At 40.9% G+C, this 60,948-nt stretch overlaps 1 protein-coding gene across 2 annotated transcripts; it reads right to left on the bottom strand.

Moving 5' to 3' along the window:
- Positions 1-2,832: 2,832 nt before the first annotated feature.
- Positions 2,833-36,541, bottom strand: SNAP25 (synaptosome associated protein 25). Of its 2 annotated transcripts, none has more exons than XM_055424333.2 (7): positions 36,470-36,541; positions 34,556-34,597; positions 27,662-27,710; positions 16,192-16,309; positions 12,191-12,316; positions 9,432-9,576; positions 2,833-4,128 (listed from the first exon to the last, which is right to left on the bottom strand). In XM_055424333.2, exons 1-7 carry the CDS (start codon positions 36,539-36,541, stop codon positions 4,060-4,062), a joined length of 621 nt encoding a protein of 206 aa, XP_055280308.1. In that variant the 3' UTR covers positions 2,833-4,059. The 2 variants fall into 2 exon arrangements, with proteins under 2 accessions (XP_055280308.1, XP_088700554.1); XM_088844428.1 differs by lacking the exon at positions 16,192-16,309 and adding an exon at positions 15,915-16,032.
- Positions 36,542-60,948: the final 24,407 nt, after the last annotated feature.

Raw genomic sequence — 60,948 nt, 5'->3', positions numbered from 1 at the left:
CTCCTCCCACCTCCTACACTCCTTATCTCCTTCAGTGTTTTACATTTCTCTGGCACACTTACCTTCGGATATACTTCATATTTAGTGGTTGACTTATCTGAGCAGATAAACCCTCCAGCTTCAATGTGTGTGTGTGTGTACTCAGTCGCTTCAGTTATGTCCAACTCTGTTTGACCCTATGGTCTGTAGCCTGCCAGGCTCCTCTGTCCATGGGATTCTCCAGGCAAGAATACTGGAGTGGGTTGTCATGCCCTCCTCCAGGGGATCTTCACGACCCAGGGATCGAACCCAAGTGTCCAATGACTCTTCCATTGGTAGGTGGATTCTTTACCACTGAGCCATTTGGGAAGGGTTATCTTCTAGGCCTGTCTGCAGCTTTGGAGGCACACATCTGGCTCGAATTATGCCTACATCACTTACTAGTTTTAACAAGATAAATCTTGTTCAGGTAATCTATTACTTTCTTCTGCAAAATGGGGCTAATAGTGTCAAGGTTACAGAATTTTTAAAAGAGTTTAATGAGTCATAATAAATGAGGCACTTCGCACAGCACCTGGCATGTATTAGCTGATCAGAAGTATGAATTTTCTTCCCTTTTTCTCAGTCTCTAGTGCAGTTGTCAATGGGCTGACAAATGAGTGCCACAAAGCTTGGGGCAAGGTGGTCAGAGCAGAGGCGAGGAGAGGGTGTGGGAGGAGGAGAGCCAGGAGAAACGAGAGGCAGACAAGAGGAAAGGGCTCTGTCACTAGGACCCAGGACTGCCTGCAAGAGCTTCTGTAGAGGATTCAGGCCTTGCGGTATTCTGCCTTGCCCCGATAATTGTATTTCTAGTGTACTTCCTGAGTTGGTGCACTACCCAGATCTGATTCATCCCTGGAGAACATGTCTTCCTTTAGCCAAAGGAACCGACTGCATTAGAGCTGAGGCTAGACAAGCTCAATTATCCAAGGAAATATGCTTCAGGATGAATTGTATGTTGGACCTTAAAGCAGAATGCCGATGTCCTAATTTTCGTATATCCAGTATGGGGTTTTAATTATTCAAACAATGTGGAAACACACTCACTTCACTTAAGAACAGATGGAGTTGGGAAAATAATTTTCTAACACAGCCCATACATCAGCTCCTTAGCTGCTCTGATATACATGGTATGTTTATTTCACCCATCTTTGGGCATCCTCTCTCCTACCTAATTTTAAGGCATAAATGTGTTGCTAGAGTTGGTCCTTCGAATAACTTCCCTGAGCATCTGGGTATCTCTAGAACTTGTTCTAAGACTTGGGGAGAAGCTAAAGAATGCAAACATTTGCTGAGGATGATGAGTTTGTCATCACTGGTTTCACTTAACTGTTCTCACCAAACCTCCGGAATTACTGGTGAAATGACCTGGCAGCGAACCAAGGTCATCAGGACCAGTTCACCTGCATCGTCTCTGCAGGGCAGGAGAGGGAAGCAGTGGAGGTGGCAGAAGTGAGGAGATAATGATGGCGCTGGTGACAGCGGTGGAGAAGGAGGCAAGGGTGGCGGCAGCAGTGGTGTCAGGGGTGGTGGTGGTGACTGGGGAGGGAGCAGTGATAAAAGAGGTGCTAGTTAGGATGATTCAGAGGCGGTAGAGGTCGTGACAAGGTCAACGTGGTAGTAGTCAAAGCAGTGATGGTGGAGGAGCTAGAAGGGTACAGGTTATGATGGAGGTGATGATGGCAGAGACAGTAATGGGGGTAAAAGTGGTGACATCAAAAGAACTGAAAACACATGTCTGAGCATGAATATTCAGAGCCTCGTAACTGATAAGAGTCCAAAAGTAAAAACAATGCAAATGTCCAGCAATGGATGAATGGATAAACAAAATGTTTTCCATACAATAGATATTATTTGGCCATAAAAAGGAAAACTCTGATACATGCTACAACATGGATGAAATCTTGAAAACATGATCTGAATAAAAGAAGCCAGTCCCAAAGGACCACATATTGTACCATTCCAGTTATAGGAAATGTTCAGAATAGGCAAATCTACAGATAGAACTTAAATCAGTGGTTGCCTATGGTTGAGGGAAGCGAAATGATAAAAATATTCTAAAATTAGATTGCACAACTGTGAATATACCAAAAATTATTGGATTATACAAATATTGAATATATTGGCTTCCCTGATGGATCAGATGGTAAGGAATCTGTTTGCAATGTGGGAAACCCAAGTTTGATCCCTGGATTGGGGAGATCCCCTGGAGAAGGAAATGGCATACCACTCCAGTATTCTTGTCTGGAGAATCCCATGGACAGAGAAGCCTGGCAGGCTACAGTCCACAGGGTGGCAAAGAGTTGGACACGACTAAGCAACTAGTACTTTCACTTTCACACTGATTATACATTTTAAATGGGTAAATGTTATGATAGGTCAATAAAGCTGTTAAATAAAGTGGAGGCAGCAGTGGTGCTGGCCATGGTGGACTCAGTTTGGTGGGGTGATACTGGAGAGAAGGAAGATGAGAGTTGATTGACACCTAATATACCTCAGTCCATGTACAGCCAAGTCTGAGTACTACAGGTTTTTTCTATGGATTTTTTTTCTTCTTCTGTGCCTTCTGGTTGAATTACATTCCCCCCATAGCCAACACTGAATCTATACATAAGAATTTGTGAAACAGATTATAAAAATCATGCCACATTTCAATTGCCATTGGATCATGTGTAGAATGGACACCTTTGCTTTTCCCATACGGTGTTCTTAGCACAAGAACTGACTTCTTAGGAGTGATGGGACCGTAGCCAGATTTCTTCTTCTCATGTGAGTACAAACTCAGACAGGGTCCATGAAGAAATTAAAGCAGACATCTGGGGTCTATAATTTTTAATAATTTTAAACTAGCTACAAAATGTCAATCACATCACAAACTGACAGAGGAGACAGGAGGAATTTAATATTACATGCCGTATTGATATTTATCTCATAGTTTATCTATATTTCATTCATTTACATTATTTTTTTAAAGGTTTCTTTATCAGCTACTAAATATCTCAGCAATTTGGTGTGCATAGCTCTAGATTAAGCAACAGAGAACTGTACTGATAACAAACCACAGGGGAAATAGTGATTAATAAGAGTCAGCCTTATAAAATTTACATCTCCACACTGTTTCACAGCAAGGTTGCTTTCTCCAAAACACAGTCTTCAAAAGCAGCAAACAAACTCTATCTTGCATCCATTGGACATAATTTCAGTCAAACGTATATTTTGCTGGAAATGACTAAATGGTGAGTATGTCAAACCCATCTTTTTTAAAAATTATTTTTTTTAAAAAAGGATGATTATGATTGGTAAGTTTAAATATTGACAGAAAGAAAGTGACACTACTGCAGTTCTGCTGGTATAACGTAGTCTTGACGGTGTCTCAATACTGAGCATGCTTTGTTGTTGTTCTGCTGCTGCTGCTGCTGTTGTGTGTGTGTTTTCTCATAAGTATATGCTACTGTCATGGAAAGATTTTGTTTAAGTAGGAATCTAAAAATCTATTTAGTTCTCATGCATAAATGCATAAATCACATCACTTTGAGTGCAATGCCTGTTATGTAATTCCACGTTGTCTAATCATGAAATCATAAAGACAGATGACAGCCATGAGGAACCAAAGACAGCAAATTCTGAGTTTCAGAGCCTGACACCCAAAGAAAGGACCGTGGCAGTAGCTCTGTGGAATGTCACAGTTTTACAAGAACAACACTGTGTATTGAAAGAATCAACAGCACATTGAGCATTCCTAAACTGTTGTCATTCAGCAAACACCACTGAAAAGAGAAAAGGTAAAATGAAACCCAAGACATCTTACGTAAAGAGTTAGAGCCACCAAATGACCACGATATATAGCCTTTGGAAAGAAAGAGACCCAGAAAAAACAGAAGACACATAGTATCATTGGGCTGATGGACGACACAAGACGACATTCACAATGGGGGCAGGTTGATGTGTGCATGTGTGCAGACCTACTAGGTAATACCATGAGAAAAGCATGAAGGTGCTATCTTGCCCAACAGCATTTGGAAGAAGACACAAATGGGCCATTTAACCACTCCCCAGCATCTTTGTTGCACGTTGGTTGGCCTCATCAATTCTGGTTTTGTTGGAATCAGCCTGGAAAAAGGGGAAAGAAAAACAGAATTCAGTTTACCCATTAAAATTCTATTGGAACACCTTCAAGGTCCAGTTCAAATGCCTCCTATTGGGTGAAGGCATCTTGAAACTTTCCTTTTCATCAGAATGAACCATCCCTTCTTTTGTGTTTTCTGAACCACTGGCTGGACTTGAGCATGATCATAGTAGTTTGATCTCGTGACTTAGTTCTCATGACTGTTTTCCCCAGCTCAGAGAGTTCTTTGGAGGACAGAGACATATCATTTATCTTTCTCTTCTGGAATGATACCCAGCGACTTCTATGGCAGACATTCACGTCTGTTAAATTGAGTAATTCCTGCTATTTGTACAGTTACCAGCAGTGTCACTTTGGGCAGATTACTTAACATTTTGGGGCCTCAGCTCTCTGCACTGTAAGATGGGGGCAGTAAAGAACACTGCTGGCGAGCACAGTTCCACTACTAGGTTCCGCTCATTCAACTGGGACAACATCAAGATTGATATCAACACTGAGCTGCTGTTATTAGCTCCTTTTTCCAGCTGAGGAAACTAAGCAGACAGGATTTAGGCAATCTGTCTAACACCACAGTGCCAATAAACGGGGAAACCAGAGTCAGAGTCCACACTATAATCACTGTGAGTCATCTTACTACTTAGGTTTGCTATGAGGATGAAATGAGTTGCTACACATAATGGTCTTAGAATAATGTTTTGCAAAAATGAAGTGCTCAATATATCTTATCTTACAATTACTGCTGTTGGGTGAAAACGTGGTTTGATTTTGCAGTATTTAATACTTTTTAGTCCCATTTCTGAAGACTTACTCCTGTGAGCTTGATAACTGTCTTGTTTTTTTTTTTCATGAGAAATTACATTTTATTTGAATGAGATGAACACCCCACATTATAGTACATATGATTTCCTTTCCAAAAGTACTTATACATAATGTATTATGATATAATACATATTGTGTCATTTTTATGGTCACATCTCTACACCTTCTTCAAGCACCTTCTTAAATGTCACTTTCTCACTAAGATCTTCATTGTCCACTCTATTGTGCAACGCCTGTTTCCTAGTGATAACTGGCTTGTTTTAACAGAGACACACTTATATCATTTTGTATTCTGACTGACTGCCTCACTGCTTGAGTTCTCTTTGGCTCTACATGGCATCATGAAACCCAGGACTACTACCTGGATATGCTTTTAAACTCCAGAAAATGAACTATTCCTAACATCACTGAGGAACATATGAGTCAGCAAGCAGAAGAGAAGGCAAAAACTCCTTTCTGGCTGTTGTTTTTGCTCTGTTGTGGTTGGTAATGTTGCCTGTCTCTCTCCAGCCTGGGAAGAGGGGCAGGAAACTGAGAGGCAGTGTAGGGAAACTGGACTATTCTTATATCAACCAGTACTTATTCAGTGATCACTGCTTTTACATCAACAACTGTGCCTGGTGCTTTGTAATCTCCACCAAGTTGTGTGTTCTTTATCCAGTTTATTTGTGAATTCCAAGGACACTAGATTTATCACTATTCAAACAGAAATTTTCCAAGTGAAAGAAAAATATTTCTAGACTGTTTATAATTTTGAATTATCTGGCTATGGCTCCTTACCATCTGTTTGGATAGTTAAGAGTTGACTTCAAAACAGATAAGGCAGAAAACTAATTTTCCTTGATTGTTTTGATCTATAGGCTCATAGTTTTGACCTTTAGGTTTGTAATTTGGAAAATGGGTATTTCCAGTTTTCCTGAATGCTTTAGTATTCCCTTGTTAGCTACAAATCCTATCAGAAATAATAACACTTTGATCCAAAGGAAAGTTAGAAGCTCAGATCAATGTGAAATGTTCCTTAAGTTGGATTATGCTGATTATTTTTCCAGACTTAACTTTAAGAACTGCTCAAATAAGGGAAAAACATACATTTAAAAACAGATAGCATTTCTGAAGGCAAACATTCTAGGATTTCTTGCATTACAAAGGCACTGGTGAGTCTTCATGTGATGGTACAAGAGGATATTTTTAAGTAGAGCATGAGGCTACTCTTTGGTATACCCTCAAAGAATCCGGGAGGAGCTAGATCAGACGTATCGTCAATGATCCTCTGTGATGTCCACCTCAATTGTTTCTGAAGCATATAAAAATTCCAGCCAATACAATACCTGACATCATAGGACCCAAATCTTTATTATATTATATAACATATGTGCTTTTAGGAAAAAAATCCTCAAATAATCTTCTTTTACTTGTCTTCCTGGTATTTGGAGAATGAATCTGTGTTTACTCTATTTATATCTTGTAGGACATATTTATGCAATATCTCTGTTTTCACATTTCTGTTTAGAGAATCCTAAACTGGCTAATATGCTCAAGATACACTGCATGATTTGCCTTTGTGAGAAAACCAGAATGCTGATCCAAAAAACCAGCTGAAGAGGTAGAAGGGGCTGTCTAGCCCACACTTCTGAATACTCTGGAAATCTCAACTCCAGACCATGGCAAGTAGCTTTTAGGGCACAGCTCTGACTTCTGGAAGAGGATATCTCTATCTTACATGACAGCCTGCTCTGATCCCAGATTTGAACTGTTCTCTTATTATCTTTCCCCTGGAGAAGGAAATGGCAACCCACTGCAGTATCAGATGAGGAACCAGGTTATGAAGCTGGTGAGCAGGAACGTTTGGTGAGCAGTTCATTTGCTGGAACTCAAGATCTTAGTTTTCAGATGCCATGCTTCCATACTGATGGGAGACTGTGAGCAATGCTCAGTCTTCAACTTTACTGTATTTTAACATGTGCATCGCATCTTGCACTGACAATTTTAAATACAAGTTTGAACATTATTGTTTCCTTAGCAACAGTTCCCATAAAGACCTGACAGAAACTTGCCCCATTTTAATAGATTTCTAAAAGAATCATACAATTCCAGCCTTAGAAGACTGCCTATTTATAAATATCCTAAATCAGAAAACAGGGTTTTTAAATGGACAAAGTAATTTCTTGACAGTCCCTAGGAATGTACTGAAGACTGAATTATTTTGGATTCCCAAAACTTCACTACTGATTGAAGTGATGAGAAAGGATCATGATTGGTGGGGTTGGGTGAGGGTTATTATTTGGGTCATGAAAGAATATGGGAGAAATAGAAGATTCTCTTTAGTCCTACAGTATGATTTTAATCCTAGATATGCAGAAGATCTTTGCACACCATTTTCTATGATCAGAAGTAAGAACTTGCAAAAGAAGGTAGAAGTCTGCTAATAATCATGTAACATGTATCATTTGGGGCAATGCTGAATTGAAATGGGCTTTATCTCAGTCATAGCCACATTGTTGTTTTGAGGAAAAAAAGGCTAGTTATTTGAAGGCAACTAGACCCCTGCCCCACTTCTTAAGCAATTCAGCATCCAAGGATGAGATAAACTATAATGGCTATTTCCTATCCACTTGCCTGACTTTTGATAAAACCCTATAGCTGCACAAGTCTTGGCTCTTGTAGTAAATTAGGCCCAGAATGAAAACTTTTCCCCTAAAGAACAGACCTAGAAATGTGAAGTGGTAGATTAAGATGTCACTTGCCTTTCCAGGAAAACTGCTTGCTTACAGCCCAGCTCTGTCAATAGAGACTTGACCCCTCTTTCTTAGTAGAAGTTCTCTTTCTAGGACTCTAATTGAGTTAGAGATACATTATCTCCCTACCTCTGTGAGTCAATTGGGTCCTTTGATAGAAAAATGGCTACTTTTCTTTATTTTCCCTCAAATCATTTTCCTATTGGAAGGTGGTTCAGCAATTATTTCTTAGTTCATTTTTCTGGGCCATAATGGGTTAGATCCATTTCTGTTGGCTCCAGTGCTTTTTGAAACTCTCAATATTGTTCTAAAAATCTATTGATTTACACAGCTTAAAAGCTTTAGCACATCAAAGGCTCTTACCAACAATAAGCATGTCATGACTTGTGAAGTAGGCAAAGCACAGGTATTTTGTCAACTACACTGACATTTGTGTAGCTCAATATTGATTAGGCAAAATATTATGCAGTCAAATATCTTTATAAAGTGCATAGAACACAATAGGGTAACGCGTTCCCTTATGTCTTCTCATTCCTTTCTTAAGTCATTGGAGGATGCTCAGATACCAAGAAACAGAGTATTTAGTCTTACGATTCAAGAGAGCACAAAAACCATCCTTCTACCCCCAACCGAAGTGGAATGAGTTGTTGAAAAGAAACTCAGGGTTTCAGGCTCAAAACTTCAATATCTTCCAAGGAATAAACTCACATCATATAAGATTAGCTAAGTAGAATCGATTATAGATGCACAATTACCATTAAACTCATAATTTGTCTATTTCTCCCTGTTGACATTTGGATATCTTAAGAGATTATAAGTAATATTTAGGAGTCTACTGATTAGGGAGGGGATGGAATACAAAGACATAGAGACTGTATTAGATTTGCATAGTGTAGAATAGCAGGTGTGGGTGTCCCAAATCTTTTTATAAAAGCTTTGCAGTGCTTCTTTCCGTTCCTTCCTAATCTGAAGCCCCCAACCCTATCTTTTTCCATTTGACTCTCTACTCTTTCTGACACTAGGGGGCTCAGTCTTAGAGTGACATCTGGTGTCCTGATGTGAACTCAATTTCATTAGATTGTGTTCCCTACTTTGAGATCTGGATGTGTGCACTTTTGAACTGGAAATGGAATCTGGGCTTTTCTGAACTACCTTTATTTAAGCTTCTGCACTTATAAAATCAAAGCTCGTATTCATCTTCTGGCTGACCTAAAATAACTGTTCTTCCCTCCATTTCCTGATTCTATCCCTACATCATCTCTGACAAGCTCCTAACCACCCTTCAAGACTCGATTCAAATTCTACTTTTTGGGTGAGCTTTTCCCATCCCCTGACCCTTGAAATCTTTCCCCATCTAACCTGACTTAGCATTTGATGTGTAACTTTCTTGACAAATTATATTTTCATCTGGATGCTCACTGCCTCCCACAGGCTGTGAGTTTCTTGGCAGTGGAGACGGTGTCTTTCTCATCTTAATATGTCCTTTGATGCCTAGCACAATGCCTGTAGTAAAGGTGGCCCTGAGGAATATCTGTTAGATTAAATTCTACCCTATTATTTACTTATCTGTTGCTGTATTTCTGTCTCGGAAAATTAAGGGGAAGATGTCTGTCTAACAGGGCCTGAATCCAAAGTCACGGTTTGCGGGTCTTGTTATGGCCTTCATGCTTTCTCGGTGGTTATTTCAGAGAAGGTGATAAGCAACAGAAACCTGCTGACTGCCCCGTGCTTACCTTCTCCATGATCCTGTCGATCTGGCGGTTCTGTGTATCAATCTCATTGCCCATATCCAGGGCCATATGACGGAGGTTTCCAATGATGCCGCTCACCTGCTCCAGGTTTTCATCCATTTCATTTTCTCGGGCATCATTTGTTACCCTGGGCATCAAAGAAGAGGTTTTAGAAGATAAGAAAAACTCAAATGCCCAGGACCCAAAGCTTAGGGAAAATCTATTGATTTCCAGGTATCAATCCTATCCTTTTTAAATCTCTGTTCAATATGAGAATATTTTAGCTTTTGTAGATAGGAAAATAATTTGTAAATGCATTATTGAACACTTAAATTTCTACTTTTAAAGAAAGCACATTAAGCAGATTAATATACCTGCTTCTCTCAGTTCTACCAATACATTATTTCCTCCCTTTATGATTATCCCAATTTTCATGTTTTAAGGCTAAAATCATTCTAGTTGGGAGGATTCTATGTCAGAGAATGAAGGTGGAACCAGTTAGAAGCTGTATTTTTCTTTCTGAAATGTCAATCAAAATCTCCAAGGCTCAAATTTATATGGAAAGAAAAGCTATTGTGCTAAGTCAGAGTTTCTCCACTCATCTACTTCTCCACTTGGGACCAACATTAATGGGAAGAGTAATGAGAATAACAGTCTGCCCCTTAATCCTATTTGCTCCCAAGAACTCCAAAGGGAACTACTTTTTCAAGATGATTTTTGCTTGCTGAGGTTTCAATGCTATGTGGTTTTTTGTGACATTGTGAATAGGTGATTTCAAGGAAGAAAACTATGATAAAATATTGTTTCAGCCTAAGTAGGGAGGAAGGAATTGGCTCTCAAAATACCTTCCTCAAAGGGAGTTCCCATTTTTTTCATAACTCAACTTGAAAGTTAAGAAGGCACTTTTTTTCCTTAAAAAAACTAATTGCAATTTATTTACATATCATTTTTATTAATAGTTAATATACAGTCACAGTTCATCCCCTGCACTGTATGGATCCATGCACTGCTCAAACTGTCTTTAAGAAAGAACTCATTTTTTAAAAAAAGAAAGAACTCATTGCCTAGTTGTAAGGAGTGTGGTTAGCTGACAGCTTCTCATTGTTCATTCCTTTAGGTCTGCTTTGAGCTGAGGTCTTGTTCTTCTCAAGGTGTCCCCAGCCAATGACGAAGCAAGACTTTTTACAAAGACTTAGTCATTTCTACCTACCATGGAATTGCTCCAATGAGCAACTTTGCTGTGGAGCTCCCAATGAGCTGGTAGATTGTTTGCCACCTCTGCCTGATGGTCTGACAGCTCTTCCCCAGTCTTACTTCCCTCCTTTCCCTCCCCGATGTTACTCTCTACTAAACCTTCTGCATTCTCTCTCATTCTTGGCACCTGCTTTTGACCCAGCTGATGGACATGGGCACATACCACACTAACTATTGTAAATGGTAGATACTTATTTCAGAATGTCTGAGTTTTTCCTACTACAGATGGCGATGGGCTAAAACTTGCCCACAGGGGTTAAAACCCATCCCTCATGGTAAATCCCAATGTAGACTGCTCTTCTAAGGTTTTTAAAGCAATCTAGGTCAGATAACGGAGAAGGCAATGGCAAGCCACTCCAGTACTCTTGCCTAGAAAATCCCATGGACGGAGGAGCCTGGTGGCTGCAGTCCATGGGGTCGCTAAGGGTTGGACACGACTGAGCGACTTCACTTTCACGTTTCACTTTCACACATTGGAGAGGGAAATGGCAACCCACTCCAGTGTTCTTGCCTGGAGAATCCCAGGGATGGGGGAGCATGGTGGGCTTCCGTCTATGGGGTCACACAGAGTCGGACATGACTGAAGTGACTTAGCAGCAGCATCAGGTCAGATAAAGTTAAAGGGGAACTTCCCAGGTTTCACATGTAAAAAAGAACTTCTGGTTCCATAGTTCTCAGCCTTCTATTCATATTAAAATCTGAGGGGCTCTAAAAACTGCTGACTCTGGATCTCACTTCTAGAGATTCTGATTCTGATTCAGTTGGTATGGAGTAAGCCCAGGCATCTCAACCTCTGCCCATAGTCATAACTACTGTTGGGTTCTGGAGACAGTTCTCTCCTGTCCCTTTAGGATTCTTCCTGCCATTGCTAGTTCATAGATGTTTCACCATTCCTTATTATTGACTCTGCCCACATCTCTGGACATAATCTCATAAATTCTGTCCAATCAAACTCATGGAGTGAAACATTTGTTTACTGCCACACTGATGCTGGATATGGTCACGTGGCTGGCTTTGTCCAGTGAAATGTGGGCAAAGGCTTGACAAGTGCTTGCACATGGGAGCCTGCCCCTTGGTGCTGCCACCACCATGGAAGAACCATGGGCTTTTCTGGGGAGAGGTTGCACAGAAGAGAAGGGATGCCTCATACCCACAGCCCCAGCCAACCATCAGACAAAGAAGCACTGCTGTCTTAGATCATCTTGCACCCACTTGCATGTAATGAGCAAGTCCAGGAGATGCTCTCGGAAGACCTGCTCAGTCAACACAGAGATTCAGAAGTTAAAAACAAAATGGTGTTTTTTTCTTTATTTGGCGGCACCACTTGACTTGTGAGCTCTTAGTTCTCTGAGCAGGGATTGAACCCAGGGCATGACGGTGAAAGCATTGAGTCCTCATCATTGGACTGCCGGGGAACTTCCCAGTGTTGTTTTAAGAACCACTCAGGTTAGAGTGGTTTGTCACTCAAAAGTAGGCAACTTCTACAGTGCCAGCTGCACAAGGCTCACCTGCGGATGAAGCCACCACTGATGGCCATCTGCTCCCGTTCGTCAACCACGCGAGCAGGCTGGCTGGCCACAACTCCATCCTGATTATTGCCCCAGGCTTTTTTGTAAGCATCACTTGATTTAAGCCTATGCAAAAAAGAGGGTGAGTGACAAGCAAAAGGGGCGGTGCATCAAGCTAACAACAATCATTACCTCTTCAAGCTCAGAACCGAACCAAGCGAATGAGTTTTAATTCGAGGCATTAGAGAATACCGATATATCATAATCCAGACCCAAACAGTTGGCCACCACCAAGCCTCAGCTACTTAGGATTTCATTTTTGTTAGTTTAGTTGGATTTAAGACAAGGATTAACGTAGTTGGAGGACATTCAGTTCTATTTCAATGACATGGTTGTATTTTGAGACACAAAACACAGAAAAAAACATACTGGCAGACAGACACAAAACAAGACTGCCAAGTAGAGTGTGTATATCACACACAGCAACACACTGTCATCAAGAAAAACATCCTGGACCAAGTTTTTACACACCATCATGCAAAGATTCCCATTTTAATTGTTTTCCCCAACGCATGTGCAGAACCAAGCATTCTCACTCTGCATGGAGAACATATAGGATTGGTGGTTGGCCAAGGGTGATGGTCTTTGAGTTGCCTCTAGAGTGATTTGAATTAGATAATATATCGGTACTTCCAAACAGTCACCATACATCCAGAGTCGATGTACAAACCTTTGTCCACAGAGACAAAAAGTAAAAGAGGCATAGTGAAATGAATGCAGGAAAATAGAAGAGAGAACAAGCCATCTAGCACCGAAAAGGGAAATCCCTCTACATCTTCTTCATGCACCAGCTACAGGCATGAGTAGAAAGTGAAGCATTCTCATTTAAGCCAAACTACTTCAGAAGTTGACCATTCTCAAAAAAGGCACTAGCAGGACAGTAATAGCCTTCATGAGGATTTGAAACGCAGGTTCAATTGCTTCTTTGTTGGACTGAGGGGCAGGATGGGAGTGGTTACAGCTGCCTACTTCAAACTATCCTGGGATGTGGTAGGGGAAAGTGGTCTGGAACTGGTGTGGTCTCTGTGGGCTATATTTCACTGAGCTGCCTTGGAGAGAGACTTAAAATCCAGGCATACCTATTGTGCCCAATAGACACGTGTGCAGCATATTTTGGTGGGTGTGTTGTAACTGAGCAATCAAAGATGTTTTTATGTTCTTTGCATAGTAGAAACCACACTCTTTTTAGTCCAAGAACAGAACTTCTTTTGGTCCCATTTTCACATTTTCTATTATATGACACCAAAATTTAACCTTTTTTTTCTTCCTTTTACTGGAGGACCATAGCCATCTATTAAAACTGGCACTAAGACTAATATTTGCAGATTAGGGACCAAGAAACCCTGGAGACAAATTGGAGAATGGTACAGATGGAATTTCAGCAACTCCCACATCTAATGTATAATGCCACAGCCTTCAAGCAGTCAGAATTCACTGCTCTCAACAGCCAGGGCCACTTAGTGGGACAGGATCCAAAGATGATTTTAATAGAGTTTAGAGTATGGCTTTGTTTTTGTTATTTTCCAAATCCCCATCCCCTCCCTCCTCACATTAACAGAAGTTATATGGACCTTGTGATGCTTTCTGCTATGTAAAATGTCTGGTGTACCATCTTTGGCAGTCAAGGGAGCGGGAAAGTTTGCGTTTCTGAACGAAGGCGAATCACTGCACCCACAATGCTGCACACAGACTCACATAACTGCGGGACATCTACCATAGTCCCTTGAAACATGCCGAGACAGGGCGAAGCCCCCAGAGAGTGCAGGGCGCCACCAGCCACTGTGCTGTGACACATGGTTTTTAAAGCATTATTTACACACAATAGGGAACACTTCAGTCAAGCTTTGAAGCTCAGTTAGGGTCTCTTGTGTAATAAGGAATTAGTGCCAACCATACTTGGAATTCACAGGGGTCGTGATTTCATCTGAGCATTAGAATCTGTCACAGGGAGGGAGGGGGGCCTGCCTCCACCCTTTGCCCACACACAGTTGGTGGATGGGGAAAATGTATCTGTGAAATTCATCACAAAATAGGTAGACATCTCACCTGGGGGCAAGTGGCCACTGAAAATGATGAACAGTTAAACTTGACTAACTGGAATGCTTAGGAATGCTATTTTGGTAAATAATAGGACTTTCTTAACACTGTGGGCCATGGAGGTAAATTCAGTTTCAAGAGTGATGGCTGACTATCTGTTAGACTCTTGAGCCACTTTCCTGCCTTAGAGTCTTCGGGCAGGGAACATGATCAAAGCATTCCTTGGTTTTGGTTTCTCTTGATATGTCTGATGGCCTTTCCTCTGCAGCTCAGCTTTCATTGCTTGGTCTGCTTGGACGTGGAACTTACAGAACGAAGACTGAGTGAGAGAAAGCAAACACTGCCTAGACTGACCTTTAAGAGAAATGCTTTTAAGTCCTTGATGGGATTTTGCCTTTTGTTTATTTGCCTCTTTTTGCTGAAAGTCGAAAGGAACAAAAATATAAATATACTTGAAGGTTCTAGTTAGCTAGATTCCAGTTAATCAGGTTTTTACTGTAGATCATTCTTAAAAAAGAAAAAACACAAAACTTAAATTTATTTGTAAATTGAGCCCCTCCCCTCCTAAACAGGAAGTGGGATATTTTAAATCAGCCTCAAAGTTTAAAGGATGTGAATGGTCATATAATCAGCTAGAAATGACATCGATTTCTATTCTAAAAGCTAGGATCAGGAAAGCTTTTAGAAAAAGGCTTCTGTTCAAAGGGAAGTAGGAGGGGTGAGGGGGGATCGGGTAACGGGTTTTAATTTTCCAAATGCATGTTGGACAATCCGCTCATGCATTTTTTTTTTCCCACTGCTAGTCAAATAAGACTACCTTCCAGAACACTTATTTTCAGGTTTCTTCTGTTGCAAACCTTTATAACCACATGTCACATTTCTGCTACATTCCAAAAAAGCGTTGCAGTACCTTAACAGTTGAATGTTTTGTGATGTCGTGCATGCAAAATCTACACATTTCAACATTTCGGTCAGTGTACGGGAGATCTTCCAAAAGGAAGAACTGGAGAGGGAAGGGTCCAATTTGGCTAAGGCGTGAGCACTTCTTGCTGAAGGGCTCTTTGCCTCCGTGTTGGGTGCAGCTGCAGCATCTATGGTCTAACCGCTGACCAGATTTGGTAACTGGTGGGCAGTTGAAAGGGTGAATCTCTGTCTTACTCTCTAACCTATGGAATGCTTGTTTGGGCCAAATTACCTGTTCCTTTTGCTTCTGGAAAATCAAACCTTGATACATATGTGTATCTCAACTTCCAAACTTACCCTCAGTCTTTTCTAAATCTGCAATTTTGGTTTTGGGGATTTAGAGAACATAAAATTCCCTGGGTGGTGCCTCTTTCTTGAGGTTAGTCTCTGTCTTAAGGTACACTTTCTGGAAAATGTTGAAACGTTCATCAATAAAAGTTGCTGACAGTGAAGCTTTCACTGTAGTATGCCTGATTTTTAATGCATCAACAGTTAACTCCCACTAATATCATCTATGCTATGAGATGAATGCATTAGAGACGGTATTGATCTGTTCTGCATGCCACATACTCATCCTGCCTTTGCACCCAGCAGGAATGAGCTTGTCAAGGCTTGGAGATGGGCCTTGGGAGACCAAAGCTTCAGGCAGGCAGGCAGCACCTACTTGTTACAGGGACACACACAAAGCCCGCAGAATTTTCCTAGATCCGTCAAATTCTTTTCTGCTTCTTTCATGTCCTTATTGATTTGGTCCATCCCTTCCTCAATGCGTTCCAGTTGTTCTGATTAAACACAAGTATTTTATCCCCACAGAATGAAGCGGATGGAAAAGGACAAAGAAAAAAAAGACAAAACTTCAGACATTCACTTTGACATTAAAAAAAAAAAAAGAAAGAAAGAAAACTGGACGCCACAGATTAGAGCTGGTACCCAGTACCTACTTGTTACAAGGACATATGAAAAGGCCACAGCATTTCCCTAAATCTTTTAAATTTTTCTCAGCCTCCTTCATGTCTTGGTTGATATGGTTCATGCCTTCTTCGACACGATCGAGTTGTTCTGGTTAGGACAAAGGGATGACAGTGTGGAATGAATTTTTTGGGGGTTTTCAACAGAACATGAGAAATGAAACGGAATTTGAAAAAGAGGGAGAGCTATTACAATGCATTGTCTGAGGAGATGCATTGCTAGAATCGGCTGTCAATGCCCTATGCAGCCAGGGGTGGAAGGAAATGAACAAAGTGATGTTCATATAGTTTATAGTTCAGACATGATGGGATGGGGCAGGTAAGCCTGCTTGATTCTGAATGTCCAGGAAAACAGCACAGCATATTCACTTACTTAGACACCAGTGAAACCCAAGAGAAAGAAAATACGGTGTTAGTTTATGTTTTAGGCATTCAAATGCAATGGTACTAGAGAAAGTGTCTGCTTCAACTTTAAAACATCTCTCTCTTTGGGTTTTTAGCATCCTCAACCAGCTAAGGATAGAAAATAATCCATTTTCTCCTTTGGGAAAAACAACAAATATAGTGATAATTAGCAATAGGTACCATATCTTTTTTACCCCTAGCAATGGCTCTCTAGCCAAAGGCAGGCCATAGGCAGTTTCTGGTTTTGAATACTCAATTCACAGAAGCTGTAAGAAAAGCAGTATCAGCACAGCAACATTACAGGTACTGGACCATTAAATTCCTGGAGAAAGGTGATGGATTGGAACATGATACACTACTAAGTCAACACTGCCAGGAAAGCTGACCTTAGACAGTATCTTAAGACATAGACTGATGGCCATAAAAACGAATGATACTTGTAGGTTGCTAGGGTTACATTCATCAACTTGATTAATTTTTCAAAAGTGGTATCATTAAATTGAGTAAACTATAAGTTCCATGAAGTGATTTTTTAAAACAGCTTTTATGACCATTAGGGCTTTTCAGGTAGCTCAGTGGCAAAGAATCTGCCTGCCATAGCAGGAGATGAGGGTTCCATCTCTAGGTCAGGAAGATCCCTGGAGGAGGAAATGGCAACCCACTCCAGTATTCTTGCCAGAAAAATCCCATGGAGGATGTTTGGTGGGCTCCTCCTCCATGGAGGACCCTAGTGGGCTGCAGCCCATGGGGTTGCACAGAGTCAGACACGGCTGAGCACATAACACCATTAAGGCAGCAATGGGATGTCCTGGCATCTATTTACAAAACCTCATTACATTTCTATTTCTCTTTTCAACTATATTCTCATGCGTGCATGCCTATGCCTCTGGGGAGAAAGGCATGATTAGAATAAAACTGGTTAATACTTTGCTGTATAAAAGGGCATAAACAATTACTTAAAAACAATTTCACATTAAATTGTCATTCCAAACTGGAGAGACTGCCTGTCCATTTGGAAAATAAGAAGCTATGGTGGTGTCTTTTGTGGGGCTGAGGAAGAGAATTCAGCTTATTAGGAATCTGCTGTCTCTGCTCTGCTTTTCAAGAGACAAGGGAAAACAGAATGTTTATCCAGTATGTGAAAGCCACAGGAAATAACAGTGTAGTGATGGCAAACATTTGCTGAATAAATATAGGTATAGTCATATCTTTAAGAAAATTATTGAAGGGGCTAAAAAAATGCATGACAACTCTTTACATTCCAGAGAATTCTGTACTTTTCCAAACACTTCATTTCAGTTTCCTTAAGGAATGCAATAAATTAGTCTGTAGATCAAAATAACTATCAAATGAGGGATTGGTTTGGGGAAGTGGAGCCCAGTATTTTCAAAACAAGAACCATGTTAAGAACAGACAGAATAGGGATGACAACCCCCACTCGAGGAACTGCTAAGGGCTTCCTGGAGGGCTGGTCTGAGGTGGGATTGAAGCACATATCTGGGTTCAGTTCAGTTCAGCCACTCAGTCCTGTCAGACTCTTTGCGACCTCATGGACTGCAGTAGACCAGGCTTCCCTGTCCATCACCAACTTCCAGAGCTTACTCAAACTCATGTCCATAGATTCAGTGACGCCATTCAACCATCTCATCCTCTGTTGTCCCCTTCTCCTCCCACATTCAATCTTTCCCAGCATTACGGTCTTTTCCAATGAGTCAGTTCTTTGTATCAGGTGGCCAAAGTACTGGAGTTTCAGCTTCAGCATCAGTCCTTCCAATGAATATTCAGGACTGATTTCCTTTAGGAGGAACTGGATGGATCTCCTTACAGTCCAAGGGACTCTGAAGAGTCTTCTCCAACATCACAGTTCAAAAGCATCAGTTCTTTGGCACTCAACTTTCATCATAGTCCAACTCTCACATTCATAAATTACTACTGGAAAACCCATAGCTTTGACTAGATGGACCTTTGTCAGCAAAGTAATGTCTCTGCTTTTTAATATGCTGTGTAGGTTGGTCATAGCTTTTCTTCCAAGGAGAAAGCATCTTTTAATTTCATGGCTGCAGTCAACATCTGCAGTGATTTTGGAGACTTGCAAAATAAAGTCACTGTTTCCATTCTTTCCCCATCTATTTGCCATGAAGTGATGGGATTGGATGCCATGATCTTCATTTTTCAAATGTTGAATTTTAAGCCAACTTTTGCACTCTCCTCTTTCACTTTCATCAAGAGGCTCTTTAGCTCTTCTTCGCTATCTGCCATAGGGGTGGTGTCATCTGCATATCTGAGGTTATTGATATTTCTCCAGGCAATCTTGATTCCAGTTTGTGCTTCATCCAGCCCAGCATTTTGCATGATGTATTCTGCATATAAGTTGAATAAGCAGGGTGACAATATACAGCCTTTATGTACTCCTTTCCCGATTTGGAACTAGTCTGTTGTTTCTGTCCAGTTTAATGGTTGCTTCTTGACCTGCATATAGATTTCTCAGAGGGCAGGTCAGGTAGTTCGGTATTCCCATCTCTTGAAGAATTTTCCACAGTTTGTTGTGATTCACACAGTCAAAGGGTTTGGTGTAGTTAATAAAGCAGAAATCGATGGTTTTCTGGAACTCTCTTGCTTTTCTGATGGTTCAGCGGATGTTGGCCATCTGATCTCTGGTTCCTCTGCCTTTTCTAAATCCAGCTTGTACATCTGGAAGTTCACGGTTCATATATTGCTGAAGCCTGGCTTGGAGAATTTTGAGCATTACTTTGCTAGCATGTGAGATGAGTGCAATTGTGTGGTATTTTGAACATTCTTTGGCACTGCCTTCTTTGGGATTGGAATGAAAGCTGACCTTTTCTAGTCCTGTGGCTACTGCTGAGTTTTCCAGATTTGCTGGCATATTGAGTGCAGTACTTTCACAGCATTGTCTTTAGGATTTGAAAGAGCTCAACTGGAATTCCATCACCTCCACTAGCTTTGTTTATAGTGATGCTTCCTAAGGCCCACTTGACATCACATTCCAGGATGTCTGGCTCAAGGTGAGTGATTACACCTTCGTGGCCATCTGGGTCATGAAGATCTTTTTGTACAGTTCTTGTGTGTATTCTTGCCCCCTCTTCTTAATATCTTCTGCTTCTTTTAGGTTCATACAATTTCTGTCCTTTATTGAGCCCATCTTTGCATGAAATTTTCCCTTGAGATCTCTAATTTTCTTGAAGAGAGCTCTAGTCTTTCCTGTTCTATTGTTTTCCTCTATTTCTTTGCATTGATCACTGAGGAAGGCTTTCTTATCTCTCCTTGCTATTCTTTGGAACTCTGCATTCAAATGGGTATATCTTTCCTTTTCTCCATTGCCTTTTGCATCTCTCCTTTTCTCAGTTATTTGTAAGGTCTCCTCATAGCCATTTTGCCTTGTTGAATTTCTTTTTCTTGGGGATGGTCTTGATCACTGCCTCCTGTACAATATCATGAACCTCCGTCCATAGTTCTTCAGGCACTCTGTCTATCAGATCTAATCCCTTGAATCTATTTGTCACTTCCACTGTATAATTGTAAATGATTTGATATAGGTCATACATGAATGGTCTAGTGTTTTTCCCTACTTTCTTCAATTTAAGTCTGAATTTGGCAATAAGGAGTTCATGATCTGAGCCACAGTCAGCTTCTGGTCTTGTTTTTGCTGACTGTGTAGAGCTTCTCCATCTTTGGCTGCAAAGAATATAATCAATCTGATTTCGGTATTGACCATCTGGTGATGTCCATGTGTAGAGTCTTCTCTTGTGTTGTTGGAAGAGGGTGTTCGCTATGACCAGTGCAGTCTCTTGGCAAAACTCTGTTAGCCTTTACCCTGCTTTGTTTTGTACTCCAAGGCCAAATTTGCCTGTTACTTCAGCTAGCTCTTGACTTCCTAGTTTTGCACTCTAGGCCCATATCATGAAAAGGACATCTTTTTTGGGTATTGGTTCTAGAAGGTCTTGTAGGTCTTCATAGAACTGTTCAACTTCAGCTTCTTCAGCATTACTGGTAGAGGCATAGACTTGGATTACTGTGATATTGAATGGTTTGCCTTGGAAATGAACAGAGATCATTCTGTCATTTTTGAGATAGCATCCAAGTACAGTATTTCGGACTCTTTTGTTGACTATGAGGGCTACTCCATTTCTTCTAAGGGATTCTTGCCCCCAGTAGTAGATGTAATGGTCATCTGAGTTAAATTCACCCATTTCAGTCCATTTTAGTTCACTGATTCCTAAAATGTCAACATTCACTCTTGCCATCTCCTGTTTGACCACTTCTAACTTCCCTTGATTCATGGAGCTAACATTCCAGTTTCCTATGCAATATTGCTCTTTACAGCATTGGAATTTACTTCCGTCACCAGTCACATCCACAATTGGGTATTGCTTTTGCTCTGACTCCATCTCTTCATTCTTTCTGGAGTTATTTCTCCACTGCAGTGTATTAGGCACCTACCGACCTGGGGAGTTCATCTTTCAGTTCCTATCTTTCTGCCTTTTCATACTGTTCATGGGGTTCTCAAGGCAGGACTACTGGGGTGGTTTGCCATTCCCTTCTCCAGTGGACCACGTTTTGTCAGACCTCTCCACCATGACCCGTCCGTCTTAGGTGGCCCTACTCAGCATGGCTCATCACCACATGCAGGTGCTTGGTGGGAGATGAAAGTGGTTCCTGTGGCGAGATTTTACCTCCTAGAATTATCAAAGTAAAGGTTTCTCTTGATATGTTCACTGTGGGTGGCATTAATTGGAAAGAACAGTTTGAAATACTGGTTTCTACATTGCTTCAAAAATCTGAAGTCTCTCAAGTTCATTTGAGTGATCTTGCCTGAATCTTAGTCGCTCTCATTGAACTTGTGAGAGACTAGCTGAGCATCCCTCCTCTGGGGAAGCTCCATGTCCACCAGCCTTCTGGGTTGCTCTGGAGCTCCACATTCTCCCCACTGGTCAGGACAAGGTTCCTGAAAGTCTGCCCTCACCAGAAATGGCCTAGCAGAGTGCTTGAGACCAAGAGGACGGTGGGCAGGTAGGCCCACATTACCGTATGTGGGTAGAGAGGGCAAATATGCTGGGCTCAACCAATAAGCTGACACATGCACAGGTTATGGCATGCGGGCATACATTCAGTTGTTTGCCCTTCCTAAGGAATTTCTCAAGTTAGTATTTTCAGCAAAATATTAACTTTCTGACAACATCTCAGGAGCCCCACTCACTGTGTCTCCAGGGATTAGAAAATAACATAAATAAAAGTAAATTGGTGCACAAGTGTTACATTTCTGAACCAGAGAATCCAAATGAAAACATAGAAACAGGCAGGGTCAAATCCCTATTTCTTACAGTGGGCTTCTGCCATGGGTTGTAGTTTTTACAGCAAAGATCATAGCAAAGTGGAATTCTGGAGTTCTTTCAGAACAGTTGATTCTGAAAACTATTTTATATCTACCAATATTGGCTGAATGTATCATTATACAAAATGTAAGTAAAATCCTGATAAAACATCATGGAACAATTTTGTCACAGATATTCTAATGCTAGCATTCATTCCTTTTTCTTGTCCCCTCTTAGAATGCGAATGCTATGAAGTCAGGGACTTTTGTCTGTTTTCGTCAGTGCCATGGAACATAGTTCTGTTCTGTTCAGTCGCTCAGTCGTGTCCGACTCTTTGCGACCCCGTGGACTGTAGCCTACCGCAAATAATATCAATCTTTAGAGTGAAATTGAGTTACGTTTGTGAATATGTTTGGAGTTTAGGGACTTCACAGCACTTCAATGATTTCTGTGAAGATATTTCTCAGGAAATGCTTGAAAGCAATCAATATTCTCATTCCATTCTGACATGGACAACATCTGAGAGACTGAGGCAATGCAGTATTCAGGCTGGACTGCTCTTTACCTCCCTAAACTTACTTTCTGACTGTTCTCTGTTTACTCTTGGAGACTGGGAGGGAAATAATCTTTTGGACTGGGGAGGTGCTCCAGTACATCACACTATATGTCGGGGCAAGAAATTGTTCTTTCTTATTTCTGCCATGATATTTGGATGACTGGTTATTTGTGACGGATCCACCAATGGCAGGATGCTTAGGGATCTAAGTTTAGATATCGTTTCTACTAATAGCTCAGTTGGTAATGAATACGCCTGCAATGCAGGAAACCCCAGTTTGATTCCTGGGTCCGGAAGACCTGCTGGAGAAGGGATAGGCTACCCATTGCAGTATTCTTGGGCTTCCCTTGTGGCTCAGCTGGTGAAGGATCTGCCTGCAATGAGGGAAACCTAGGTTTGATCCCTGGGTTGGGAAGATCCCCTGGAGAAGTAAAGGCTACCCACTCCAGTATTCTGGCCTGGAGAACTCCATGGACTTTATACTCCATGGGGTCGCAAAGAATCGGACACGACTGAGCGACTTTCACTTTCTACTAATATTACTTAAGTAAAGCATTAGAATCCTCAATCTAGTAAGAAAAAAATAGAAGAATAGCAAGACCCAATTGATGCTTTTGAACTGTGGTGTTGGAGAAGACTCTTGAGAGTCCCTTGGACTGCAAGGAGATCCAACCAGTCCATTCTAAAGGAGATCAGTCCTGGGTGCTCATTGGAAGGACTGATGCTAAAGCTGAAACTCCAATACTTTGGCCACCTCATGCCAAGAGTTGACTCACTAGAAGAGACTCTGATGCTGGGAGGGATTGGGGGCAGGAGGAGAAGGGGAATGAGATGGCTGGATGGCATCACTGACTCGATGGATATGAGTTTGAGTGAACTCTGGGAGTTGGTGATGGACAGGGAGGCCTGGCATGCTGTGATTCATGGGGTTGCAAAGAGTCGGACATGACTGAGCGACTGAACTGAACTAATGTATAAGCCTTCATGAGTGTATCCAGTTACAGATGCTGAGTATATGATTTTAATTTTCCTGAGCACTGAGGAACATATGGTAATTAATTTAAATAAATTTAAATAGTCCCTTGACTAGTGGCTACCATGTCGGACAATAGCAGCTTTAGTCATTCATAAGAGATTGGTGAGGGGACTTTAGCAAGAGGGATGTTTTCACAAATGCTCTCTTGTAGGGCCATGGGCCATTTAGAAATGCTGGCAGACTCTCTGGATGACGTTTTACTTTGCCTTTACTCTGCCAGGCAGTGGCCAAAGATTTCACTGTCTAGTTTGGAGTTTTTCCCGTGGGATTTTCCCAAGAGCCACATTTTCAGCATCTAAACAAACACATAACCCAGCAAAAACCAACAAAGGGGACAAGAGATATGGAGGTGAAAGTTTAAATCATCGCACATTAGAGGTAAGGGTATATCGGGGGATTTCTTTTGTAGAAGAGAAAAATCCCAGGACGCAGCACATTTCCAGGGCCAGCTGTCATGCTCAGTGTTCCATGGCCTCCTGATACCTGAGTATAAAACAAGAATCCCAAAAGGAATTTCTGAGTTCAAGCATTTAGCAGGGCACCTGGAATGGCTCTTTAGGAGGATGACTGTTTCTTGAGACTTCTGTGCAGCTGAAGGGTAGAAGCAGTCAACACTATTGGTGTTCAGGCAAAGATAAAATTAGTAGAGCATCAACTGGAGAGAAATTTTAAAGCAGTTACTGATCTAAACAACTAAACACAGCATATACAGCATCCAAATGCATTTACAATGGCAGAGAAGATAGTTGTTGACTCATTTAAAAAGATCCTAATCTCATCTTACAGGATAAATGGAACATATACACCACTTAAGACCAGGCAGAAGCCACCTACTTTTGAAGGTTTACAGTTGTGTGTTTCTCATCAATATAAATTATCCATCATGCATCTGGTAAAACCCAGGTTATCCTAGGAAATATGTTCAACTGAGAATTTAGTTGTGTGGCCATAACTGAAATGTCTTAGCTGAGAACATTAACTGTCTTGCAGGGAATATCTGCACTTTTGCTTTGTTTCTCTGAGAATAATATAAAGATATTCTTGGGAATCATTTATGTTTAAGAATAATTTATTTTTGCATTTGTTTGGAGATTTTGGCAAATTTTGTCTCTAGATTTTCTTCATCAAAGTACAGTGTAATTTGGAACCCAATATCTTACTTTTTTTTTTTTACTTCAGATTTGTATGTATTATTTTTCATGCCTTTATGTCAAAGCTTTATAGTTAGGTGCAAAATGGCTTTATCCTGAACCTTTTTCAAACCTTTCTTTCCATTGCAATGTTTCTTTTCTACCCCTTTCATATGCAAATTATTAACTAAAGAGAGTTAATAAGGTAGAACTCTACATTTCTTGAGTGTATATGTATCAATTTAGCACTGGAAATGAAGTATCACTCTTCTATATGGGCACATGTTGCCTAATGAAATACAATTAAAAAAAAAAAGCGGTGACAGTGAATCCTGAATTTCAAAGTCTGGGACGTTGTTACACAGATCAAGTCAGCAAGTCTTAAAATTTATAGCAAATTCATTTGAGGAGTTCTGAGGACTGCTATAGCTATTGTAATCCCTTCAAAATACAACTCTACTAGACTTCATTATTTTTGTATTAATTTTGCAATTTATATTTTTTTAAGTGGGAGGGCAAGTGTTGGGATTGATGTTCATTTTTTTTTTTTTTACTATTTATATTCTTAATGCTTCTATGAGTAATTCCCATTTTGAGTATTGTTTATTTGCAAGATTTTTCTTGATGATTATTGTTACCTGATGTTTCCCTTTTTAGAGAAGCTTTTTAAGGCAGCTTTGACTGTTGAGCCTCTCAGTTTTATCTTTATTTTTATTGCATTAATACCTGGTATGTATTAGTTGCTTTCTTTTCTTTATGATTATACTGTTTATTTTGCTAACTTTTTAAACTGGCTGTATACTTGTATACTCATTACTTTTTGTTTTTATGTAAAGTCTACTACATTTAAGGCCTCAGTGGATAATGTTTTCCATATCCCGTAGGTTTTAAGACTTGGTATTTTTGTTATCTTTATGTAATGATGCTGTTTTTAAATGCCATGTTCTCATTGAGTGATATAAGCACATTGTAAATTTCAGTTTTCTAATAAAAATTTTTGAAAAAAAAAAATAAAAGTTTGTTTTAAAACTTTTCTCTTGATTTTTAAAAACTGGTTAGTGTATGTTTATTGGAAAATTTTGATACAAATAAATAATATAGAAACACATGTCTTTAATGACAGCCATGAGGGTATATTCAGATCTCCTTCCAAGAGGGACCCTTTAGTTGGCTGACACCTCCAGCTGTCACACCTCTATGATCGCCCATATTTACATGGAGGCCACGCCCTCTCTGGGATGCTCCCAGCCAATGACTGAGCACGACTTACTAGCCTGGAGGCAATACTGCCCAGCATGGGGTTGCCCCGCTGGGTTGTCTTTGCTCCTGGGCTGCACAGCAGTCTGGCTGAGACTTTCTCAGAGCAGCAGTGCAGTATGAGATTCCTACCCAAGCCTCCATCCACCCTCTCCCCTCTCAAAAGCGTCAGGCCCACATCACAGAAGGCTCGTCCCTGCCTACTTCTGCTCGTCTCCTCTTCACAGACGTACTTCTAATTGATTCCTAGCAGTTGTTTCTCAGAGGACCCCTAACAGTAGTTCAGTCCCTCCCAGTCCCGTCCCAACTACTCAGAGTTCAGTAAATAAAGATTTATTTTATATATTGCAATGGTTGCACACACTTTATGCAGAATTTCTTTCATGGTCATACCATAATTGATGTGGTTGGCCTCTTCACTGCCAGACACTTAGGTTGTTTCCAGTTTTACAGTATTATAGGTAAGGCATGTATATTTTCCTTCACAGATTTGTCAATGAATATCTGCAGCATCTAATTCTAGGAGTGAAATATCTTGGTCGAAAGAAGGGTGCACATCAAAATGTGTGTATATTATCAAATTACTGTTAAATGTTTGTATCAATCAACAATGCCCACATGTAGATTGAGGGTTTCTGTTTTCCTGACATATTCACAGTATTGATTATTATCAGTTAAAAAAAGTTGTGCCAGGTGGCTAAAGAGTGACATCTTATTACTATTGTTGGGTAAAGCATAGCTTCATATGTCTACATGTAAGCTGATGATTTACATATTAAGGCAATTTTCCTCTCAATTTGAGATTTATTCCTGGAGTTTGTTTATGCTGTTCCATGTTTAAATAAATGTTACCTTTTTATCTTTGACATTTAAAAATTTCTCATGATTGCTGAGAGTTTTCTAATGCCGACATTAAATACAAATAAAGAGAAAATATTTCTGCCAAATCTGTTTGTTATAAGAATTTAGAATGGAATCAGGCAACTAACTTCTAGCTAGAATTAAAGCATCACTGAATGACTAGACGAATAAGTCAAAGGGAAAAATGTTAGTACTCCCTTCTAGATTCCTCTGTAGACTATAAAGATGCTATACTAAAATGCTGGTACTCTGATTTTCACTGCCTCTATTTTTATAATTAAATGAAAAAGTTCAAATATTTTAAGTGGTTCAATTTTCCATGTTCAAATATTTAAATGGTTCAATTTTCAATTTTCCAATGATTTCCCTCAGTTTATGACCCATTAAAAAAAGCTTCTAGTCATTTAAGAAACTCTCATAATGACTTATAAATCAAAACGGCCAGATGCTGAATTAGGATGGTCAAAATAAATGGACAACATGGTACACGATTCTCTCATTCTATCTAGGAATTATTAGAAGAACACCAAATTTATGGGAAAGATTGAGGCTAAGGGGGAGAATCCTCAAACTGTCCAAAATATTATCATTTAAAAAATCCAAACAAATGACTTTTGCCTTTAAAATTCTTTTATCCCAACACACGTAACAGGGAGTGTAGTACCATTTATTCAACCATGAAGACATTTCTATACATATACAAATTTCTTTAAGAGAAAAAGGAACAAAAAAATAAGATGAAAACTAGAATTCTTACACTTATAAATATGCATGACACATGCAATGACCACCTGTGGATGCACAAATCATTTTTAAATGCAATTTATTCAGAGGAGGAATTGTTCTTACTGAAGAAATCTGAACTTACCTCCTTGTTCATCCAACATAACCAAAGTCCTGATACCAGCATCTTTACTCTACATTCCAAAAATGGTAGCAAAGTGGAAAAAGAGTTAGAGAGGGAGAAAAGAGAGAAAGAGAAATCAGTAAGGGGACCATTAGCCCTAGAAATGGAAAATGCAGAAGGATCAAAGGAAAAAGAGGAAGGAAATATGGCGAAGAATATTAGGGGTGAGGGAGGGACTCAGAGGAGCGGGTCACTGACAGACCTGATCATTCAGTGATTCTCAGATAGAAGAGGGGAATACAGCTCAGTCTCCAAGGGGTAGGACTGGGGTTGGGGCTTGACATGGACTTGGAATACACACATAAAACATCATACTGTGATTCTATACCTGGAAAATAAAAATGCCTATCGTTTTGGTAACACCAACCACAGAAAGAAAAGTCTTTCAAAATCTTTGAGACTAAAACTTCTCTGGCTTGATATATCAGAAAGTTTCCATCAGTGAATTGGGGAAGGGTGGTCCACTGGGAAGATGTGTGTGGAATCTTGTGTGGGAGGTAGGGTGAGACTTTTAGGGTTATCAAAAGAGATGACTGCATCACAAAGGTTGAGAAATACAGCTCAAAAGGAAATTCAATCTTCCATTTATTTTCTCTATGGAGAGGTTTCTACAAGATTTAGAAGAGGGATTGAAAGATGAGAGATAAGGGCTTTTTCTAATGAAATCTAAAATTCTACACAACAATATAGTGTGAGAATAATTTATCCACAAGTTTTACTGCTGTTTTTCCAATCAGGAGAAGTCTATAAAAGGCACCCACACCTCACTCCTTATGATCTCAGTATGTCCAACAGCCCTGAACTATTTGGTGGAGGGAACTGGGAGTTGGTGGTGGGTGGGAAAAGGAGCAGAGATATTTGTATTGCTCATACTTAGGAATCATCATTTCCAGGAATTCTAACTAGTTAAATAAAGACCTTCCATTTCACAGGATGACTGTTGATAGGTATTAAATGGTACTGCTTATAGTTTGGATTAATTGGTTTTCCAAGGAACACTCATGGCAGCCCTGAGAATAAATTCTAAAATAACACATCTCTCATGGCTCCTTTTATTTTCTACTGGCTTACAGTAAACTAGGAGAGAGAGAGAGATGTTACTGGAGGTCAAGAGAAGGTTTGGGTTGTCGTTGTTTGAACAGTTCTTCAATGATTCAATTCCAATAGTGCTTAAAAAATTAAAACAATGAAAATTATTTCTGTAAGCTTTTATAAATGCACCATTTCAGAAAATGTGTGCAGTTAACTCTCCCAGACAGAAAAGTCTATTTTGCTTTAAAAAAAAATTGAATGAAAGATTCTTTAAAGTGCTGTATAATTTTCACAAGGTTCACATGCCTGATTTCATATTTCTCACAAACCCCTTTCCCCTATCTCTATATGACCCCTTCCTTTTTCTCACTGGCAACCACTAGTTTGTTTTCTGCATCTGTGAGTCTGCTGCTTTTTTGTTCTAGTCACTAGTTTGTTGTGTTTTTTAGATTCCACATAAAAGTGATATCATACAGTATTTGCTTTTCTCTGTCTTATTTCATTTAGCATAATACCCTCCAAGTCCATCCACGTTGCTGCAAATGGAAAAATGTCATTCTTTTTTATGACGAATAGTATTCCATTATGTATATATATATATACCATAGCTTCTTTATCCATTTATCTTTTGATGGACAGTTAGATCATTTCCATACCTTGACAACTGTAAATAATGCTGCTATGAACACTGGGGTGCATGTATCTTTCTGAATTAGTGTTTGAACACATTTTGATAAACTTTAGCTGCAAATTCAGGACATAGTTTTGAGAGTGATGGCTCAGTGTGACTTCAAGAGTCATTGACAGCACAGATTCTGTAGCTAGGCTCTGCCCTGGAATCTTGGTGATTTTCTTTCCTGGCAACGGGTCCTTGGACAAGGGTCTTAATTGTTCTGGGCCTCAGTCCTCTCATTTGTAATATAGTGATCATAATAGTGCATATCTCACTGAATTGTTACTTGAGTTCAATGAATTAATAGTCAGCATGTGCTAGAACAGTGCCTGGTCTATAGTTAGCACTACAATCGGGTTACTAAAATAAACACCTTCACAAACTGCATCTATAGCAGGATATCTGGGCAAACTAAAATATCATCATTACCAAGAAGCTTCTAGATCACTGCTTCTCAAACTCTGATGTGCATGTGAATCCCCTGCATAGGAAACATCTTGTTAAAATATAGATCCTGATTCAGTAGGACTGGGATAGAGTTTAAGATTCTGCATTTTGAACAAGCTCATCAATGCTGGCTGGTGCAAGGACATACACTAGCAGCCAGATTCTAGACCCCAGAAGATACTTCAAAACCTTGTTCTTCAATGTGCTATAAAATGGAAATTCATCTACATTAGCCTGAACTTTAACAGGGGTTTTCCTAGTAACTCAGATGGTAAAGAATCTGCCTGTAGTGCAGGAGACTGGGGTTCAATTCCTGGGTCGGGAAGATCCCTTGGAGAAGAAAATGGCAACCCACTCCAGTACTCTTGCCTGGAGAATCCCATGGACAGAGGAACCTGGCAGACTACTTTAATTTCTGTGCCCCTTTTCTGAAAATTTTAGCCATTGCATATGAGAAGAAATTTTAAGAAGCAGATGGCCTATTCAGACATACAGATGTGATAATGCAAGTTCTGGTGAGGACAGGGTCATCTTAGGGAGCATCTTCTTTTGTGAGGACCCAATTCAAGATCACGCATGAGAGCTCTGTTTCATTCTACTGGGACAGAGGGTGGGCAACAGATGAGTGATTTAGTCATCCCAGCTCTCAGCTGTTGACCCTTTTTGCTCTACTCATTTATTTAATATGAAGCCCTGCAAGTATAATTTCCTCTTTGTTCAATTTGGCGCTCAATATTTCATTGTTGGAATGATTCACTGAACAATCCAGATATGCCCCAGTTTGGGAGAACAGAAGTAGTGAGCACAGATCAGAAAGTCAGGAATACTGGATTGTGTTAGCTCAGCCAGCAACTGAGATTGGGGAACAGTCACCTGACCTTTCTAGATGCTTCCCCATGTTTTTCTTAAAAAAAAAAAAAATTTAATTTATTTTAATTGGAGGGTAATTACTTTACAATAATGTGGGTTTTGCCATGCATCGACATGAGTCAGACACGGGTACACATGTGCCCCCCATCCTGAAGCCCCCTCCCACCTCCCACCCCACCCCTTCCCTCTGGGTTGTCCCAGAGCACGGGCTTTGAGTACCCTGCTTCATGCATCGAACTTGCACCGGTTTAGATGCTTCCCCATGTTTCAGACAAGGACAGAAACTGGGAAGTCCCTACGTTGGTTCATTCACTTATTTGTTCATTCACTAAATGGTTATTAAGCTTCTACTCTGCCCCTGGAACTAAGGTAAGGGCCAGACAAATACATGGCTGAGGAGATGAGTGTTATGTTTTAATAGCAAGGAGGGAGAGGAGGTGGTTCTATATTTGTCTTAGTCCAATTCTTGGTTCCTGTTTGAGATTCCTGGGAAACCTGTCTACCTAATAACAGGGGGAGCTGGAGATGTCAGGGACTATTTTTTCATTTCTTTTTATTTACCTTTTATTTCTCTGTCTTATTTTTTTCTTGCTGATGAACTAAGACAATGTTTATAGAACATTTCAAAGTCTTTCTTTTGTCATCCTGAAATGCTTTCTCCAAAGACCAGTACACCTGAGCTAAAACTAGGCCAGTCCGAGTACTCTCTCAACCGCTAGAGTTCCAAAATACCCTCCCATCTGTCTACCTGAAAACAATTGTGCAGCCTGATTTTCCCCCTTTGGTAGGAAGTATGGCACAATAAAGACATAGCTTTAGAATACTTACTTTCTACTTGTGGCCAAAGTGTTTCAAAAGATAAGTTGGAAGGAAAGGAAAAGATGCTAAAACACCCATCAACGTTGGGGAGCCCTCAGTAACTGCCACGGCATGAAGCTCCGGGTGGGGCTTTAGGATCGATCAGCCTGCCCTACAGCAGCCTGCTTTTCCTGGTTTAGTTTCATGGCCCAAGGCATTAACGTGTAGATACCGTTTCCTGCACTTAGTATTATGACTCTCCCTCTAAAATTTACTGTTCTCTCTTTTGCGCTCCTAAGGCAGGTGTAGTCTTGACTTTGGAGAACTATTTTCATAAGTTATCCTGCATTATATCCATTTTTATCTTCCACCCCCAGAATCAGGCATTCCGCAAATACTTGTTGAAATGCATCCATCAAAACAGCCTGTTCCCAACTCTAGCCTAAGAACCAGGTGCTATGTGATTTCCAATGTTTTTATGTGTATATGGTATTCAGCTTTTCTGAACTTTCTCCACTGACCTCCGTGTGACTTTACATTGTCCTTGATAGGCTCATGGTAGCTTCTATTAAAAAGTAAGCCTCCATGCTTCCAGTCTGTTGTATCCTGAAGTCCACGAGGGATGGCACAAAGTCCTATATTCCACTGAAAGTGGAACTGTTTACCTTAGGGAGACTTCACAAGCTAAGCAACCTTTCCTGTCTTTAAGATTGAATTTCAATAAGCATTCAGCTCAATTCAAATTGTACCGCACTGATGTACTTTGGGATCATGGGCAAGATCCTGGTACTTCAATGCTCGAATTTTCCTAATGATTTCTGCCCTTGATGAATATTTAATGCTGATTCTCTTTAAAGAGAATTTCCTTCTTGATTGAAAAGCAGAATATCATCTGACTAGCCAATGCCCTAGACGTAAGGGGTGTCTGACCATCAATATAAAATAACCCAGGAGGATATAAGAGCAATCAATCTAGTCTCATTATGCCTTGCTCATAACTTCCTAAGGATCGAAAGTCTAATAGCCTTCTCTCTCTCATTAGAGGTAGGAGATAGCATCCATCTGCTTCATCCCCTGATCTAAGATGCAACTTTATGCTTGATGCAGGAACACTTAGGAGAAACAAAAATGTATGATTTGAGAATCCTACTTCAATCAATAGAGCTTTTAAGATGGTTTCCTCCAGAATAAATTAGAGAATTAGAGTAGATGCTTCTTTTCCAAGATTGGCCAACACTGCCAGCAATTTAAGAAGACACACAAAAGAGAAGTGTGTACAGCTCAAAGACTCAGGTTGTGGAGGGGTGGGGGAAAGGTGTGTTGGATACATTTCACTTGTCATGTTCTAGGCAGTATTCCAACATTGTGCAGGAGGGCAAACTGGTGATAGTTTCTGTAGATTAGAAATTTGCTTCACACATGCATACTCACGAATTAAATATGAGCTTGGTGGTCACAGTTGAAGGTCATACAGATGTATCATTATATATCAAGATAATGACATCAGCTGACTTCCAAGCTCCCTTCCTTCCAGTCACCGTGATAGCTCACGTGGGGATATTACTCAGATTTATTCCTTTCATTTGTTCTCAGGGCAGGTTGAGGGGCAACACATTTATTTGGAAAGCCTTGCCAGCACTCTTAGATTTAGTATATCTGCTTCTGTCTTGATCCTCAAGTATTTCCGCATGAGTGGTGTTCCCAGGATGGAACAAAGAAAACATTTCTCTTCATTAAGAGAGCGAAGGCTGCCTCCTTGTGTGCCTGCCAAGGGACCCTGGCTGGCCTGCCTTCCTGTGGGACCAATTTTTGTTACACTGCAGGCTCACACTATCATTTTTCATGACAACAGATTTCGTTTAGCGGCCCGCCCCCACCCTCCCGGGGGTCCTCCAACTTCTTGGTTGCCACCTTCTCCTCCCCTTCCTGTGACAAGTCACATTTAGCTTTATTTCATTCTTAGCTGAGAAGCTGAAGCTGCAGAAATAAGAGGAAATGATGGCTTCTACAGTGTGAGAGATGGCTGCCCTTCCCTTTCACCTTATAAAATTTATCTTTTTCTCCTTTCATGTCATTGCAGAAGCAATTAACAGTAGCGTGAGGCCAGTAGGCTCATTTAATCATTCTGCTAGAAAGCTCCCAAGATCTCTGAAGATGATAACCACACATGAATTCATACGTTGATAAGCATTTTCAAAGCATAGCTAAAACAGCATCTCACTGAATAAAAATGATTAGACTTGTTTTATTCAGTTAAGATAAATATAGCTCATCCCATTCTTTTTCCACTTCATCTCTCCCATTGGACAAGTTCAATTAATCCATTTATTCTTCCTGGTTGACTGCTGCTCTCCCAAATTGGAATAAGTGGAGTTTATTGCAAACGCCCTTTTGATTCCATTATTACTATCTGCCCTATTTTACCCATTTAAAAATAGTCAAGGATTCATTAACCATGCCTTGCAAATGAATGTTCAGTCCAGAGTCAGGAATGAAAAAAGAGCTTCTATATTTACACGACTAGACTTAATGCTTTCTTTTATTAAGAAATTTTCCTATTATTTCATGAATTTTAGTGCCTGACTCTAAATCTAACAATTTTTGAAAATATGATGCCTCTATGGAGACATATTTTTAATAGTCATACATATGGCTAAAGTCAGAACGGAAAGCCAAGACTGGATGCAATGAAGAGGCATCAAAATCAGTTCAAATGAGGATTTTTATGTGGACAATTCTTTTGTATATTAAAAACATATCACTCTGATATGTTTTTGAGATTTCTTGGGAGTATTTATTTACTTGGAAATACCATTTTCCTCTGCTTTCCAGACTTAGCTTGGGCTGGAGGGATAGTGAACACTTTGATGTCTACTTGGCAGCTTAAACACAGCATCTCCTTCCTTATGTGGCTTTCTGGTACCTACGTTCACACTGAAATCAAAGGGACAGTGGCCAAGGGAAAGACAAAGGGCCTAGGCAAAGAATACGTCAGCCAAAGGGAATGTTCATCTTAAAATATGGTCACTCCTTACCTCTTCAACCAGTTGAAGCATGCGACGGGTGCTTTCCAGAGACTAAGACAAAAAAAAAAAAAAAAAAAATATTATGAGTGCAGGATCCAGAGGTTGAGGAAATTCAGAAAACTTTCTTCACTTGGGAAACACATAGGGCCATTATCACATGTTCTTTGAAGTTTGTAACAGAAATACAATTTCAATCTCTTTCCTATCAGGCTTTCTACATAATAAGATTCCTTAAAGCAGTTACACTAAAGCTGACTGTCATAAAATCAGAACCATATGAAGCTGATCTTGATATCAAAGACAAAGTAATCTGGAAAAGATAATTCTGCATGTGGAGGAGTCACGAAAAATTATCTCAAATACTCAGAGGACTAACTTGGTCTCCCTGGATGAAAAATATTGAATTTTAAAGACATTGTTCTTCATGAATTGAGATGAATCTAACATCAAGTTTCTTATAAAGCTCCTAGAAACACAATTGGAAGTTCTTATCAGTACAAATTAAGTTGCTGCCCTAGGGTGGAAAAAAAGCATGTTTGAAATGACTAGCCTACAGGAGACAGCTATAATTATCTCAGTTCTGAGATAAGAAAAAATGAATTCAGCACTGGTCCCTTGGGCATAGTGTGGTCACTTTTTACTCAGTTCTTTTGAAATTACTAGAATTCAGCAATGAGTGTGATTTCTCAAAAGCTGTGCTTTTAAGTGACAAACTTATTTGGGACAAGAGTTTTCAGGAACATGAAGCATGTTCATTTTCCGGGAAGAATTGTCAGCAGGCTGCTTTTGAAATGGAAGAGCTGTAAGCAGTGGTGTGCTGGTCAATGTCTAACAATAGGCTCACCAGGAAAAAACAGTGTGTTATTTTAATAATATAAAGGATGGATACAAATGATATAAAGGATGCTACTTATATAACAGCATAAAACTTACCACTAATAATAAAATACATAATACTGCTTATTGCAAATTCCATATAGCCAATGGATTTTCACAGAAAGTTTTGTTTATTTTGCTGAACACTTGTGTCCACAGCTAAGCATGAAGACAACAAGTGCAGCTCTGGCATGAACACTGGTTGATATTTTCATTTACATTAATGAATAAAAGCAAAGTGAAGGAAGATGTATGTTGCCATTCTATTCACTTGTCAATGATGCAAGTGGCTTCTCTGTTGAAGACAATCATAGTTTTCAAATACTGGAAGATTTTCTCAATTTTGTGTGTGTGTGTGTGTGTGTTTTATAGTGTAATGGCTGTGGATGTTCATCCTTCAAAATTTAATCTGTTATTATTATTTTTCCATGTTCTTAAGTCTAGAGGATCAACAAAACAATAGGTCAAGTCCTAAATACTTTTTCCTTCTCTGCTTTCTAAGTGCACCGTGGTGTCATTGAAGGTGACCTTGGGGAGGTTCCACGGTCACACGCTGGTAGACTATATCCTCACACTACAGATACAGCGCATGCCAAGAACTCTAAAAGCATAGATCGTAGTAAAATCATTAGGATGTGATGAGATTTAAGAATTTATTACCTTTCATTTTAATAGAATCTATTTAATTTCAGTTTATATAATTCAATTTTAATACCAGCTTGCAAAGTTCTGGACAATGTAACAACCAGCTTTCAAAAGTGGGCCATTTCCTGCACACCACTGGCTGTAAGACATCCAGAGACGTTGCTTTTCTCAGAAGATCTTCACTTCTCTACATTTCTACAAGTTGGGAGTTTGAGCTCAGTCACTGATCTGCATGTTAAGTTTTATAACCAACCCACTCCTGTCTGCAGAGGCCTTAGGTTTATAGGAAATCAATGCTGCTTCTTCTGAAACATGAGAAGCTCTTTCCCCACCTCAGCCTGACTAAAACAGACTATGTGGCTGCCCATCTCTTGCTTGCTTCCCGGGACTGGGTTCTATCACCTCATCGGCCAGCTGGTCAGCTCTCCGCTGCATCTCCTCCAGCTCATTGCGCATGTCCGCGTCCTCAGCCATGGTAGCGGTGTGGGCCGGCGGGGCGCCTGGGTCGGGGCGTCAGGGACGGGTTGACCACGGAACCTGGAAAGAAGCGGGTTTGACCATATGAGTGTTTCTATGCATACACGCTGTTGTGCCCAACTAGGGGAAGCTCTAAATGGTCCACGCTTTCTGTCTCCATGCCTTAGCAATCTTCTGAGTTGGAAGCGGTGCTCAGACAGGAGGGCACAGAATTATGTTGCTTCTCCAAAAGCCACGTGAGTGCCTCGCCGCCTACTTTACAGTGAAGCTAGTTACCTGTCTATCCATGAAGCATTCTTAAAGATACACACCACCCACATTTGGAATGGAAGAATGTGGCTCCGAGTTAGAATTCATTTAACCTTGCATTTGTTTATTTTTATTTTATTCTTATCAGCTTTATTGAGGCATAATTGGCGTACAATAAATCCCACATTTTGAAGTACACAGTTTGAGACATCTTGATACATACTCCCAAGGAAACCATGATCGCAATTAAGAAAATAAACATATTCATCACCCCCAGGAGTTTCCTTTCAGGCCTTTTGCAATCCTACCCACCCACTCACTCCATCACACTGTACCAGGCCTCCCCCACTCCCTCCCGGTGCTAAGACAACGGTGCTAAGACAACGGCTTATCTGCCTTCTGTCACTATGAATTAGTTTGCATTTCCTAGAATTTTATACAAATGGAATGATACAGCATGGACTTTTATTTGCGTAGTATTCTATTGTATCCAGAAGCAAAAGACAAAAAATCTTGAGTCTCTTTCAGTTATTATCACAGATTGTCCGGCGCGGGCTTTTGTGGGGGGTGCATAGGAATTTTTCCAAGGAAGAATGGGTCCTTGGTGGTGAAACGTGACCTGTGCATTTTTCTGCTTATGCTCTTAATACCCTGTGTGGTGCAAGTTACAGGTAACCACGGTGCTCCTTCCAGAGCCCATCGGCCCCTTGCTCGACCTCCCCACCTCTCCCTCCGTGTTAGTCGCCAGAGTGAATTCTTGTGATATGACGTAGAGTTGTAAATGCTTTGCGTTTTAGCATAAGTCTCCATTTTAGAAATTAGGGATCTAGGAAACAGAAATTGGAAGCAATTTTTATACCAAACCACTCCTGTACCTTGAGATGAGCAGAAACAAAATTCCCGTGAGCCTCTGGCTGCCATCTGCTCTCCAGGATAAAATGGTGACCTAGTGCAAACACTGAGCACATCGTAGCTAGGAGCTGTGACGTCAGAAAGGCCGAGGTGGACTGTTGGCTCTGGCACTCAGCTGCTGGGCAACTCTGGGCAAGTTTATCAATGTCTCTGAGCCCCAGCTTTCTCAACCGGGCAGATGATCCCAGTCTCTTTGGCTTCTGGGGAGCGGCATATATTATGGGAAGTTCTGATCAACCTCATTTGTAAGGATGTGGGAGCTTAGTAATCAGAAAGGCTTGCATCTTCAGGATAAACCTGTAGCCTTTGCCAAAAGTAGAACCAATCTAGTGTTTCTTAATTAGCTTTCCTTTACTGATGGCTGGGCAGGAGGCATGTTGCATGCAGTGCTGAGCACCCATGGAAGCCTGAAACCTGGGGAACCAGCAGAGGGCCTGAGTCTCCAGTCTCCTAGCAGCACCTCTCAAAGGATTTCCATGTGGAGACAAACAGGAGCACCTTCGCCCCTGCTCTCATCTTTGTATTTCTGCTGCCTTGGTGGAGGTAGACAGAAACCTACCTTTCCTTGAATAGGCCAGTTTGTTAGAAGGCAAAGGGCTGTGTGCTTTCAGATCTGTAGCATCACACACACACACACACACACACACGCATCTCATGTGTTTCCTTGGCAATCTCCTCTTAAAGTTGCTATTCGCAGCACTTGAAGAACAGCTGCAGGGACCACTAAGCTCAAGCTCATGGTCACCTATAGGGATCTGGCGAATGGGCAGTTGGCACAGTGGCAGTAAATCCATATGATAGACACCATTTTTTTTTTTTTAATCACTTTCATGATCCCCCCTCCCTGGTGCTCCCAGCTCTTGTCTTGCTCTAAAGAGTGGGGGTATGTCTCTGATTGGGGGGTTGGTGATGGTTCTGACAGATCTCAGATGCATAGTATTTCAACGCTGAGATGGCAGTGTCCACTCTCCTGGTAAGAATAGGGGGGACGAAAGCACGGAATGAACTTCAGATCTTCTGTTGGGATGTTTATTGTTGGTATTTGATAAATCGCCCCCACACCCTCCAAATCCATGCATATTAGATTCTAAGACCAGAAGAAGCATAATGATACCGATTAGCATAACTTCAGTAGCTGAAAGAATGTTAATAGTGAAGTGGCATTTATTATCCAGGTGACACGCAACACTTCACTCAGATTAGCACACAGAGGTTATCTTGGGTGTTGCCCAAGCTGCTACTGTGGCCTCAGCCAGCAAAGCCTGTTTAGTAAGTGAGGAAATTAGAAGCAGAGCCTCTCAAATCAGTTCCCCAGGACTCTGATGTAAAGTCTCTCTCCCAGTCCATTAAAGGCCCAATAGTATCCTATTAATTAGCTCAGATCACCAGTGTTTATCAAAGGGTCTGGTCCCTAGTAGGTGTTCAATTCACATTAAATGACTTGTTGAATGAATGAATGGACCGTTCTGATGCCCCTAGGTGGCATTTCATGCCTCCAAGGTAGTGATTTTCCAGATGTGATGCAGGGTGGTACCTCTAAAACCTCAATGGGCATCAGACTCACTGCATACCTTGTTGAAACAAATTGTTGGTTCTCTCTGAGATTCTGAGTCAGTTAGGCAGAGGTAGGGTCCCAGATTCTGCATTTCTAACGAGTGTCCTGGAGATGCTGGTGTTGCTTCGAGTAGCTCTGCTCCTCAGAACACTCCCCCGGAATGTTAATAAGTGTCCCCAGGTGGGGTGGGCAAGACCCTGTGGTTGTTTAGAGCTGCAGAAACAGTGGGCTCAACCAGGGGCTTCCAGAAATCATGGTCAATTCCAGATTGCTGCCTGCTTTTATTCTGGCTGTGAGTGAAGGATGGTTTTTACATTTTAAGATGGTTAAAAAGAATCAAAGAAGAAAAATATTTTGTATATGTCAAGTGTCAGGGTCCATAAACAAAGCTTTGCTGGAGTGCTTTTGCACTCATTTGTTTCCCCATCCTCCGTGGTCCTTTTAGGTCACTTTGACAGAGCTGAGTGGTTGCCAGAGACAACAGGGCCCTCAAAAGTGAAAATATTTACTCTCTGCTCTTCTACGGAAAACAGTTGCTAATCCCTAGGCTAAATAAAGTTAAACAGAAATCCTTAAAGAAGTTCTTGTCCATGGGCACCATATATTTGCCGTAGACAGATACAGGGTGTGTGTGTTTTTCTGTTTGTATTTGTCTGTAGAATTCCCTTTGCCTGGAGCTTCCTGTGATGGTGTCTGTGCCTCCTGGACCACATTTTAAAACAAGAAATGATGCATGGAATGAAATATTAATATGAAAGTGAATTTGCCTTTGACTGACAGTTTTGGGACTGCAAGTCAGATTAACCTGTGATTAATCTGGGATGGGCGCACAGCCCTCATAAAGACTCCTAGCTTTCACAACCAGCTGCAGACCAAGGTTCCTAGCCTCAGCTGCAGCACTGGTTTGCGTTGGAGACAGAGATGTCTTGAGGATTTGCCGTTGGTGAGGTACTCAGTAGAGAGTGGGCTGGCTGCAGTTTCCCACTGCCATCAGATGTAGTTTGAAAAGCTCTCACCCTCCTTCTGCATGCAAGCCTGTCTGAGACCCACACTGGACACAGGACAGGTGGGCTCTAGAGAAAACCCATTCTCTCTCATGAACGGGCTTACTTACATGAGTCAGGTTAAGACTGCTTTCTCAGTACAGGGTCTGGCCTCAAATATGGGGTAGGCCTCAAGAAGCGCAGGTGAGCACGGATATGTATTTGTGTGGCTTTGATGTACCAGGCTGACAGAGACATGGATGGCCAATATGCTGGGGACACCAGCTATCAGTCCAAGTGCCACAGGGGAGGAACGTCATGGGAAAAGTGTAAGAGAGTGTACCTGAGCTCGCCTCTATTTCTCGTCATGTTTCACACTTTAATTAAAGACAAAAACAACCTATATACACCAGTATCCATTGGCTGAATTATTACAGAAAGCTGAATCCAGCATCTTTGTGTCTGCTCACACTGCTAATCATTTGAATGAAGCTTCTATAGGACACATCTCTCTCCTCCTGCAGTTCCTGCCAGGCCAGAATACTGGAGTGGGCAGCCTCTTCCTCCTCCAGGGAATCTTCCCAACCCAGGGATCGAACCCCGGCCTCCCGCATTGCAGGCGGATGCTTTACCAGCTGAGCCACAGGGTGCTTGTTGTTTATTTATTTAATATACAGCAGGGTGTATCTGTTAATCTCAAATTGGTAATTTATTCCTCTCCCCCTACCCCTTTGGTAACTATTAGCTTGTTTTCTATGTCTGTGAGTCTGTTTCTGTTTTATAAAATAAGTTTCTTTGTATCACTTTTTTTAGGTTCCACATATAAGTGATATCATAGGACATTTGTCTTTATCTGATTTACTTCACTTAATGTGATCATCTCTAAGTCCATCCATGTTGCTGCAAATGACATTATTTCACTCTTTTTTTATGGCTTGAGTAATAGTCCATATATATGTGTGTGTGTGTATATATATATATACATGAACATTGGAATGCAGTTAACTTTTCAAATTAAGAATTTTTTTCTTTTCTGAGTATATGCCCAGTGGTGGGATTGCTGGATCATATGGTAACTCTAGTTTTAGATTTTCAAGGAAACTGGGCTTCCCTTGTGGCACAGCTGGGAAAGAATTTGCCTGCAAAGCGGAAGACCTGGGTACAATCCCTGGGTTGGGAAGATCCCCTGGAGAAGGGAAAGGCTACCCACTCCAGTATTCTGACCTGGAGAATTCCACAGACTGTATAGTCCATAAGGTCGCAAAGAGTCTGACATGACTGAACAACTTTCACTCACTCACACTCACTGACAGGTATATCTCACATATATTCCAAATTTGCTATTATTTATCATCTCTACTTATGTTTTTAATCTTCTTTTTCCCCTTCCCTTTATTCTTATTTTACTTCTTTTCTTCCTAAGATGTGTTACTGCATTGTTCCTTTTATATCTTCTTGACTTGACAAAAGCTTCATTTTACATTTTTTCTTATTTTTGGTACAGTATACTGCTTATTGCTATAAATTGTCCTGTGTGTTATTGTGGCCCTTTCCTACATGTTTTGACATATAGAATGGTCTTTGTTATTTATTTCTAAATAGTTTCAGATCTCAGTTTTAATTTCTTTTATAACTCAAGTTATTTGAAAATTTGATTTTAAAATTTAAATTAAATTTTTTTTTTGTAATTTTAAATTTTACTTTCATTATAATCAATGAAGACAATCCATACAATTCTTGCTTTTTGAAACTTGCTGAGATTTTCTTTGTATCCTAACATATGGTCAACTTCTGAGAATGTTTAATTTGTGTTTGAAAAGAAGATCTATTCTGTATTTGACACTATGTAGCTACCTACCCCCATCAGATGAACTGAAAAGGAAGGTGTGTTATTCTAACTCTCTGAAATCCTTAGTCAACTTGATCTATTGATTCCTGTGTATTCACATTCTGCATAGGAGCTATTGCTTTCTTCTTTCCTTCTTATATTTCAGTCCGTTTTTGCTTTTTCTATTTTGCAGCTGTGTTATCATGCATATAGATCCTGCCCAATGGATACATTTTCATGGTGGATTGCAGCTCTTATCAATGTTAAAGAATGGTATTGTACCTGTGTACCCCATTTCATTATGTTATTTATGTTGCACAACTTAGGTCAAACTCAAAGGAGGGAATATTTATCTTAGCCTATCTGTTTCATCTTCAACTAACAGTAAGTAAACCCAAAGAGCTACAAAACAACAATAAGCCAGTATCACACATCCACATTGTGGGAGCTCTCACTTGGCTCATGACTCAGAATCTAACAGTGGGGCAGCACTCTGTTACTCTGGGCTTTTCTCCTCCCCTCCAGAAGGGGCCAGTACTTGGTGTGGTTGGATCACAAGAATGTGATCAAGGATGGGCCCAGTGCTGTTATTTTCCCAGCTGAAATTTCTCCTTGACGTTAATGCAGCTATAAGATCTAAAGTGCTCATTCTAAGAGAATGGTTAGCAGAGTTATTGCTGCTGAGACAAGTCTCTAAGATTCCTCAAGCACAGTGGGGGCATCATTTATTCTGAATTATCTGAATTAAGCCTAGGTTTGAAACAGCCTTTCTCGATTAAGATAAATCAGCTGCAATTATCCAACATTTTATGTCACATAACTCTTTTGTCAAAATATTGGATGTAATAATAGTCATTTATTGAGAATTTAATAAGTGATAGAAATCAGGCCAGGAACTTTACATTAAACTTTATGTGAGGTTTATAATAGGGTCCCCCAAACTTTTGCTCCTCCAAGGGTGGTCACCAGACCAGCAGCATCAGCTTTGCCTGGGAGCTTGAAGATGCAGAATCTTAGGCTCCACCCAGACCTAGAGAATCAGATCATCTGCCATAGAAGATCAGTGAGCACGAAAAGTTTGAGACGTGCTGCCCTACACACATCATCTTCACATTAAGCATGAATGAAGTGCCAGCTGATAACCAGCCGCGATCACAGAGCTGCAGTGGAAGAGACGGAGAGCCCCACCTCTGGAGCCTGACCCTGCCTGTCCCTCCTTGCAGACCGGATGCATTACGTCACTCTACTCTGTCTACATAACCTGCAGACTTCCAGCAGCATTTGCTTCCCCAAAAGCTTAAAGCTCCATGGGGCCATGGTTCTAAATGTCTCACAACAGAGTCCTGTCCTTGGAGGTGGACAGACTGGCTGATTTCAATGAGATTATGTCATTCAGAATGCACAGAGAAGATGCTTATAAGAAAAAGTGCACTGGAGACTTTTTATCTTCCCCAAATAATAGAGTCTATAAAGGTTAAGACTTATTGTTTAAGATCATTAGAACTCAAAAAAGAAAATGCTGGGGATTTTTCATATTGGAGATTCTATGGATGGTCCTGATAAATTCTTCTTCTTCAGAAAATGATGATAATACATCTCAACATAATAAAAGCTATATATGACAAACCCACAGCAAACATCCTCAATGGTGAAAAACTGAAAGCATTTCCCCTAAAGTCAGGAACAAGACAAGGGTGCCCACTCTCACCACTACTATTCAACATAGTTCTGGAAGTTTTGGCCACTGCAATCAGAGCAGAAAAAGACATAAAAGGAATACAAACTGGAAAAGAAGAAGTAAAACTTTCACTGTTCGCTGATGACATGATCCTCTACACAGAAAACCCTAAAGACTCTACCAGAAAACTACTAGAGCTAATCAATGAATACAGTAAAGTTGTAGGATACAAAATCAACACACAGAAATCACTTGCACTCCTATACTAATAATGAGAAAATAGAGAAATTAAGGAAACTATTCCATTCACTGTTGCAACGAAAAGAATTAAATACTTAGGAATATATCTACCTAAGGAAACAAAAGACTTGTACATAGAAAACTATAAAACACTAGTGAAAGTAATCAAAGAGGACACTAATAGATGGAGAAATATACCGTGTTCATGGACTGGAAGAATAAATATTGTAAAAATGAGTATACTACCCAAAGTAATACATTCAATGCAATCCCTATCAAGCTACCAACGATATTTTTCACAGAACTAGAACAAATAATCTCACAATTTGTATGGAAATACAAAAAACCTCGAATAGCCAAAGCAATCTTGAGGAAGAAGAATGGAACTGGGGGAATTAACCTGCCGGACTTCAGGCTCTACTACAAAGCCACAGTCATCAAGACAGTATGGTACTGGCATAAAGACAGAAATTTAGATCAGTGGAACAAAATAGAAAGCCCAGAGATAAATCCACGCACCTATGGACACCTTATCTTTGACAAAGGAGGCAAGAATATAAAATGGAGAAAAGACAGTCTCTTTAACAAGTGGTGCTGGGAAAACTGGTCAGCCACTTGTAAAAGAATGAAACTAGAACACTTCCTAACACCATACACCAAAATAAACTCAAAATGGATTAGAGATCTAAATGTAAGACCAGAAACTATAAAACTCCTAGAGAAGAACGTAGGCAAAACACTCTTTGACATAAATCACAGCAGGGTCCTCCAAGACCCACCTCCCAGAATATTGGAAATAAAAGCAAAAATAAACAAATGGGACCTAATTAAAATCAAAAGCTTCTGCACAGCAAAGGAAACTATAAACAAGGTGAAAAGACAGCCTTCAGAATGGGAGAAAATAATAGAAAATGAAGCAACTGATAACGGATTAATCTCCAAAATATACAAGCAGCTCCTGCAGCTCAATTCCAGAAAAATAAATGACCCAATCAAAAAATGGGCCAAAGAACTAAACAGACATTTCTCCAAAGAAGACATAAGGATGGCTAACAAACACATGAAAAAATGCTCAACATCCCTCATAATCAGAGAAATGCAAATCAAAACCACAATGAGATACCACTTCACACCAGTCAGAAAGGCTGCTATCCAAAAGTATACATTCAATAAATGCTGGAGAGGATGTGGAGAGAAGGGAACTCTCTTACACTGTTGGTGGGAATGCAAACTAGTACAGCCACTATGGAGAACAGTGTGGAGATTCCTCAAAAAACTGGAAATAGAACTGCCATATGATCCAGCAATCGCACTCCTGGGCATACACACCGAGGAAACCAGAATTGAAAGAGACACATGTACTCCAGTGTTCATTGCAGCACTATTTATAATAGCCAGGACATGGAAGCAACCTAGATGTCCATCTGCAGACGAATGGATAAGAAAGCTTTGGTACATATACACAATGGAGTATTACTCAGCCATTAAAAAGAATGCATTTGAACCAGTTCTAATGAGGTGGATGAAACTAGAGCCTATTATACAGAGTGAAGTAAGCCAGAAAGAAAAACACCAATACAATATAGTTAGTTAGTTAGTTCAGTCGCTCAGTCGTGTCCGACTCTCCGCGACCCCATGAATCACAGCACGCCAGGCCTCCCTGTCCATCACCAACTCCCGGAGTTCACTCAAACTCATGTCCACAGAGTCGGTGATGCCATCCAGCCATCTCATTCTCCGTCGTTAACGCATATATATGGAATTTAGAAAGATGCAAATGATAACCCTGTATACGAGACAGCAAAAGATACACAGATGTATAGAACAGTCTTTGGGACTCTGTGGGAGAGGGTGAGGGTGGGATGGTTTGGGAGAATGGCATTGAAACATGTATATTATCATATGTGAAACGAATTGCCAGTTCAGGGTCGATGCATGTTACAAGATGCTTGGGGCTGGTATGCGGGGATGACCCAGAGGGAGGATAAGGGGAGGAGGGAGGTGGGAGGGGGGTTCGGGAGGGGGAACTCATGTACACCCTGGGTGGATTCATGTCAATGTATGGCAAAACCAACCAATATAATATTGTAAAATAATTAGCCTCCAATAAAAATAAAAATAAAAGAAAATGATGATAATGCAAATACATGTCTTAATGCTAAACTCAGGACCAGAGCAAAGAATAATTTCAGCAGATGACAGGCAACACGATTCTGTTTGCAGTTCTATTGTTAAAAATGGCCATTTGTTAAGTCTGCTGGGTCCATGGCTGTATAAGTTATTCAAAGTGTGGACTACATTTGGCTCCCTGTTACTCTGCTTTGAACATTCTTGTGCATGCAATTTAACCTCTTTTCACTTCTGGTTTTAATAAATGTCTTAGTTGAATGAAGAGTATCTTTCAAATATAAAGAATAAGTGGCTCATGAATGAACTGACTTACTATCATACGTCCATTTTATGTCCATTATGTGGTTCACAGATAAGTCACAAGTGACTCAGGGCTTCTAGGTAACATGGTCTGAGTTCTCCTTGCATCTAAAACGTTTTACTTGCTTATTGAAATACAAATTTCCAGTCACACCAGCTATGGAACAGGGTCTGTGAAGGTGGGGCTAGCATATGCATTAAAATTTTTTTTAATGTGTACCATTTTAAAAGTCTTTATTTCACTTGTTATAATATTGCTTCTATTTTATGTTTTGTTATTTTGCACCTGGGGCATGTGGGCTTAGCTCTCTGACCCAGGATTGAAACTGCACTCCCACTGGAAGGCAAAATATTAACCACTGGACTGCCAGGTCTCAGAATCTGTATTTCTGACAAAACCACAGGCCCTTATGCGTCCAGGATGGGAGGATCCGTGTGCAGTATCATGTGAGGCTGAAGGGTCCTGCAAGCACTCAATGGTCTGATAGTTCTGATAAAACCATCTAGAAATGCAAGTGCATGTTCAGCATTTAGGAGGCCATCTTGATCTGAAACAGCAGTCTTCACTTCTCCCCACCACGTTCTCAAGTGATCCCTTAGTATGTGCTGGGTTAGATACCATGAACACCTCCTTATAGGAGAATTTGACTTAACCATCTCAAGTGACAAATATTTCAACCAGCTTGCAGAAGTGTCATTGTGCCCCTTAGTGTTTCTGAAGGACGGCACTGGACTACCATTAGAACCCAGTTCTTTTTAAGCTTGGTTTATTTATCTTCCAAACCATTGCATTCCACACTGTTCCTAAATGTGATTCTATATTTGTACGTCTGGTTATATGGATACAGTCCTGATCTGGTTCCCTTTGATAAAGGAAGTCTAACTTCCCAGATGAGCCCCTTCCTGGCCTATTCTGAGATTAATGGCATCATGGTTGACAGGCAGATTTGGCTTGGTTTTTGTTTTTTAGGGACTTGGGTCAGGGTGGCCTGGCATTTCAATGCAGCCAGCTTTGGCATCTCTTAATTGCATCAAGGCAGCCAGCCACAACCAACACTGATTATGCCTAAATTTCTCCTTTTCAAAAATGCCAATGTTTCCTTTCTCTGTTTTGCAAATGTGGTCAGATGGGTATTCAGCAATGAGGTCTGTATTATGCAACAGTTTCTGACTGTTTACGTGGGAGCCACGCTGGGAGGAATCACTGACCAGGAGAGAGGGAAAGGCAGAACTGAATCTCGTCTCATTCACCCTGATCATAGTCAAAGCAAACCACAGTAACTGGTTCGTCCATTTAACCAGTATTTGCCGAGTGCACAGGTTAGTGCAGCCGCACCCAGCCTGCAGCTAGAGAGAAATGGCTTCCTCTAAAGGGTGGCTGTAGGAGGTTGAGCTGGAAGTCTTTGCTTTCAGGTCTCCTCCTCCATCTTGCCTTCAGAAGGAACTGATGAAAATGTTTGTATTACAAGGTATCTGGCTTGGTTTCCAAGGGAAGGACGATATCCATGTAAGGCTAATACTTGGCCACGTCAAAAACAAAATGCCCTAAATAAAATGATTTCACTCAGGAGCACAAGAGCAGATAGAAGCCAGGACCAGTCAGAAAGACCCTCATTCTCATTGGAACAAATTCTTCTTGTGCCTACATGACTAATCAGCAGTTAGAAGGAAGCCACAGTATGTTGTGTCTCCTGACACTTTGCCTTCAGTTGCAGATGCTGTTGGGGCTCTGCTTGCCCCCGGTGTGACTTCCCGCCATTGTTTCCATGTGGTCAGCCCCTATTTCTGTTTCACTCCTGACTCATGCACGTGACCCTCTTTGTAAAGCCACCCTAATGTGGCTTCACCTGATCTGCTTGATCACCTGCAAGTCTCCAGGTCTGTCTGGGCAGACCCACAGCTGGCAACCTGCTGGCACAGGAGTACGGAGGCCCAGCTTTTTTTGTGTGTGTGTCCTAAAGCGAGAGACATCCTGAACTCAGTGGACACTCCGAAAGTTCACTCAGGGTCACACCTGGAGACCTCGCCTGCCGTTGCTCCACTGCCAGGCTTCCTTTACCTGGAATCAAGGAGCCCAAAAACCAAGTGATATCTATCAAAATTCATACTCATCACTTTGTGGTTAACTTGAAGTTGGCAGGAGTACAAGGGGGTCAAGAGCTTTGAAATCATGTTATACTTAGGATGAAGGAAGGCATGAGGGTGTTTAGCTGGGAGAGAAGAAAGCAGAACAAAACGTGATGGTTACAAGGAAGAAACGTGATGATGGTCTCGGTGAACCCCAGAGGCCCACCTTCCTGAAACAGCTCTTCCAAGTTCTTCAGTACCCTTCACCTGGGATCTACTGGGACCCCTGCTAATTAACATAATGGATGTTAGGGATGCTTTTTCATTGGTGAATAAGTGTTCAAGATATGGGAACTGGTTAGAAATACAGGCACTAATATCCCACATAATGTAAAGTGTGTGTGTATGTGCACGCACACTTGCACACATATATACTCAGTCCAGACCTGTGCCATTGCCCTAAGGTTGGAATTTGGTTCTTGATTCTGTTATGGTTAGGTAATTCCCTTGCCCACAGATTCTCACCTGAAGAGCCTGCAAAAACAGCTTGCTGAGGTAGTAAGTACCTCTGGAATAGGGCCTGATAATTCTTATTTGTAAGAGACTCCCAGGTGATACTGCTACTGATGGTTCAGGGAGCACACTTGGAGAATCACTGATATGGTCTGATTACAAGGTCACGTGAATCCTTCCACTAGGATGTTTTGGCCACCTCCTGGATTAAGCTTTTCATGCAAGGTACTTATTGGAATGTCCAGAAGAACAGAAAGTTGGGATATGCACTGGTAGAACAGGTTGTCCATCTAGGGTTGTGAGGGTTGTGTCTTTTTTCTGATAATATTTGTACGAAGAGAACACTTCATCCTCAATCTTGTTTTCTAACATAATATCTAGTTTCAAAGTCAGGTCAGAAGAGGGCCACAAGCTCTAACTACTGGAGGCTGTGATTATCTACAAAATAATTGTCAGAAGACAATGTGCAATGGATTCCAAGGAACAAAACCACCAGCACTGGGGGGAAGTTATAGGAAAAGAGAGTTTGGCTCAATAAAGAACCTTGGAGTCTAAGGTCTGAGTTTGACATCTTGGATGGATTGAATTCCTTTTCTTGGAAATACTCAGCGAAAGGCTGGTAGCCCATGGTGGATGGATTCAATTAAGAGAGAGGACACTGGATTAGGCGATGGGTAAAATTTCTTTTCAAACCTGCATTCTTCGGCTCTATAAGGGAAGTCAAGGTGAATTTACGATGCTGATGCTGCAAGACCAGGCCCTTCTCAAGAGTGGTGTCTTTGTGGCCACGGCAACTGGAAGTCACTGATCAGCAACACCATCCACTTCTCTGTGTTAAAGCATAAGAGGTGGGTAGAAACCAGGAAAATTTTCCTGAGTGGACGACCTCCCAGGAAGGAGCTGTTTCATTAGCAAAGTCCACTTTATGGAGGTGAGAGAACCAAAAATGCCAACCTAATGGTTATTTCTTAGTTTTGTTGATAATTTCCCATCAAACAATACAGGCATTTGCCCCTGGACTATATAATTTTCACCTCTGATAGAGATAATATATTTTTTTGTTGTCCTTATATAAGAGCTCTGTCTCTCCCTGAAGCAGCCAGCACCTTTAAACTCAAGCCTACTCCAAGCACACCCATCACGGACCAACCTATTAGGCAATTAAACTAAGAAACTCATGGAAAATTACTTGTTCTAGAAATGAATTCACTTCAAGGTTTCTTTAAATAGCAAAGCTCCTGGCTTACAGTCTAGCATTTTCCAGATCATTAAGTAATTGACAGAGAGTGTGTGAACAAAAAATAAAAAAGTCTGGCCAGAGCATCAGGAAACTCAGCTAAATGTAGAAGGACTCCAAGAGATAGTGAAGTGTCTCTGATGTGATTGGGTAAGTCTTTGGGAACCAAAGACTGATTTGTAGTATGAGATTTATTCAAATCTCCAGGTGCTTAGAAAAAGTCACCAGAGTATAAATCTGGTTTCTTCGATGACTTGATTCGGCATTCCCTAACAGGAAAGAGATGGGACTACCAGACCACCTGACCTGCCTCTTGAGGAACCTGTATGCAGGTCAGGAAGCAACAGTCAGAACTGTACATGGAACAACAGACTGGTTCCAAATAGGAAAAGGAGAACGTCAAGGCTGTATATTGTTAACCTGCTTATTTAACTTATATGCAGAGTACATCATGAGAAATGCTGGGCTGGAGGAAGCACAAGCTGGAAACAAGATTGCCGGGAGAAATATCAATAACCTCAGATACGCAGATGACACCACCCTTATGGCAGAAAGTGAAGAGGAACTAAGAAGCCTCTTGATGAAAGTGAAAGAGGAGAGTGAAAAAGTTGGCTTAAAGCTCAACATTCAGAAAACAAAGATCATGGCATCTGGTCCCATCACTTCATGGGAAACAGATGGGGAAACAGTGGAAACAGTGTCAGACTTTGTTTTTTTGGGCTCCAAAATCACTGCAGATGGAGACTGCAGCCATGAAATTAAAAGATGCTTACTCCTTGGAAGGAAAATTATGACCAACCTAGATAGCATATTAAAAAGCAGAGACATTACTTTGCCAACAAAGGTCCGTCTAGTCAAGGCTATGGTTTTTCCAGTGGTCATGTATGGATGTGAGAGTTGGACTGTAAAGAAGGCTGAGTGCCAAAGAATTGATGGTTTTGAACTGTGGTGCTGGAGAAGACTCTTGAGAGTCCCTTGGACTGCAAGGAGATCCAACCAGTCCATTCTAAAGGAGATCAATCCTGGGTGTTCATTGGAAGGACTGATGCTGCAGATGAAACTCCAATACTTTGGCCACCTCATGCGAAGAGTTGACTCATTGGAAAAGACCTTGATGCTGGGAGGGATTGTGGGCAGGAGGAGAAGGGGACGACAGAGGATGAGATGGCTGGATGGCATCACTGACTCGATGGACATGAGTTTGGGTAAACTCTGGGAGCTGGTGATGGACAGGGAGGCCTGGCATGCTGTGATTCATGGGGTCACAAAGAGTTGGACATGACTGAGTGACTGAACTGAACTGAACTGAACGTTAATATGGACTTCCCAGCTGATTCAGTGGTAAAGAATCCACCTGCAATGCAGGAGATGTGGGTTCAATCCCTGGGTCGGGAAGATCCCCTAGATGAGGGCATGGCAACCCATTCCAGTATTCTTGCCTGGGAAGTTGCATGGACAGAGGAGCCTGGAGGGCTACTGGGGTTGTAAAAGGGTCAGACATGACTTAGTGAGTAAACAACACAACACAACAACATTAATATGGAGTGGGTTTAAAAAGCACTTTGGATTAAATCTTGTGGGCAGAGAGCCTAGGGTTGTTTTTTGCATATACTGAGACCATCAGAGAGAAAGAAGCTTCCTGTGCCCAAGTGCTTAGATATTCATGCAGGATTAAATCCCCACTCAATGTATTTCCAATGTTCGCTTCCATCATTGAATCTGTGTTTGATCACAGATAACTCCAATGCAACATTCCCACAAGCTAAAAATACAACTCTGATGAAAATATAGAGTAAAAATATGCCAATTATTTATTTAGGGACTTCCCTGGAGGTCTAGTGGTTAAGATTTTGTACTTCCAATGCAGGAGGTGCAGGTTTGATCCCTGGTCGGGGAACTGAGATCCCACATGTGGTATGGTATGGACATAAATAAATAAATAAATATCAGAGCTTAATAAACAATTTTCTATTTTTTTTATTTAAAGATTCTTAAGCAAATTTTATTTATGAACAATAGATTTTACCCTGTACATGAAAAAAAACACAGGCAAGGTATAATTTTAGCTCTAGTACCTTGAGAGCATTATGTTTTGTTTGTAACAGCTGCTGTTTTATCTTTATTTCCTCTCGCTTTCTCTCATCTGTGATTCTTTGTTGTAAGTTGTCTCCTCTTTGCAACAATTCTTTTACAGTACCCTCGTTGTCTTCACTCACATCTTTATTGAAGTCTTCCTCTTTCAGATTCACCCCCTGCTGAATTTCAGCCTCCAGTGGTTCAAGCAATTTTTGTATATCTGAGTCAAACTGCTCCAATTCCTTCAAAGGAATGGAGGCCTTTCCAGTCTTAATTCTGTGAGAAATGGCTATAAATCGATGGTTGAGTTCTGAAATTTTGGGCTCTATTACTTTTCTGCAGTGGTCGCCGTGGTTTGCCATCAAGTTTGCTGCTTGGTCATGTGTGGAGTCCACCTTTCGGTGTACGTCATTCAGTTCAGCCTTTAAACGCTTTAGCATGTCTTCTTTTTGCTGTGGTTTCTTTTTCTCAGATTCATCCAGAAGTGCATCAGCCTGAATGATCCACTTTGTGATATGATCCACATTCTGGTCAAAGGTTTCCATGTGTTTCTGGTATTCCACTCTCCTGCTTGAGAAGTGACGGCTATCCAGTTACTATTCAAAAGACTCAGTTCATCTTCGACCAAGGCCTCCTTCTTGCCCCAAATCGTTTTCAAGGCCTCTCCCAGCTCTGTCATGCTCTTTAGGTGAGCCTTCTGTTTCTCAGTCTTTTTCTGAGTAGCCTTTCCCCAGGCAACTTCAGAATCCAAATTACGAGGCATTCCTTCAGCTGCTGATCTCCTTGTCAGTCCATGTCTGTAGCTGCCAGCCATGCTGTCAAGGCTTTCATTTCCTTTCGCATCTGACGGGACAGTTTCAAGCATTTCTCCAACTGTTGCTTTCTTTCTGTTGCCTTTGCTCCCAGCTCATTATAATGCAACTTCAAAGCCGTTACTCTTACATCAGGCTCTTTAGGGTTTTCCGTCTGCTGCTTCTGTACAATTTGACGTCCAGTTTTAATCACCATTTCCACTTGAGACTTCACTTCACTCAGACGTTTATACAAGTTCACACAGTGATTTAACTGAGACTGTACTACTTCCTGTTCAACACTCTGTTTCCAGTGCAGGCAAGTGCATCTTCACTTCATCTAAAATCATCTTACTTTCCTGTAGACGCTGCTCAAAATTGGCTGGCTTCTGGAACAATCGAAATTTCATGGAAACATCTTGTATTTTTTTCCGTGCCACTTCAATTTGGGATAGTACCTGTTGAGCAGTTTCCTTTCCTTGGTAATGTTTCTTCATTTCTTCTAAACTGACCTCATGACTCATCAAATCAGATTGGATTTTCTGGGCTTCCTGAGGCATCTGAGCAGCGTCCACTTTGTCAGCAATATAAGCTGCCAACTGCTTGTCAATTGATGAGACGGACTCCTGAATTAACTGTAAGGATTTTTCAATCTCCTGGGCAGACTGGATAATCTGTTCAAGCAACTTTTGCCTCCTCACAGCCTCTACATGTAGTTCTCTCCAACGAGAATTAAATGTCTTAATAAACAATTTTCTAAAAATCCATTTGCTTTCAGGTTTAAAAAACAGATTTATTTAATTCATTAGTGAGGGAAGCAACTAGATGAAAAAGCTTGTTCACAGATAATTCATATATAATGATGCTGGATTGAGATTGCTAAATTAGATACAAACTGGTTTATATCTTATAGGGCTGTAAAACTGTAACTCTTATACTAGACAGAAATCATTTCAATCTTTAGCACACAAAAATCTCCAAGTTGATCTTCACAGGGTCTGGAGCCTGATCAGAAGTTAATAGAAAGTCATACAAAGAGAAGTAAGTAATCCTTGGGTGAGTCCCTTAGAATTATATCCAATTTCTTGTCTTATTTCCAAGTTTTGGATAATTCTTCTTAATATAGAATAGGTCAGTTATGCCATGGGCACTATACCATGAAATTTGTAGCTGCCACCTGATGAATTTCTTTTGCTTTGGAAGGTGGAGTGATTTCTCCTGGTATGCTTAGTGAAAAGGAGTGTTTTTTTTTTTTTAAGTTTCTCAAATCTGAGGTGGGTAGGGAGGCACATTAGTCTCCTATAGCACTTAAAAAAAATCCAGATGTCTGGGGAACAGTGCAGAGCAATTCGATGAGAATCTCTGAGAATGGACCCAGACAGGAGGATATATTAAATCTGTTTGGGTGATTCTAATTGCAGAAAGTTTGAGAACCACTGAACTATTTAGAATCGACATATATGTGTGTATGCCTATAAAATTAGCTTACCTTTCAGTTGGAGTATAACGATATATATATCATCCTGTTTTTTCTTTTATTAATTATATTTTGAAAACTTTCTGAAATCATTAAATGTTTCTCAGATATCATTTTAAAAGACTATATACTGTGCTTCATCATATAAATGTGCTATGATTCATTGGGCTTATCACTAGACATTTAATGGTCTATACTTTTGTTTTTCTTTTTTCTGTTATAAGTTAGACTGTCATGAACATAAGTTCAGTTCAGTCAGTTCAGTCGCTCAGTTGTGTCCGACTCTTTGTGACCCCATGAATCACAGCACGCCAGGCCTCCCTGTCCATCACCAGCTCCCGGAGTTCACTCAAACTCATGTCCATTGAGTCGGTGATGCCATCCAGCCATCTCATCCTGTCGTCCCCTTCTCCTCCTGCACCCAATCCCTCCCAGCATCAGAGTTTTTTCCAATGAGTCAACTCATCTCATGAGGTGGCCAAAGTATTGGAGTTTCAGCTTCACAGTCAGTCCTTCCAATGAACACCCAGGACTGATCTCCTTTAGAATGGACTGGTTGGATCTCCTTGCAGTCCAAGGGAATCTCAAGAGTCTTCTCCAGCACCACAGTTCAAAAGCATCAATTGTTCAGTGCTCAGCCTTCTTCACAGTCCAACTCTCCCATCCATACATGACCACTGGAAAAACCATAGCCTTGACTAGACGGAACTTTGTTGGCAAAGTAATGTCTCTGCTTTTTAATATGCTATCTAGGTTGGTCATAACTTTCCTTCCAAGGAGTAAGCATTTTTAATTTCATGGATGAAATCACCATCTGCAGTCATTTTGGAGCCCCCCCGCAAAAGTCTGACACTGTTTCCCCATCTATTTGCAATGAAGTGATGGGACCAGATGCCATGATCTTTGTTTTCTGAATGTTGAGCTTTAAGCCAACTTTTTCACTCTCCTCTTTCACTTTCATCAAGAGGCATTTTAGTTCCTCTTCACTTTCTGCCATAAGGGTGGTGTCATCTGCATATATGAGGTTATTGATATTTCTCTGGCAAACTTCCTTTCAGCTTGGGTTTCTTCCAGCCCAGCGTTCCTCATGATGTACTCTGCATATAAATTAAATAAGCAGGTTGACAATATACAGCCTTGACGTTCTCCTTTTCCTATTTTGAACCAGTCTGTTGTTCCATGTCCACTTCTAACTGTTGCTTCCTGACCTGCATATAGGTTTCTCAAGAGGCAGGTCAGGAGGTCTGGTATTCCCATCTCTTTCAAAAATTTCCACAGTTTATTGTGATCCACACAGTCAAAGGCTTTGGCATAGTCAATAAAGCAGAAATAGATGTTTTTCTGGAACTCTCTTGCTTTTTCCATGATCCAGCGAATGTTGGCAATTTGATACCTGGTTCCTCTGCCTTTTCTAAAACGTGAGTGAACATCTGGAAGTTCACGGTTCATGTGTTGATAAAGCCTGGCTTGGAGAATTTTGAGCTTTACTTTACTAGCGTGTGAGATGAGTGCTATTGTGCAGTAGTTTGAGCATTCGTTGGCACTGCCTTTCTTTGAGATTGGAATGAAAACTGACCTTTTCCAGTTTTGTGGCCACTGCTGTGTTTTCCAAATTTGCTGGCATATTGAGTGCAGCACTTTCACAGCATCATCTTTCAGGACTTAAAATAGCTCAACTGGAATCCCATCACCTCCACTAGCTTTGTTCGTAGTGATGCTTTCTAAGGCCCACTTGACTTCACATTCCAGGATGTCTGGCTCTAGGTGAGTGATCACACCATCGTGAGTATCTGGGTCATGAAGATCTTTTTTGTATGATTCTTCTGTGTATTCTTGCCACCTGGTCTTAATATCTTCTGCTCCTGTTAGGTCCATACCATTTCTGTCCTTTATCGAGCCCATTTTTGCATGTAATGTTCCCTTGATATCTCTAATTTTCTTGAAAAGATCTCTTGTTTTTCCTATTCTGTTGTTTTCCTCTATTTCTTTGCATTGATCACTGAGGAAGGCTTTCTTATCTCTCCTTGCTATTCTTTGGAACTCTGCATTCAGATGCTTACATCTTTCCTTTTCTCCTTTGCTTTTCGCTTCTCTTCTTTTCACAGCTATTTGTAAGGCCTCCCCAGACAGCCATTTTGCTTTTTTGCATTTTTTTCCATGGAGATGGTCTTGATCCCTGTCTCCTGTACAATGTCACGAACCTCTGTCCATAGTTCATCAGGCACTCTATCAGATCTAGTCCCTTAAATCTATTTCTCACTTCCACTGTATGTCCACTGGAGAAGGGAATTGCAAACCACTTCAGTATACTTGCCTTGAGAACCCCATGAACAGTATCAAAAGGCAAAATGATAGGGTACTGAATGAGGAACTCCCCAGGTTGGTAGGTGCCCAGTATGCTACTGGAGATCAGTGGAGAAATAACTCCAGAAAGAATGAAGGCAGGGAGCCAAAGCAAAAACAAAACCCAGTTGTGGATGTGACTGGCGATAGAAGCAAAGTCCAATGCTGTAAAGAGCAATGTTGCATAGGACCCTGGAATGTTAGGTCCATGAATCAAGGCAAATTGGAAGCGGTCAAACAGGAGATGGCAAGAGTGAACATCGACATTCTAGGAATCAGTGAACTAAAATGGACTGGAATGGGTGAATTTAACTCAGATGACCATTATATCTACTTCTGTGGGCAGGAATCCCTTAGAAGAAATGGAGTAGCCATCATGGTCAACAAAAGAGTCCGAAATGCAGTACTTGGATGTAATCTCAAAAACGACAGAATGATCTCTGTTCGTTTCCAAAGCAAATCATTCAATATCACAATAATCCAAGCCTATGACCCCAACCAGTAACGCTGTAGAAGCTGAAGTTGAACAGTTCTATGAAGACCTACAAGACCTTTTAGAACTAACACCCAAAAAAGATGTCCTTTTCATTATAGGGGACTGGAATGCAAAAGTAGGAAGTCAAGAAACACCTGGGGTAACAGGCATATTTGGCCTTGGGATACGGAATGAAGCAGGGCAAAGGCTAACAGGGTTTTGCCAAGAAAATGCACTGGTCATAGCAAACACCCTCTTCCAACAACACAAGAGAAGACTCTACATATGGACATCACCAGATGGTCAACACCGAAATCAGATTGATTATATTCTTTGCAGCCAAAGATGGAGAAGTTCTAAACAGTTTTTGACAAGACCAGGAGCTGACTGTGGCTCAGATCATGAACTCCTTATTGCCAAATTCAGACTTAAATTGAAGAAAGTAGGGAAAATCACTAGACCATTCAGATATGACCTAAATTAAATCCCTTATGATTATACAGTCATGAACATATTTACATAGAAACTTTATCTACTTTTTGGATTATTTCCTGATAATAGATTTCTGGGAGTGGGTTTACAAGTCAAAATAAATAATGTTTCACAGACACTTGAGACATATTACCAAAATTGCTTACTATAAAGTGTTATCAATGTATACTTTTAAACTGATGATCTCTTCAATTTTTTATTTACAAGCTATTTAAATATTCTAATAACAGTCAAATATTCATTTCCTTTCAGTCTCAGTGGTTATTTTTAACTTTTTAATCCAGCTTAAATTTATGTTAGAGTGTATATAGAAATAGTTAAAACTCCAATTTCATATGTTTTCCAAACAATCTCTTTTTTCAACATTCTTTGTGGAATAATTCATTCTTTCTCTATTAATTTATATAAAATAAAATATGTAGGTTAGTTAACTGTGCTTTGTAATAGGTGATAGACCACAGATATTCATGAAGGTTTAAACTACTAACAAACTATTTTGACTGTATTCTTGTCTCAATTTTAACCATCACTATTTCTTAGAGATACCATGTTCTGGTTTTAACGCTCACTCAGAGAACTCTTAGGTGTTGAAAGCAACTCAAATCTCATCCTCCCTAAGATGGCTTTAATCTGTCTGCAAGCAGCTTGTAGCTTTGCCAATAACAGGCCTGCCTAAATCCATCTGTTCTACTTTAAATATTCTCCCTCTGTAATGTTGGTTATACTCTTACATTACTGATGAAGAAAGGTTTTTCTATGTAATGTCTCCAATTGACTTATTACCAATTCTGAATTTAATGGGATCCCTTTTCATATATTTTTGTTTATATATATTTATTTTAAATATTATTTTTATAATAATTATAACCTTGTTGTTCTGTGCATAATATCCTTATTTAAAATAATTAAATGAAGACCAAATTCATCAAAGCCATATCACACAAAAGAAAAGGAGCCCAGAATTTTTAATTATGCTCGAGAACACAGAAACATTTTTGATGACTGCAGGACCCGAATTTCTCATTTCTACTCCTTAGAATTCCTCTATTAAATCATAAGAAAGGTAGACTTACCTTCTCAGTCTTTTTCTTTTTTTACTCTTTATTTTGTGTTGGGGTATAGTCAGTTAACAATTATAATAGTTTCAGGTGAATAGTGAAAGGAGTCAGCCATACCTATACAGGTACCCATTTTCCCCAAACTCCCCTCCCATCCAGGCTGCCACATGACATTTCCCACTCAGACTTTTAATGAGCTGTACTTCATTAGCATTGTCACTCTGTTAGCTTTGTTGAGTCTGAGAAACCTTCACTATGCATCTCCTATTTCCAGACATTGTACAGACCCCTAGTGACTGTGTGTTACAAAGAGGAACAGCTGACCTCAGTGTACTTTCATTGCTTTGAGAAGGCAGAGGAAATGTGTGTGTGTGTGTGTTAATCGTATGTCGCTGTTTCAGAAACTGAGACTACCTTACCCTAACCCATCGACCCTCCCCACCCAGCTTCTATCTTGATCAAGGAGTTACTTGCTCCTCTGAAAGATACATGAAAGACGGTTTCCGAGATTAAAGGTGTCATCTGTGGCCAAGGGAGCAAGTATCACTTAGAAGTGCTTCCCAGGATCAAAAAGTCCTGGTGAGACCATCCCACGTTTGGAAACCTGGCAGGGTGGTGCTCAAGGTCATTGTATTATCCCGAGGGCCCCTTGGGATGTGTGGCCCCTTGATGGCAAACTCAACCCAGCGAACTTCCAGGTCTTTCCCTTGCTGAAGGACGTGGCCTTCCCTGAGGTCAATTCAGGGACCCTTAGTTGGCAGATGGCTGGGCTGAGGAGTCCCACCATGTCTCAGCCATCCCCTCACTTCAAATGAAGAAACAGTAGGATGGCCAGACCCCCTGCTGTGGCTGAGTTCAAGGAGGAAGCTGAACAAACTGTGCCAAGATCAGTGAGGCTCAGAGCAGGCTGCACCTGCTTGGGGAGAAGCTCTTGAGGCTCTCGGCCTCCACGTGCATGAGAAAAAACCCCCAGTGATGCAGGTCTGAGCAGAAGGCATCTTGCCTTAAGGACACATTGTCTGTCTGCTGGAGGGTTCTGAATGCTGCGCTCTTCACCCACTGCAACTCCAAGCCTCCCAGCCTGCTTCTCCTCCAGCACCCAAGGTTAGTCACGCAGTCATGCCCGACTCCCTGTGACCCCATGGACTGTAGCCCACCAGGCTCCTCTGTCCATGGGATTCTCCAGGCAAGAATACTGGAGCGAGTTGCCATTTCCTCCTGCAGGGGATCTTCCTGACCCAGGGATCGAACCTGCATCTCCTGCACTGCAGGTGGATTCTTTACCACTGAGCCTCCAGGGAAGCCTTTCACAGTGCTTATAAAACCAGTTGCTCAGGGTAGGGCCAGTTGCTCAAAACAAGCCCTGACTTTGTAGGAACTTCAAAGTGGGACTCCACATGTACACACTGCTACATTTAACATGTATAACCAACAGGGACCTACTGTGTAGCACAGGAAACTCTGCACAATGTTATGGGGCAGCCTGGCTGGGAGGGGAGTTTGGGGGAGAATGGATACATGTATATGCATGGCTGAGTCCCTTTGCTGTTGACCTCAAACTATCACCACACTGTTCATTGGCCATATTCCAGTATAAAACAGAAAAAAAAAGTTGGACCCTCCTCCATAGGGGCCCCACAAGCTCTGGGCAGAAAGACACTTCTATACTGGTGACAGCAGGGAGAAAGGAGGTGGTCCTGGATAGATTCCTCCCAGAAGCCAACTCTGAGCCAAGAATCTGTACAAGACTCTCCTGGGGAAGAGTTTCAGCAGAGACCTGGGAGAGAATAGAGGAAGTAGGCTGAAGAAGGGGAAGACATCCCGTAAGATAGGCTTATCCCGCAGGGAGCCCTGAAGTGTAAGACCAGCCTGAGATGAAGTGCTGCCTCGAGGCCAGGGAGCTGTGCTTTCGGACTCCAACCCCAGATATTCATGGGTGAAAGCCTCTGCCCGGACGAGGGGCGCGAAGACTCTGCAGGCATTTCTGAGACTCTGTCTGA

This window comes from Moschus berezovskii, chromosome 15 (genome assembly GCF_049115385.1).
Source record: "Moschus berezovskii isolate FMDL1 chromosome 15, NW_MosBer_1.0, whole genome shotgun sequence".
NCBI lineage: Eukaryota > Metazoa > Chordata > Mammalia > Artiodactyla > Moschidae > Moschus > Moschus berezovskii.
This window is presented reverse-complemented; position numbering and strand designations above follow the sequence as displayed.

Excerpts from the sequence above, each read along its gene's own strand:
- SNAP25 (XM_055424333.2), bottom strand. The coding sequence starts at position 36,541 with ATGGCTGAGGACGCGGACATGCGCAATGAGCTGGAGGAGATGCAGCGG. Across the intron at positions 34,598-36,469 it reads CTGACCAGCTGGCCGATGAG|TCTCTGGAAAGCACCCGTCG; the intron begins GTGATAGAACCC and ends TTTTTGTCTTAG. Across the intron at positions 9,577-12,190 it reads AGTGGTGGCTTCATCCGCAG|GGTAACAAATGATGCCCGAG; the intron begins GTGAGCCTTGTG and ends TTTGATGCCCAG.